The sequence below is a fragment of the Cornus florida genome, unplaced genomic scaffold, assembly GCF_030987335.1.
Source record: "Cornus florida cultivar Cherokee Brave unplaced genomic scaffold, ASM3098733v1 CherokeeBrave_3.0.0_Hap2_Chr04, whole genome shotgun sequence".
Classification (NCBI taxonomy): domain Eukaryota; kingdom Viridiplantae; phylum Streptophyta; class Magnoliopsida; order Cornales; family Cornaceae; genus Cornus; species Cornus florida.
Window position 1 is genome coordinate 36,631,521 of NW_026775574.1, and position 72,089 is coordinate 36,703,609.

The 72,089-nt window shown below is 36.6% G+C and overlaps 1 protein-coding gene across 1 annotated transcript; it reads left to right on the top strand.

Moving 5' to 3' along the window:
- The first annotated feature begins 4,432 nt into the window (after positions 1 to 4,432).
- On the top strand, positions 4,433 to 36,605 carry LOC132303146 (uncharacterized). The gene is made up of 12 exons (XM_059800273.1): positions 4,433 to 4,837; positions 8,159 to 8,305; positions 8,504 to 8,618; positions 8,725 to 8,819; positions 19,046 to 19,149; positions 20,750 to 20,787; positions 22,060 to 22,295; positions 23,540 to 23,633; positions 23,721 to 23,911; positions 33,593 to 33,812; positions 35,282 to 35,449; positions 36,155 to 36,605. The coding sequence occupies exons 1-12, from the start codon at positions 4,637 to 4,639 to the stop codon at positions 36,307 to 36,309; spliced, it is 1,764 nt and encodes a 587-aa protein (XP_059656256.1). The 5' UTR covers positions 4,433 to 4,636; the 3' UTR covers positions 36,310 to 36,605.
- Positions 36,606 to 72,089: the final 35,484 nt, after the last annotated feature.

A 72,089-nucleotide genomic window follows, 5' to 3' on the forward strand; every position in this document is an offset into this window, starting at 1 on the left:
ATGGTCAAGGACTACTTGGAGTATGCGAAGAGGTGTCAAGCCTGTCAATTCTATGTTAACTTCATACACCAACCACCGAAGCCGTTACACCCTACTGTGACGTTATGGCCATTCGATGCATAGGGATTAGATGTAGTTGGTCTTTTAGAAAAGTTTTCAAAAGGCCACTTGTGTATCTTGGCTGTGACTGTTTATTTTTCAAAATGGGCGGAAGTTGCACCCTATAAACATGTGAAAAAGGAAACAGTTGTTGATTTCATCAAGTCCAACCTTATTTATCGATGTAGTGTCCCTCGATACATCATCACTAATAAATGGAACGAATTTCAAAAACAGTTGGGTAACTGATCTTTGTGAGAAGTTTGGTTTCAAATAACGTAAATCCTCTATGTACAATGCCCCTACAAATGGTCTTGCAGAAGCATTCAATAAAACTTTTTGTGAGTTATTGAAGAAAGTAGTCAACCAGACAAAGAGAGATTGGCATGAGCAAATGGAAGAAGCATTGTGGGCATACCGCACTACGCATCGTACACCTACTCAAGCAACTCCGTATTCTCTTGTTTATGGCGTAGAAGCGGTTCTTCCATTAGAACAACAAATCCCTTCGTTAAGGATAACTATAGAAGAAGGTTTTACAAGTGAAGAAAATACCATCTTACGTCTTCAAGAACTGGAAGCATTGGATGGGAAGAGATTAGAAGCTCAACAACAGCTAGAGTGTTGTCAAGCTCGACTTTCTAAAGCATTCAATAAGAAAGTTCGACCTCGGTCATTTCAAGTTCGAGACTTAGTATTAGCTGTTCGTAAACCAATTGTCATGAATTGCAAGGGAAATAAATTTGTATCCAAATGGGATGGACCATATGTTGTTCGCGAAGTTTATACTAACAGTGCATATCTCATTATTGATAAAGACGGAGTAAGAGTGGGGCCCATTAATGGCAAATTCCTGAAGCGCTACTACCCATGAAGGCTATGCTCCTGATCGTATGAGCTTAAACTGCACTATGCTCCTAGCCCGCATGAGCTAAAACTGTGTACGGCCCAAAAAAATATATATATATAAACTACGTAATGACGATCCCTGTTCATGGTACGTAGGCATTTTGGAGGTCTGTTCCAAATTCAGTCAACCCAGCCAAAAAAAAAAAAAAAATGGTAGAGCTCCATCTTCGAGACAGATATGCATAAGCACAGTTGCGTAACTCGGTAACTTCATGTCAAGTTGCTACTGATGTCTGGTGCATAAGTAAACTTGTACATTAAGTTAGATCTTTTGGTGGAGCTTCAGCTTAAAATCATCATCAAAACTGATAATGGCTAACGTACTGGTGGTATAACCTCTTAGAGTCTGTTCTTACTCTCTGAATGGTTGCTGTCTGATCTGTGGCTAATGAAGGCTAATAGACTGCGTCTACATCTGTCGTTGCTCTCTGAATTGATTCGTAGCTGCTGATGACACTGTCTGTGCTAGTCGTATGACATTTCGGAGTCTGTTCTCGCTCTATCAATGGCTGCTGGATGATGCATGGATGATGAAGATGCTCTGGCGGCGGGTGTTGAAAACGTTGTCTGTAGTGGTAAAACCTCTCTCCATTCACATCTGTCGTTGCTCTCTGGGCTGATTCGTGGCTGCTAACGACACTGCTTATGCTGGTGGCATGACCTCAATGGGTCCTTATGGACTAGATGCATTCTAAAGGAACAATGGGTCCTTATGGACTAGTTGCATTCTAAAGGAACAATGGTCCTTACGGACTAGATGCGTTCCAAAGGAATAATGGTTCCTTACTGATTAGTTGCATTCCAAAGGAACAATGGGTCCTTACGGACTAGTTGTGTTCTAAAGGAACAATGGGTCCTTACGGACTAAACGCGTTCCAAAGAAACAATGGGTCCGTATGGACTAGTTGCGTTCCAAATGAACAATGGGTCCTTACGGACTAGATGCGTTCCAAAGGAACAATGTGTCCTTATGGACTAGTTGCATTCCAAATGAACAATAGGTCTTTATGGACTAGTTGCGTTCTAAAGGAACAATGGGTCCTTACGGACTAGTTGCATTCCAAATGAACAATGAGTCCTTACGGACTAGTTGCATTCCAACCGAACAATGGGTCCTAGAGGGAATTAAAAAAAAAAATTGTGATTTCAAAAAAAAAAAAAAAAAAAAAAAGAAGAAGAAGAAGAAGAAGAAGAAAGGAAAAAGAAGAAGAAGAAGAAGAACAAAAACATACCAATTATTTGTGTTCAAGCAGAGCCCACAATCCAATACAGTTTTCAGAAGTTGTAATCTGACAAGTCTTTAGAGATTATTGGAATTGATGTCAAACCCTACAATATTGAGGGTATATAAAAGCAACAAGATACCTCCCAGTTGTATTGGGATTTGGATAATTCAAGTCAAATAGAAAAGTAAAATTCCAATCCAAAGTTGGATAGAAAAGCAAAAGAGGAAATCTTACAATCCAAAGTTGGATAGGAAAGTGAAAAAAAAAAAAAAAAAAAAAATGAAAGTTGAATACTTCAAGTCCCACTTGAAAAAGGAGATAAGTCCTGTTAATCTTGGGACTCGAAGTGGGGGTAATTTGTAGACACTAAAATTTTAGTGGGCTTTTAGTTTTGACAAATGGACCCATGAAATATGGGCTTAATGTTTAATTAAGTTATTTAATTGGCCCAAGCTTGGTCCACTTAAATTATTCAATTAGCCCAATCAAGATGATTAAATAAAATGATAATTATCATAATATAACTGGTCTGGCCAGTTATAATTTTATCCTTATCAGAAGATGACACGTGTCATCATCCTATTAATCCAAGAAGCCTATAAATAGAGGCCTGAAGGAAGAAGGAGGGTACACAAATTTAGAATTCAGAAGTCTAGAAATCTAGAGACTCAAAAATCCAGAGACTCAGAGTCAGAGACACAAATTCAGAATCCAAATCCAAAAGTGAAGAACATCAAGCACATCCAAAGACGTGTCATTTGTTTATCAAATTCCACAGTGATCAACAACAAGCGCATTAAAAAACGTGCCATTCTTCATCCAAATTCCACGGTAATTCAAGATTAAGTTCATGCAGCCCTTGAATCTAACCAACCAAAAAGGAGATCAAATCAGAGGACCTTTCTTTTGTAAAGAATATTACAAATGATTGTACTCCATCATTATCAATTAATAAAATATTATATTTGCCTATATTTTGATTCTATTACAGACTTACAAAATTTGTGTGTACAGTCCCGTTCCTTAAGAATTTTAGATGGGTTTTCTTTGACAACTTGTGTCTATGACCCTATTTCTTTGGAAATTTAAATGTTTTTTTGTATGACTACTTGTATCCGTGAGTTTTGAATTGTCACTTTTTTAATTTTTTCTTTCCCCCGTGTATTTATTTTTTGAAAGTTCATTTTTCTTTAGAAGCTTGAGTCCATGAAAGGAAAAGTACTAACAAAAACTGTTATAATGCTATGCAAAGAAGAGTATTCTTTCTTACAATGCTCAAAAGTTACTTCTTTTGTACTTTTATTTATTTATTTTATCAGTACTCCTTTTGTACTTAATCCATGTGGAATATAGAATGAAAATTTTATATATAATTGATTAGAATCAATATATCTTAATATACATAATTTTATTAGATTTTATCTTGCTTGACTGCGTATCTCTTTACAAAGTAGTTCTTGTTCAACTTCTCTTTACTAGTTCAAATTAAGCATGAATTGTTGAGAGATACTCAGTCAAGTGAAAAAATAAATCTGATAATTATGAGGAAAAAAGAAGAAGAAAAAGATCTCATCTCATTTCTTGATCCTCTAAGATATATAATCGCGACAATATATGAGAATTGCTCTATTAAGACACTGAGAGACTTCTATATATAATGATTATAGATAGAAGTGTGACAAAAACTCTAAAATATTTAATCTAAGTAATAAAAGTTCACATTAAAAATAAACGAAATGAACTCAAAATGAACTCGAAATCATATGCGATATAGATGACATAGTAAGATATATTTTCATATTCCTTCTTTCACACTGAAAAATATCATCCTCTTATCAAATAAATTGCAATTTATCAAAGTCTTCTTAATCACAGATTAAAGGAGGCACTAACTCACTAGCTATTGAGACATCTGCAGTAACTAGTGATATATATAGTAATTAATAACTTATTATAGTTATTATTATTAATTTTGTTTATATGTCTCTAGTGGGCCGAAATGATGGGCCTAATGAATTGTATAGAAGCCCAAATTCAAATCCAAGGCCCACAGCCCTATTCCAGTCAGGCTGTGGGCCTCAGCCCAATGGTTACGGCTTTACCCAATAATTGTTGGTACAATGTAGTGCGTGGGACCGCCGCGAAGCAAAGTGGGTAAGCATCTAATTTGCTCTCTTGCGTGGCCGAACTTTAGATTCCATACAAATACAAACTCTCCTCCTTTCAAAAGCGCTCTCTCTAGGATATTGAGTATTGAGAAATATCTCTGAGCCGGAGTTTCGATTTCACCAATTCTAATTATAATATCCCTATTCGTCTTCTCTCTAAATCGCATTATTTTCTCTCTCTTCTGGGCTGCTGTGGTGGCTGAACGTTAGAGCGAAAGATCTGTGTTTGAGAGTATGCCGCCGCCGGCAGTTGAAGGAGGTGGAGGAGGAGGAGAAGGGCGACAGCAGCAACAACCGCCTGGATTTGGACAGATGATTACTGGAGTTATAAGGATAGCAGTGTTTTGGTACTTTGCCTCCAAGTTCTTCTCTCCAAAGAAGCCTATGGAGCCTTCGCTCCAGATCTCAAATCTCTTCCACAAAGGCGAATCGCTGGTCCGTCTCTCTATAACTCTCTCTCTTTGTATATATGTATAGTGAAGCACTGATTTGGTTTTACTGGTTTGGTTACTCTAATGTTAATTGGGAATTCATAGTTGCAAGATCACTATAACTTATTCTTCGATTAAATTGTTAATTTTTACTATGAGAGCTGAATTTAAAATTTTGGTTTCCTGAAGTCAAATATGTACTTCCATGAGTTCTTAAAGTAATTTTCTTTCTCTTTGTTTGTGTGTCTGTGCGGAGTTGTGTATTATTCAGGGGATTATAACTCCTGGGTGGGGCTTGAGAAATATTTATTCTCGGTGGAATGCTTTTGCCAATGAAATTTAGATTCTATAGGGGTTAATCAGGTAAAGGGGCTATTGCAAGAATCTCTTTTTCATTTTGGTAAGTAGGGGATAAAACTGAAGTAATTTCTATCACATGAATATCATTGAGCACATTGTGGGCAAACAATAATACTAATTATTTTTTTCTCATAATAGAGGTGAAAGAGAGGAGATAAAGAGAAAAATAGCAGAGGGAGGATGCAATGCATATTCAAAGCTTCTCATTCATAAGAGAAGAAAATGGAGAATGAGGGAGAAGAGTAGAGATGATGAGAGAGGGAGGATGCATAAGCACAAACTTCCTAATCTCCATAAAAGGGAAAAGTAAAATTAAAGAGGGATAAGAAGGAGAAGAATGGCATGAGAGTCTCTTTCAAGACACTCATTATATATATATCTTATAAGTTTAGCTTCTTTTCCTTCGAAAAGTCGTAGCAAAAAAAAAATACACAGATTATATTAAAACTCAAATTCTCATTCCTCAAGCCATTAAACTTTCTATAAAATAAAGAATATAATAAAATTCTTAAGAGGAGATTCATAATTAATATTTTTGAACTAAAATAGATCTCTCTCTATCTTATGCCTATTTTTGTTGGAGGAGGATGGTTTCCATTGGATTTTTATTAGGGTCCTATGGGCCGGTGAAAGATGCAGAGATGGGCCTACTCTGGGAGGAGCTAGGGCATGTGTAGAGGAGATGGAATAGCCCATTGGAGGCCCCATCTTCATGGTTTGCAGTTTAATAGTATTTTAGTGAAGAACAGTGAGTGCTGGGGGTGGCTGTCTGAAGATAGGAGGCATTCTTGGCCTTGAAGAGTTGTGACAAGGTCAAGGCGCCCGGTGCAGATGGCTTTACTATGGGTTTCTTCTAGGAGACAGGAAGAGTGGGGTGCCGGATGTGAAGGACTTTAGACCAATTAGCTTGGTGAGGAGCATGTACAAGCTGGTAGCTAAAGTTCTAGCCCTACGGTTAAGAGGAGTTATTGATGATGTGATTTAGGAAATCTCAAAATTCTTTTGTTGGGGGCGGCCAAATTCTCAATTCTATTTTGATTGCTAGTGAGAGTGCGGATTCTAAGCTGGTTAGCGGAGTGACTTTTGTAAATTGGACGCGGAAAAAGGCTTGCACTTATCGATCATCATCGCCAGAGCAGTTGCTGCCGTTACCATCATTCACCATCAGACGAGGGTAGATTTAAGGTTCTGATACCAAAAGACGAAGTGCAACTTGTGAATGTTCTTGAAGGACTACATGAATAACTTAGAATTTGCAAAGAAATTAATTCTGATATATTATAAGTGAATAATTTATGAATAAATCTGCTATTGTAATACATGTATTTATACTAATAAAAAAAAAAAAAAAAAATTCTAAAACAGAATGAATCCTAAAAATACTCTCTAAAATTATGAAAAATAGAGATAAACTCCTAATGATTAAACCAAGATAAATACCAAAATTCAGAAGAATCCGAGTTTGTTTAGACCTCCAACAAAAATCGCAAAATATTCAACAGTCTTCATATGGGATATAGGATGGAAAAATGCAATTTCGAGGCTCTAAATGATGGAATTCGGCCAAAAAGCAAGATGAGGTGGTTTTGATTATTGGGTTGCTTCCGGTTGAGAGTCTTCACAGGTTGAAATGAGTTGGTTGAACTGCACAAAAAATTTTAAAAAAAAGTTCAATAAAACCGTACTACATCATAAGCCTTTGTTTACAAGAGAAAAGTGGGTAGAGAAGAAATGATAAGACTGGTCGAAATGAAAAAAAAGATAAAATCGTACTACATCATAAGCCTTTTGTTTACAAGAGAAAAGAGGGTAGAGAACAAATGATAAGAATGGAGGCAAAAAAGCGATATCCAAACCTCTCAATCTCTATGCAAAGAGAAATAGGATTAGAGAGGACAAAAAAGAAAATCTGGAAAAAAGAGAGAGGGGAGAGGAGAGAGTTTGATTAGGTCTCATAAACCTTATAAATAAATACAACACCATCTTTTATAACCAACCTTGCTCAACATAGTAAAAATATGGTATATCCGTTATGCCTTGGATTCGTGAAGGTCAGGAGGGTGGCTGGGAGACCATTAAATGGTTCTCGATATATTACCACCATTTAATATATGACCACCATTTAGAGCCGCCATTAAAGAATAGGAAAGACCTTCAACACACGGAAGAAAAAGGTTCAGCTGTCTTTCTACTGAAATGTGTTTTAGTGCCTTCTTGATCGCCAGGACAGTGTCATATGGTTAAGAAGTCAGGGCTTCTGTTGGGTTTCCTCTAGCTTTCTATAAAATAGAATATAGACAAAATACTCTTAAGGGAAAAACTCCTAATAGAACTTTAATAGATGAAATCTCTCTCTTGCCATACATCTCATGTGTTTTACATCAAATAAATCTTTAAAGGTATATTGATATGCTTAGTTTGCCTTTATTAGGGTGCTTCTGCCTCTTTAGAGTGCATCAAGTTACTGTTATGAGTACACTTGTGTAGAACTTCAAATGGTATAATAAAGAATATGCATATACAAAAGTCATTCAAGTATTATGATTGTATCAAAGTAGATTACGTAAGGCCTCATGTGCTTACTAATCTTTAACACTGTTTACACGGGCAGTTGCATGTGTGCATCTCACAAATTCTGTAATGCATTTGTAGGAATTAGATATAAAAAATGAGTGGCTAAATAAATCAAGTGCTGAACTAGGAGAAAGATATGGTGCTCAGTGTCAAGAAGAATTGGTCTGAATATTGCTTTAAATATTATGGGTAGTATGGTTGGTTCTCTTTCCAGTTGTCATTTAATTTCCTGTCCTTCAAATGGAAATTTATATTTAACTTGTTTTCTGGCTGAGATTTTGTCCTTATGAGCATGTGTTTGTGTGTGTTTAGTATATGTTAGGTTTTACTTGTGTTAAGGATATATGTGTTTTTCAAGAACTCTGAGTAGCAGTCTCATATTTGTGTGCAGGATATGTGGTTTTATCTTTCTGAACATGAAAAGTTCAATGATTTCGGTAGTGAAGGTGCACTTGTCTGGCATGAGACAAACATTCCTTATGCAGTTTGGGGACCGGAGAGCACCAGGTCTCTCTCTTTGAAGTATTATCCATCTGAGGTATTATTTGTAAAATATGCAGTAAATATCACTTGTTATGTTTTTATGTGAAGTGCATAGCACTTTGGGTTACTTCAACTATGACTAGTTTTAAAATCTCTAAAATAATTATATTGTAGTTGTTTTTGATTCCTTAGTTTTTTAGCACTTTTTGCCTGTTTTATTAAATTTAAGTGCTCATAACAATTCTATTTTAAGGCTTTGAAGCACAATGGGAGTCTTTTTGCTCATGTTTTCTTCACACGTTCTGCTTATCCTCCGGATCCCAATGATCCCGAGTACCAGCCATTGGCTGCCTTTGGGAGGACGCATCGTAAGATTGCTCTCAGCGACTTAGTATAAATCTTACAGTATTAAGAAAATAAAATGATGGGTAATAAATATCATGTACTAAGATATCCTTTTACTTTGATTTACAGCTGTCGTAACATTCATGCCCAAGTCAAAAACAGATAAAAGGAAGAGCCTGTTGGGGAATTCAAAAGGCTCTACTGAGGGTGAAATGGCGAATGAGGTTTGTTTTCCTATATGATATTTTTGTGAAAACTTGAGGTTTGTTTTCCTAGATGATATTTTTGTGAAAACTGCTTTATTGATCTATATGAGCATTGTTTTTGCGTGTTGACTCCTCATAATTGTATTCTTGGATAGACTTTTTTGATGCTTTGGCAAGGCATTTCCTGGTGACTTGTAAAAAAAAATCAGTTTCCTGATTTTTTCCCCTTAATTTGGGAGAAGCGATAGTTGTTACTATTATGCAAGCAGTTGAGGTAATTAATTTTTTTAGCAAATATAAGTAGTTATAATTTTCATTCTTCCAATGATGCAAGTTGAGGCCTTTTCATTTGAATTTTTTTATTTTTTTTCTCTTTCTCTTTCCAATTGATGTAGGGGCTAGTTTCCATTTTCTTTGATAATTAAGATAAAATTTTATTAACCAGAAAGAAAGTATACCACAAGCCCAATACATGCCTGTAGGCAATCAGGAGATACAACCTCTCATTTTTTTTCTTTTCTGATGGACTGATCACTTCCCCAACTTTAGAGGATAGGTCACACCCCCACTAAGGCAACAAAATGATGTTTTCTCAGGACGCGGAAAAAATAAGGTCAGCTTTCATTAGTCATGTAAAAACCCGAAAATCTTATTGTTCTGATCTCTGGTTCTAAAATTGAAGGGCTCCAATATTTATTCCTCTACTGATGTAGATTATTCACATGTCCAGTTGAATTGGTCTTCATATTATTTGGATTCAGTCGTTTTTCAGTTCTATGTAGAAAAAACACACTGTTGATTACCAATAAAGAGGCTTACTATGTCAGAGGGCTTCTTAAGCACTGTATACTGAACATGTCTTATAAACCTAGTATTCAAACTGATGATCATTTGGTTTGTTGCTTGATGCTCTATGGTGAAAGGCCAGGTGATGATGTCACACAATTGTATGTTTGTTATTCCCTAATTATTGCCCACTTTACGGTGGTTTAATGTTACTAGAAAGGCTAAATATGATTGGTTGTAATTTGTTTGAACACATGTCATCTCTTAAATTGATCCTTTCTCATGTATGTTTGTTATTCCCTAATTATTGCCCGCTTTATGGTGGTTTAATGTTACTAGAAAGGCTAAATATGATTGGTTGTAATTTGTTTGAACACATGTCATCTCTTAAATTGATCCTTTCTCATCACCTTATAGAGAATTTGAGAGCCTTTAATAAAGATACAGAATTTGTATTTGTTTTTGTTCATATGAAGAAATATTGTTACTGGTAAAATGAAAAAAAATTCACATATAATATCTGTTGACCAATGAAATTCCTTAACCAATCAGATCCTTTGGGTGAGCTCCCCAATTCTTAGCATATAAGTCAATTATGTAATCAAAGAAGACTTGTAAATAATAAAATATGTGTGGAGAGAAATGAAACAAGAAAAACAAAAAAGATTTTATGTGGTTAAGTCACTACGGCCTACATCCACTGCACAAAGAGCCCAAAGGGCCACGTCACTTTTATAATATTCTCTCTTTTCATACACAATACAATGTTATCCAGAGGAAGTTTTCCTGTAGTGAAGAAAAATTGGATAGCATCCACCAGCTCACTTCCCACAATAGACCAGAACTTTTGATAGAACCTGTTGGGAAATCCATCTGGACCAGGGCCTTGTCTGGTTTTACAGACATAACAACATCCTTAATCTGTGTAACAGTTATGGGAGCCACCAATACTAGATTCTCCTCTGCACTAACAACAGCTTTTGATGCTCCTACTGTTGGAATAGGAGTAGGAACCCGAACTTCTGCATATAACCTGTCAAAATATTCAAAAAACCACTGTCTAATCTGTACTTGATCTCTAGAACAGCATCCATAACTATTTTGAAGGATAGTAGGGGGAATCTTGTACATCTTGGTTTGGAGAAGTTCCAAATATCTTTTCCCGCACAGTTCGATCGATTGGCTTTTCGATCAAGTTACACCAACGCTGCTTTGATGGATTGACTCTTGCTATAATACCAATCATCATGCCAGATCCTAATTTCCTAATGCCTTGTGCTCCTCACCGAAACATGATCTGCTTAAGAGAACTCCTCCCCTCCTGAATGCTTGTATACACCATGAGAGACCCTAACTCTCCCTCATATGCTGAGCCCCCCTTGGCCAGTATCACCGGCATACTTCTCATCTTCTATGCTATTCTTCACCACCTATGAGATTGTTTTGTATAAAACGACTTTCCTAATGAATAATTATATAATCTGAGGTTCCAACCCTTTCCTTCAGTTGAAAAAACACTGAACTTCATCCAATTACTAAGTGACATTTTCAATCTTTTCCTGACAGAGCCTAAATGGGAAAAAAGGACATTATGTTACTCACCAACCTGGATTGAATGCTCTATTAAGTAAAATTGTATAAAAGCGCTCAAAAGGGGAGCGAAGCCCAAGAGAACTACACAAGCCAAAAAGGGCCTCTAAGCCTTCAAAGAGGCCAAAAAATCAACAATCTCCTTTAAAGATCTATAATTTCTCCCTAAAGCCCAACAAAAAAGAGTAGAAATAATAGAGAATTTAAGCATAGAAATAGGCATCTCCTTTCATTTGAAATCTCTCCTATTCCTCTCGAGCCAAATACACCACCAAACACCGCTGAGGCGTAGCCCTCCAAGCATCCCGAATATGTGCCCCCACTGTACAATCTCTCCAAGCCTCAATCAACCCTTTGGAGGATCTAGGCATAACCCACTTAATCCCAAACAAACCAAGCATCAAATCCCAACAGTCCCTGGCCATGGTGCAATGTAAAAGAAGGTGATCCACTGTCTCCTCCTCTGTTCTTAACAACATTTGCATTAAATTAAGTACCTGAAGGCAGTCTTTATAGTCATTTGGGAGCTCCCTAATCCTGTATGACAGCCACAAAACTGTCCACCTCTGTTAATTCTTTCCTTGTCAGATTAACTCTTTTTTTTTTTTTGATAAGTCCTTGTCAGATTAACTCTTAAACTCAACACTGCCTGGAAACAAATATTTACACATCTCGATGCCTTAAGTGCTTCTTTGACTCACAAAATACAATGGTAACATCCACGAAGAAGAGGCGGGAGACTATCAATAGTGTTCCCGAAACCATCTGAGTGTCAAATTCTCCTAGGGAGTCCCTTTCAATTGACCTTGCTATTATGTTGAGCACTTCCACGATTCCATCACCATAATAAACAAGAGAGGGAGAGAGGTTTCCCCCATGTAAAGCTTCTCGAGCTGCTAAATAATCCAATTGTTGTACAATTGATGATACTAGAGAACCACAATGTAGAAACACAAAACCCAATCCATTTCAGTTCGAGCCCCATTTTCTCCATGACTTGGAGAAGGAAACCTCAGTTGACATGACCATAGGCTTTCTGAATATCTAATTTACAAGTGACATTGGATCCCCACTCGCCACTCTTAATTCATGGTTCCACACCTTCGTTGGCCACTAATATTGCATCTAAATTCTAGCATCCCTCTGAGCGCTTATAAGTTCTCTTTGCATTGAAAGGAATAGAAGGTCTTTTGATGGAGTTGAAGCTACCAATATGGATGTAATACCGCTACATTCTGAGCTCTCTTATTTTTGGGTTTCTAGGAGGGTTAGTAAATATGTGGAGGAATATTGCTTGATTTTTTGGATAGTCTATTGAAATTATAGTGGTGTAGAGAGATTGTTTTTTCTATGTGCAGTTGTTTTTCGGTTCACTCCACTTGGAGCACTTCTTAATGACATTTTACTTGCAAAAAAGAAAAAAGAAAAAATATCTAACGTCAAACCATTGAGGCATTTTTCAGTTTTGATACCACACTATCCACTCTCCTCACAACTAGAAGCCCAGAACTTTGGCTATTAGCTTTTATATTACTCCTGTAAGCTAATAGGTCTAAACTCCTGCAAATTTATTTGGGAATAGCCTCAATAAAGGAAGCACTCAAGCTCCCCTTGGACTCCTGCGGCATAGAATTGGTGTATTGTGGTACGGGCATCTCCTCTGACTACCTCCTACCACTGCTGATAAAAAGCCATGCGGTCTTGGAGCTTTATCCCTATTAGAAGGCTTTAGGGTTTCCACGGTCTCCTCTTTGAAAAACTCTCACTACAGTTGATGAAAGAAGTTTGCATTTTTATCCCCCACCTTAGCCAAAGAGTCTTGATTTCTTCTGCCTCCAACTCATTTCTTCAATAAGAGCAACTTTTCCATACTTTGCCTTCCACTTCTCCCTTCTAGCCACTTCATAAGCTACCATCCACCCTTTTTTTGCCATCTAGTTCTTTGATATCTTCCAACACTTTTTATTACTTGACTCGAAGTTTCCAAGCACTTTCTTCATACCTTTCAGCTGATTCTTTTTAGGTGCTGAAATATTCCTTGGTGTACCCAACACAATATAACCCATCCCACCATTGCTTGATCAGGTCAGAGTAGGAATCCCCGGTTATTAGAGCACCCATATCAAGCACCAACAAGGTGCAAGTTCATCAATCTGTTGGTGTCCTCAAAACTCAGGAAGCTCTTTCTGGCTGTAGTCAATCCGCCACCTCCTGATCTCTCTTTAATAAATCTCACTACATTAAACTGGCTCCTTATACACCAAGGATGCTTTCATCTCCCCCAGAGCTAGCCAATTCACCCATCTTTCCTTTTCAAACCCTCCAGCAGCCCATAAACTTCCAAAAACATATAATCATCCTGCACAAAGGAAAAAGTAAAAGATGTCCATAAACTTCCAAAAAAACCCATATATAATCATCCTCCCCCTTCACCACTGTCAAGTTTCACATGATAATGATTTCACCAGCGGTACTTGCTGCTCCCAATTTATCCCAACTAACAAATCTGCATGTCCAAGAATTCCTAACAAATTTCTTTGGAATAGTTTATTTTTCTTCTGTTTCGTGAAAGCTAATGAAATTCATCTCCCACTCGTTCGACAGGGATTTCACCACCATCCTTTATTCAGGTCTGTCATCCTCTGTACAGTTTGCATGTTTCCATTTCTGTTTGGCAAACAAATGCTCCCATCACTGCTTCCTTCTTTTCTAATTGAAAGTGGTCATTATGTTTTTTCAATTCCATAACACCCATAGTTGTTAAAGGCTCAAGGCGCACTAAGGTGCCAAGGCTTGGCGCCTTGGAGCCTGAGGCACAAGGCGAGGCGCGTGCCTGACTGAAGCGAGGTGCAAGTTGAGAAAAAAAATTAAAAATAACATCCAATAAAGATGCAAAATCATGTAAACCAAATACATAAGTTTAATAATCAACATACTAGCATAAAGATGCAAAAGCAAACTAAACCAAATATTTGCGTTCAATAGTCAACGTAGTAACATAGTAATTACTAACATAAAGATGCAAAAGTCAACTAATTAAATAAAAACTAAAACAAACATAGAAATGTTCACTTCATCAGTTCATCCTAACTCCTAAGAAGACCACCAAAGGATCTAAATATCATCCTCATCATCAATAAACATAGCACCATCTTGATCATCACTTAAAAAGTGCAACAGGCATTTTCACAGCAAAGAAAAAAAAACAAAGGCATTCACAGGCGACAGTCCACAGGAAACAATAGCAGGCATGCATTTTCAAAGCTAAAATAGCAACATTAGGAAACAAAAACAGGCGTTACAGGCATGCATTTTCATAGCTAAAAATCCTAAAATAGCAGCATTTCACAGGCCACACTCTAGATGAAAAACTAACAGGCATGTTGATAATTGATAGCTAAAATAAATAAATAATTAAAAAAGAGAAGCAAGAACAGAAGGGAAAAAAGAAAAACAGAGAAGAAGGAACAAAAAAAACAGAGAAGAAAGAAGGGTAAAAAAAAAACAGAGCAGAAAGAAGGGCAAAAAAAAACAGAGAAGAAGAAGAAGAAGAAGAAGAAGAAGCTGGTTGCCGGAGAAGAAGACAGACAGAGAGAAAAGCAAGAACAGAAGGGACAAAAAGAAAAACAGAGAAGAAAGACGGAAAAAAGAAAAAAGAGGAAAAATAGAGAAGAAGAAGAAAAGAAATCAGAGAAGAAAGAAGGAAAAAAAAAAATAGAGAAGAAGAAGAAAAAAAGAAATCAGAGAAGAAAGAAGGAAAAAAAAAAACAGAGAAGATGAAGAAGAAGAAGAGAAAAAATGGTTACCTGGTTGCCGGTGAGAGAGCTTGCCGGAGAGTGAGAGAGCGTGACGAAGAGACCCATAGCTCCCAAATATTTCGTACAACAATTGAGCTCTTTTGGGTTCCTTTACTTTTTTATTTGGCTTGGTCTTTTAACATTTTTGGTGGTAGTGGTAGGGACCACCCACCACTTAAGTTACTTTATCACATCAGAATCATCAGATTATTTATTATATAAGAAGAAGAATGTGAAGTCTGAACACAGCAAATGTTTAAAAGGCAAAAATAATAGGAAGAGACAAAGGCGCGCCTTTTTAACTACTTGAGCCTCTCACTCCAATGTAAAAAGTGCGCGCCTTTGTCAACAGCCTCGCCTCAGCATACTCAAGGCGCTGAAGCTGTGCCTTGATGCACCCGATGCCCGAGGTGCGCGCCCGGTGCGCCTTTAACAACTATGATAACACCCTTACAAGTCTACATGGTTTACATTTTCCTTTTCCATCTCTTTTTTCCTTTTTTTTTTTTTTTTTGATAAATAATAATCGATTAAAAAACGTTTAAAAGGAGAACACGTCCCTTATACAAAAGCGGAACCGGGATCTAAGGACCCAAAGAATCTAAAAAATTAACTAAGTCATCAGAAGAGGAGCAAGAACTCCTCTTCACGTAACTAAAGATAGAGCGAATAATATGAAGTTTCAGCGTAGCCATGGACGACTCCTTCCCTTCAAACATTCTGCTTTTCCTCTCTTTCCAAATGCACCACCAAACGCAATGTGTAACTGTCCTCCAATAGTCGCGTACGTTGCTTCTCACGCGGCATCCCATCCACCTGTTAATCAGACTCTTACAAGATCGAGGCATTACCCAAAGCATAACAAATAAGCCAAATATAAGGACCAACAGTCGTACGCCACGGGGCAATGCAAGAGGATATGATCCACTGACTCACCATCTCGTTTGCAAAGGTAGCACCAATTAACAATACTGTTGCCTCTCTTCCTCAAGTTGTCAATCGTCTAGATCATGCCCCATACGGCACTCTATACAAAGAATGCCACTCTAGGTGGAGCCTTAGAGCGCCAGTCAGCTATGTAGGCATGTCTATCAGTGGCAATACTGTACAAACTGGGAAAGGTACAAGATAACGGCTGGTCACCGCACCATAAATCATCCCAAAATCGAACACATCTATCATCACGAACTTTGAATCTGATATGGGACGAGAAGACATCTTAGCCCTTTCGAATGAATTTCCACACACCAACTCCTCTCACAATAGAGACTGGATGAGTAGACCAACTGCCACTCTCCTCCCCAAAACGACATGAAACAAGCCTTCTCCAAGGGCGATGCCTTTCCCTATCGAATCTTCATAACCATTTGCTCAAGAGAGCTTGATTAAAGGGAACCAACCTTCGGATACCTAGACCACCTGACTTCATGGGCTTGCAAACTTGCTCTCATCTGACGAGATGATACTTAAACTCTTCGCCCCTTCCGCCCCAGAGGAAATTCCTTTGGATCTTTTCAATCCTTTCGGCAACAGAGCATGGAATTTGGAACACAGATAAAAAGTAAGCAGGAAGGCTCGAGAGAGTGCTCTTTGTGAGAGTAACTTTTCCCCCCCTTGGACAGATATTGCTTCTTCCACCCTGCCAATCTCTTCACGTACCTATCAATCATAGGATCCTAGCTCCCCACCCTCCTAGAGGAGACCCCCAGAGGCAAACCCCAATAAGGAATAGGAAAAGAGCTCACCCTACACCCAAGAACTGCGGCTAAGGAGGAGATATCCTGAACATCCCCAACCGAGACAAGCACTTTCTTGGCTACATTGACTTTCAGCCCAGAAACCGCCTGAAAACAGACCAGAATGCACCTTAAATATCTAAGTTGAAACACATCAACATCACAAAAGACCAAGGTATTATCCGCGAACAGTAAATGAGAGATCTCCAACTGATGAGCTAGATCTCTACCCACCCTAAAGCCTTTGATAAGACCGAGATCCTCTGCCCTCCTCATAAGTCTGCTCAAGCCCTCCATTACGACGAGAAAAAGAAAAGACGACAAGGGATCTCCTTGTCTCAAACCTCTTGAACACCCGAAGAAACCAGCAGGAGACCCATTCACGAGAACAGAGAACTTTACGGACAAAAGACATGTCTTTATCCATTTCCTCCATCTACTTCCAAACCCATTCTGTAAAGTATAGTAGGAAATTTCAATTAATGTTGATCATAAGCTTTTTCAATGTCAAGTTTGCATAAAACTCCACCACTTCTCAACCTGGAATCCACACATTCACTTGCAATAAGAACTGAGTCTAGGATTTGCCGTCCTCCGACAAAAGCATTCTGGGAGTCTGAAATAATCCCATCAATGACATCCCTCATCCTAAGAGCAAGAACCTTGTCAATGAGCTTGTAAATGTAGCCCACTAGGCTAATTGGTCTAAAATCTTTAATATCAGAAGCGCCACCCTTCTTAGGGATGAGGGCATGAAAGAGGCATTTAACGACTTTTCGAAGACGCCATTAGAATGAAACTCCTAGAAGGTAACCATCACCTCCTTTCTCACCACCTTCCAGCTTTCCATCAGAAATCGCATAGTAAACTCATCTGGCCCCGGAGCTTTGTCACCATTGCAACTCAATAAAGCCTTTAGCACTTCCTCTTCGGAAAAAGGGATCTCAAGACTATATCTATCCAGCCCAGAAATAGCATCAAAATGAAGGCCATCAAGCCTAGGTCTCGATCCTAATGGCCATCAAGCCTAGGTCTTCATCTCTTTTTTCCCTTCAAGTGCCTTAATGAGCCTCATCAGCTTTACTTCTTAACCTTGATAAGAAAACCTTAAGTACTTGCTGAATTCTTTTGCTCTGCTCAATACCCAAGCTAAAACCTCCTCTCTCTCCCTATCATCCCTTTCTTCCCATTGTTTCGTCCTCAAATCGGTTGATCATGGCAACTGGTGATCAGTCAACAGGATTTAGAAGTTCTAAGTCATCAATCCGCTAGCGCTCCTAACGTATCATCCACTCAATCATGGCAAGCAGAAAACTCTTCTTCTTATCATCAGTATCCTCATGGGGCATGGATGTTGACCCATCAATATCTGGATCTTTTCTCAACAATGAACGGTACTTCGTATTCAGTCCTCTGCTCCAGAACCCCCATCTGCTTCATGGATTTGCACCTTCAATCATAGCAATACCATGTGGGAATGTATATTATTATATAACCTTGATGAACTAATTTATAGCACATCTTGACCATCTGAACGTGACCATCTAGGTGATTATTCATGGACGCATGACAAAGCAAATTATTTAGTTGTTGCATTTTGTGTTCAACTCAGTTGGGTGTTTAATGACGTGCTTTTGTGCTGACTTGTTAAACATGGCATGTGCTTTTAAGAGGCTATTTTGTTTGAGAAATATTTGCAATATTTGAGACATGAATCCTTCGTAGCAAGATCCAAGGTTTATAAGAACTTGCAACAATTAGCTGTCCTTGCTTTTATTATCATCAGTTGGACACCATTCAATGAGAAAATATGTTTGTACACTGATAATTTTTAGCTTCCTCTGCATGAATTCCAGAAAATGAGTCTTTGAATCCCATCAGCAGTTGAAGGGGTGGGGCGGAAGCCTAGGCAATCAGCTAGACTAAGGGTTAAATTTAACCAGCAAGAATGGAAAACAGTTTTCGAGAATGTGTTCCTTGCTATATTGCTTTAAACCTAAGGAGTAATGGGCATCCTAATGTCAAGTAAGGACATTAAATATGACTTAGATTTAACAGCACAAAGATATAATATGACTTAGAAATTAGATAAATGAAAGTTTCCACTTAACCTGACATACTCTTAATCTAATATTTAAGTTCTATGCAAATGCATCATGATGCCAACTCATGCATTATAAATTTATATGTCACATATGCCACGCTATAATTATCTTATCTTTGACGGGTATAAACTCCTTTCATATGCATTTCTTTTCTATTCCATGTGTCTTTACCTCCTGAAGTTCTCATAAAACCCTTTGATCTAAGTGAAGATATAAGTTGCTTATTTCAGGTGATTGAAGACACTAAACTTGATTCCAAAGATGAGGGCCCTGTTGAATGGGTTTCATATTGGAAACCAAATATTACAGTTAATTTAGTTGATGATTTTACAGGGTAAGTTTTCTTCCACTGTGAATTCTTTAATTTTTTTTCATATGAATCAATGATTGAGTTTTAGGGGACATATGATTGCCAATTGCCAATTGCCTGTCATTCCTGTTTGAGGAGTTCTTTTGTATGGAAAATCCATTGTTTCATTCAGGAATTGATCATTCAAGTTTGGAGTTGAGACTTTTTGTAGGGAAACTCCATTGTTTCATTTGGGTTTGTAGGGAAACTCCATTGTTTCATATACGAAATACAATTTCATATCTGTATTAAATTTTCAAATGCCTTGAGTTGCTTCTTCCATATTCCCATCCTGAAAAAGTGAGTAAACTTCATTGCACAATAGTATTAAATTAATGTTCATATTCTTCTAAATGAGAAAAAGAAAAAGAGAAGTACTTAGGTTGAATCTCTCAAGCTCCCACATTTCCTTCTATCTTCTATTTAAACAATATAATGAATATTGTATTCAATTTGAAATGTAAACTATTTTCTACATGTCATTTGAAAATACTTCTTGTCGTTAGGAAATATTGTAATATTATTCATTGTTAAGGAAGAAAATGAGAAGACCTATGAAGCATGGATACATAACACGATATGGTGCAGATATGGCGGCACGACAAATTCTTAAAAAATAGGATACGGATATGCAAGGACACGTCAATATATATATTTTTAGAAAGGTAGATATGCATTGATTTTGCAAACTAGCTAAATTTGAGACAACTCATTTTGATCTTTGTGCAGGGCAATGTTACTTAAAACCATGGCTTGAATTATTCTGGCCGAAAGTGTAGTCCTTTGAGTTTTTATAGGATTTTTCCAAGTAGCCTGACTAAAAAAAGGCCATTACCCAGTGTTTGGTCTGCCTACTTATGGTGTTGGAAGGGGTGGTCTGTTGAACCAACTTTCAGCATTGTTTTAGATAAGGTGGCTGCTTCCGTGCTTAAATACACATGCTCAAGTCTGGTAATTTGAGCTTTTTGCTATTGCACAGGGCATTGCCCCTTTTTAAGTTAATATGTGAATTTTGATAAATTTAGCATTTAATTCATGAAGAAGCTTTCCTATCTTGAATACTCCATAAAGTGATAATTCCAGGATTTTCACTAAAAAGCTAATAATTTTTTTGATTTAAAAAAAAATATTTGTTAGGGTGACCATAGATAAAGCACTGTACCACGAAGTACGGTCTGTGCTGAGATCTGATAGATACAATATTTTAATGATAAGCACTGTACCACAAAATACGGTCTATGTGTTGAGATTTGATAGATACAATATTTTAATGAATTAACATTTATTAGTGAATCAGTGAACCTGTTCATATGGGATTAAGGGAAGGATGATGATGTGAATCAGTGAATCTTTCATAGATGCAATATTTCAACATTGTTTGTATATTTCTACCTCAGATAGTCTTTGTAATACTTAAATTATGCTCATTCAGCTTGTCATGTTGTTTTTGTTTTTATGATGGTGAGTTACTTTGCACATACACTGATGCTTAAACATTGGATATTATTTTTTTTTAGCATATTACTTTTCCTATTTATGAGATGCATTGTTGGTGAACCTGCTAATTCTTTGTAACTTTTTGCAGATATCCCCATAATGCCATTCCACCTAATATTGCTCCTTGTATCCTTGAATTGTTATTGTTTGGTTAGTTTGATTGATTTAAAGTCTGCTAAATAAGTTTGTTGGATGATTAGTTTTTATGAATAACAACCAATCAACAAATAGAGTTCTCTTCTGCCTCTCCCTCCCTCCCTCCCCCCCTCTCCCCCTCTTTAAAATACAAATGGGTACACTTTACACATTTGCTATGTGTGAGGCTTTCTTTCTCACTTTCAGTATTTGCATTAGTTTACCATATGTGTACGTCTGGGCTTAATCATTTTGGCCCAACTTTTCCTTTTCTTTTTATATATTTTTCTTTTTGTATTTTATTTTGAATTTTTAAAGCTAGTACCCTTCGTAAATTTTTTTCCATTTGTCTTTTAATTTAATTCTCAAAGATCATTCTCTGTGATTAGTATCCGGGGACAAAGATCACATTAAACTTCACCTTTTTTTGTCATGACCCATGAATGATCTTTTGATAGCTTTTGTTCAGCCTTTCATAATGAAATTTTCCACGACAAAATTTAGGTTGACTGAATTCTATGATACTGAATAGTGAAGGCATACACATGTGAGTATTCTCTCACTCCTTTTTATTGCATATGGTAATTTTTATTTATTTTTTATTTTAATTCAATGCTATGTATTCTCTCACTCCTTTTTCTTGCATATGGTAATTTTTATTTTTTCTATTTTAATTCAATGCTATGCAATTTATTTGGCACACTCCAAATACTGTATTTGTAGTACCACCAAAGGCTGTAGCTTAGTGGTACTTCCTTGCCTTCTAAAGTAGAAGGGGTACATGTCCCCGTAGGGGCAAGTGGGTGTGTGTGTACTTCTTGCCAGTGAAAAATTCTGTATTTGAAGTCATATCGGTCTTATGTAATTAAATTTTTTTTAGCCAACATAAAAACTCCTTGTGGTAAGTGTCATGCTCAAATAACCCATTATCAGTAATTGCATCTAATCTAAATTGTCAATAACATTGTGGAGAGATCTTATCAGTGAGCCTGGAAGTATGCTTACCTATTTATGCATACAAGTATACAGGGGAATGTTCTCTAGCTTTGTTGATAGTATAAATCTTTAAGCATGCTATTCTTTTGGTAATATTTTATTATATTATGCATGAGTTCATCAAGTTCATGAAGCGACTGTTTTCTTCTGGAGAGCTTATTTTTACCCTCCATATATACTTGTATTCTATAAATAGTTTCCAACTGCATTTCAAAACATGGGGTTATAAAGCCATTTGGCTTTGATTTTCTTAACTTGAGTTCGCAGACTTGAATACTGAGCCGAGTACAGGGAACTACTATCCTACCATTTTCTTCAACGAGTTTTGGTTACTTAGAGATAAGTTGATACCGATCAATGAGACATCGATGGAGTTGCTACTGAATCTAGAGGTGGGTCCCATAAGCATGACCAAGTGGCAACTATTCCTGCAGATCGATCAATCCTTTCAGGTTCACCGGAATTACGGAAGCATGCTTGAAGGCGAGGCTGATGAACTTAAGGTGCTTTTATCTTATCTTAGTCTCAGAATTCCCTTTGGCATAGTCACTTAAAAAGTTGGGTGAATAGTAATATTGAAGTCAGAAGTATTGTAAATTTTCAGTTCAAAGTTGTGTTTTGGATCCCAAGCAAGTATATGATATTGCTGAGTGAACTCTTGATTCCTTTTGAAAAATAAAAAAGAAAAGAATTCATTGTGTGTGTGTGTGTGTGTGTGTAAGAATAAATAGCAAAATGAAAGGACATATTCAAGAATCAAAACTATGAGATATATCAGCCTAGTTGACTGCAGGATAGTTGACGTTTTTAAAGCAATCGTCAAGCTCCAGCAACATTACAATTCTCTTTGAAGGAGGGGGGTTGGTCATTTCAACACATGTTTTTTAACCAAGTACCTTAATTTATGAGAGATTTTTCATTGCAAGGTTTCTGTGTGGACTTGTTTATTCAATGAGGCCATAGAAACTGAATACTTCCCGTTTCAATCGAAATTAATTTTACTTTTCCCTTTTTGCAAGCATGGTCTTGAAATCTACCTACTACTGCTGCTGAAATCATATTTGCTTATGCTGCAAATAATATTGTTTGAATTGGAAGAATAAAAGGTCTTCAGTTTTATTTTTAAAAAAAATTGTCTCTCTTAGGGTTATTTACGTATAATAACTTTTTGGCAATTCATAATTTCCAGATTTGGCTACTTACGCAAGTATACCAACTCTTGGAGTTATGATGTTTTGTGTTATCAAGTAGTATTACACATCAAAATAAACATTCAGTGAACTGTTTTTTTCTTTGCTGCTTGCAATTAAAGAAGAATTGAAGGAAATTACATGGATAAGCGGCTGGATGAAGTAGTGTTGGTGCTGATTGAATATTTAGGTTTAGTAATTACAGGACATATAGTTGAATTTCAGAATTCAGATATGTAATGGTTGATTCTCTCATATATATATATATGTATGTTTGTATGTATATTTCAATTTATGTTTCTGTGGAGCAGCTGAATGTCCCTGAGAGCAGCATTATCTATATTTTTGTAACTAATACTCTCACTGCCATTTAGAATACGTGAAACAATTAAAGATTCTTAAAATGTAATTTTTGTGTACTTATTTTTATTTTTTATTTTTGGCTCTTTTCAATACTGGTCCTGCTTTTTCCCTGCTTCTTTCAGCTACCGTGCGTGTGCAGAACCTGTTTGTTTTCTTGTTTTTTGGAACTCTGATTTATTTGATCATTTATTCAGAGAGTATTCTTGGAGGGAAATCCTGTCCTCCTGGTGATTACCATGGTGGTCTCATTGCTGCATTCTGTTTTTGACTTCTTGGCATTTAAGAATGGTATGACAACTATCTATGTCGGTTGTGTGATGCTATTTATGGAAATTATAGTGTAATAGATATTATTCATCATTGTCACCCGTGCAGATATCCAGTTTTGGAACAAAAACAAGTCTATGGAAGGATTATCAGCAAAGTCAGTTGTTGTGAGCTTTATTTGTCAGCTCATTGTGTTCCTCTACTTACTTGACAATGATACTTCATGGATGATACTTGCGAGTTCTGGAATTGGTTGCTGCATTGAGTTCTGGAAAATAGGGAAAGCCATGCACATTGAGGTAATATTCTAGTTACAAATTGAAGCTATTTGCAGATTTTAAGGTATCAATGGCTTAAAGAGAATTGTTTGCTGGCGTTTCTTTCTTTTTCCTGAATTTTGAATTTTTATTTGTTTTATCTTTTAGTTTGCAATAATGTTTGCAGTTTTATGGACATTGTCAAAAATAAAATAGCCATTACTGCAAGAGATATATCAATGTTAAAGATTGTGGGTTATATAGAAGTAGTAGTTTTTTAAAGGGTAAAGTGCAAAAAAAACCTACTGTGTAGGTGTTACCTTAATCACTGTAAATACTGTGTGGAATCATTGGAGGGGGTGTTTCAGCTTTTCTCCTAATGACGATTTTTTCACTACATATAGAGCACTTAGTTTTTGGGTTTTGCTCTTTTGCATCATTTTTTGGTTTTCCCTTGTGAGATCATTATTCCGAGTCAAGTCGAGTTGACCAAGAAGGGAAATCCCCTCATTTGGTGTTGACACATCAGGGTTGAGAAAGCACCCTGTGTTGATTTGTTCTGGATGAAAAACACCAAGTTCTTAGGCATGTTAGGACCTTTCAGTAAACCTTGAATATCTCGAGACCAATGTGACTGTCAGGGTTGAACAGTAGCTCTGGAATTTGTGCTGAAAATTTGGTAGGGGGGGAGGAGTTTCCTAACTCATTTGTTGAGTTGGGAACCATCCACACACAGCTAAGGTTGGGATACATGGAGTGACAACATTTTCGTAAATGGAAAGCCTTGAAGGAAGCTGGAGAAGGAAAGAATGCTTGATGTGGTGTATATGAGGAGGAAGCTATCCATCACCTGAAAGCCTCCAAGACCTAATTGATTTACACATGTTTTTCAAATACCTTCCCAGTGTCATGGGGATACGCACGCCTCTGATCGAGGACAACTGTCATTTGTTAATATGATGCCCCCGCTGGTGATAAACTAGCTGAAGGGTCATATTTTGACAAAGAGCAAGAAGCCACTATCTTCGTGCAAGAGGCTAATACTATAATAGGGCAATTGGGTTCAAAGTTTGAGAAGAACTTCAGTTGTTCCTTTATCTGACTCTGGCATCAAGCAACTGCATATTTTTATCTTTGAATAGTGTTATTTGGAGACATTCAATCACTTGGTAATGGGTCGATGAGGGGAGCCGAGTCACCTTCGATGGTCCTAAAAGCAACAAATATTGCTTGCTATCTATTTCTTATCTTGGCAACCATTGTGTATCCTTGAAGGGGCACCAGAGGATGGCCCTTACTTAAAGTTGGTTCTTCTTGTGGTTAAAGATTACTCGAGGATTTTCAATAGTGCTTGCCCGGACACGCTTTGGAAGACATAGCTTAATATGTGTGCTTCTCATTGTATTGACTAACAGCCTGATGGCACTCTAGGAAGGGGGTCAACTGGTTAATCATACGTAAAAGCTGTCGGGAGGCTCTACAGGCACAACTTTTTAGTCATAGACCTGACTGTACCATCGATTCATTCGAAGGAGGCGAGCTTCCCTCGATCAATGAATTTTCTTGCCTGCCTTGCTTCCATCCCTTGACTTAATAATGTCAACATGAATTAAATCAAAAGGTGCAGCGCTATCTTTCTCTGATGTGGCCAAATAATGGCTACATATCATCACACGTACTTCTGTTCACTAATTGATTAAAACTTGGTATTTTTGTCCACTTTTTTTTTATTCTTAATTTCCATGGAAGCGAGCTCATGAAGCCTTGAAGACAATTGCTGGGCTTTGTTTTGAGCCCTGATAAGGCGTTGGTTCTGTCGGTCAAGGTCGCTCTTCGCTAAAAAGAACATACGGTACGGTCATTTAGTGTAGATAAGGAGTGTGGTGATCGGCAGTGAGGTGAGGCAAACGATGAAGAGTTAGTGAGTGGGTAAGACAAGGTCTTTGTTGGACCGGTCAGCAGATAGTCGAGACCAAATAGCTCAATGCAGGCAAGCTGTAAGCAACATGGAACTGCCTAAGCTTAGAAACACAATTCAAAGTGAGTCAGGCAGGCTTATACTATTATGACAAATAGTTGGTGAACATTGAACAGTATAAGGGGCCAGTAGCAAAAAGGGGAAATTCGAGCCCAGGCCCCTATAATCGTAAAGGCAACCACTGCTACCTGTGCTGGTTTGTTTGTATGGATATGAAGGATCTCCTACTTCGGCTGGAACTTGCATATGCAACTTTAGGGTATGAAGTCCCCGGTCCTAATCAAATAGTGAATAAAGGATCTGTTGTAAAACATAAAACGGAAGCGAAGAGATAAATAAAACAAGTAGAACACATAGATATTACATGGTTCAACCACTAGGGCTTACATCCACGGCACAAAGAGCCTAAAGGGGTACATCATTTTTATAATACTCTCTCAATTCATATACAATACAATGGTGGAGGCTCCTTTATATAGGAGAAAAAATTATGAGAATGGAAAGAATTAGAAAATAGGAAACAAAGAGAATTTTTCTCCATTGATTCCTCTAGTAACATCAAATCTTCAATAATTGGAAACTACATCAATTATTGAAAGATTTTCCTCCACTGATTCCTTCATTAAATCTTCAATACCTCCCCTCAAGTTGGAGCACGAATACCTAACTTGCCATTAAGATGACGAGTAACAACGAGTGTGAATGATGAAAAGAGAAGAGAGAAGACGAAGAACAATGTTACCGAACACACCGACAGCCCAAACAAGTGAACAAAAAACTGCCGGAGACACGGCAAAGGCGAGGACAATGCTACCGAACACACCGGCAGCCCAAACAAGTCGATAAAAAACTGCCGGAGACACGTCAAAGACACAGACAATGCTACTGAACACACCGCCAACCCAAACAAGTCAACAAAAAACTGCCAAAGACACGGCAAAGGCAAGGACAATGCTACCGAACACACCATCGGCCCAAACAAGTCACAAATAGCACCGAGAAACCCTTAGGATCAGTGGAGGAATCAGCGGAGGAAAATCTTTCAATAGAACAAACAAGTGATGATCTAAGGCAGTTTTTAGGGCTTAAAACTCTTTTTTGATGAGGGTGAAACCATACCACTAAAAAGAGATGGCAGTTTCCCCAACCCCACATTCTCAACATTTATCCATTTCCATACAATTTATGTATGATTTTATTTACTATTTTATTTATAATGTATGATCTGCAGGTTCAACGGGGGGTAATGTATTGCTGACTGAGGAATTGATTGCATATGAACTGATCCATAAAACTCTGGGCAATCTGATTTTTAATATTCAAGAACATGCCCGCAATAGGCCTCCATAGACTTTTGTCCTGAGCCTTTCGGCCAGTGGGACAGTCTTTTCTTCTGTTCGTGAGATTCTTGTTGATAGAATAACGTGGATGCACAAGCCTATGATCCGGGTTTCGGACCAACCGAGTGTTGAGCCAGGACAAAAATGGTAATCTAATAAAGATTACCATGTACCATAGTCTAACGCCCCTAAGGATTTGATCGAACTACGAACTGAGTTATCGGAAATCTGCCCTCCATGGTTCCCAAGCCGATAACACTAACTAAAGAGGAGTTTGGCAATGGAGTACGATCCTAAGGAAGACAAGAGGTGGCTAGTTTACTTCGATGACTTGGAATGGAATTATTAAAGACCGAACCGAAGTGATTAAATTGATTGAGTTCACGAGCTAGATTTGTTGTCAGGGGCTTATTTGTTATTACTTAAATAATGTTGGGGCTTATATGTAATTTCTAAAACTTCTTATTATAAATAGAATGTGGTGGAAGGATGAAAGTATTCTCTCTCTTTCCCCATCTCTCTCTTTTTCTCTTATCCGCTTTCTTCTCTTTTTCTTCTTCTTCTTTATCACTTACTCTTGATTTGATTATATCTTAAAGTCAACATGGTATTAGAGCATGGTTTGTAAAGCTCTAGGTGTGTAGTTGAAACCCTAGGGCAAGTTTATGTAAACCCTAGTGGGTGTGAAGGATTTTGAAGAGATTCCAGGATGGGATTTGTTTGCAAGGAAGTAGTAAATTTTTTTTCTGGACCTGTTTTATATCTATTGTAGTCTCGATTGGTGTGTTTTACGTGTTCCTTGGATTTTGCAACATTGGCTTTTTCTTTGTCGTTCGCTATTATGGTATGGTATACTTTGTTGCTTTCTAGGGTTTGTTTGGTGAATGTGTGGTCACTTTTTTATCCATCTCAGAAGACGGTAATCTTTCTAATTGAAGTTTGTGTGTTAGAGAGGTGGTTCTGTACGTATTTTGTTGCTGTTTTTGTTTGTGAGGATTGTATACTCAGAAATTGTTTGATAAAATGTCTTGCTCAGAGGTGACTTCAAAAGAAGCTGGGTCTTCTCCTAGTCTGACTCCAGTATTGGGAGGTTGTAGTGATCACCATCCAGGCCTTTGTATTACGACTGTTAGGCTAGATGAGACAAACTATATGGAGTGGGCTCAATCTGCTCGTATGCATATAATTGGTCGTAGGATGATCAACCATATTGAAGGGACTGTGACGTATCCCTCCAAGAGTGATCCTGAATTCAAAGAGTGGAGTGCAAATAATGCACTAGTTATGACGTCGTTGTTGCAGTCAATGCAACCACAGATCAACAAAGGAAGGGTTTCTGTTTGTGAAAACAGCTAAAGAGTTATGGATGGCTATGGAAGAGACGTATTCCTCGGTTGGTAATTTTGCAAAATTGTATGAACTCCAACAACAGATTTCAAGATTCAAGTAGGAAGACCAAACTCTTGCTATATATCACCACACTTTACGTGGTAAATGGGAAGAGTTAGATCACTACCAAGACTACATACCTGTGTGTGCAGCTGATGTTAAAGCATTTCATACTATGGTAGAACGGAATCGAATCTATGAGTTCTTAGGTGGTTTGCATTCGAGATACGAGTATGCCAGGGTACAAGTGTTAGGCAGCAGGTATCCATCCCCTACTTCTGTTAGAGATGTGTTTTCGTATATCCAAGCTGAGGAGAGTAGAATGAAGGATATGTCTGCACCTGTATACACTAAGCCTGAGCTAGAAGTACCATTGTCTGAGAGGTCTGCCCTTGCCACACAACAATGGAACAAGCCCAATCCTCCAAAAGGAGGGAAACAGGATGACAAGAGTAAGTTGAGGTGTGATCACTGTGGGCGTATGTGCCACACTAGGGAAACATGCTAGAGTCCACGGTCAACCCACTTCAGCTCCTGCTCATGCAAATGCTAGGCCAAGGCTTGGTCCATTTAGGGGGTTATCTATGGCACATACTACAAAGCGTGAGATTGCTTCTACTGGTCATGTCTCCTTAAGGCCATCGAGTTCTTTGTCCGGGGCTGAACTTGATGCTCTCCGACATCTACTAGCACAACATTCCTCCATTTCCACCTCTTAACTTCGCTCAGACATGTACCTCTCATTCGGCAAATCAGGTTTCCACATTATGTGGTGGGCCACCCTGGATAATTGATTCAAGAGCCGCTGATCACATGACTAGTATGGCATCTGATTTTTCTTCGTACAATTTATGTTCTGGTAAGGATAAGGTTAAAGTGGCTAATGACACCTTCACCTCCATTGCGGGGAAGGGCATAGTTTCTACCTCTCCTAATCTTACCTTATCCTCTGTTCTTTATGTCCCAAAGTTTACCAATAACCTCCTTTCTGTCAGTCACATTACAAAAGGCTTGAATTGTAGTGTAACTTTTTTTCCATCACACTGTGTGTTTCACAGTACTTGGATACGGGGAAGACGATTGGAAGTGGACTTGAGGACAATGGCTTGTATTTGCTTAACGCTTGTCCAACTTCTTATTATGTTGCAAATCAATCTAGTGTTAGGAATTGTAATGTCAATAAAGATCTGTTAATGCGATGGCATAATAGACTAGGTCATTTACCTCTTCCTGTTTTGAAGCATGTGCTTCCCTAGTTTGCTTATATTGAATCTTTTGAGTTAAATTGTGAAACATGCGTTCTTTCCAAACAATGTCGTTTTTCTTACCCTACTAGGATTAATAAAAGTACAACTCCTTTGCAGCTTGTTCATTCTAATGTGTGGGGTCCTGAATCTACTACTTCGTTACTTGGTTTTCGTTACTTTGTCGTGTTTGTCGATGACTTTAGTCAATATACTTGGTTTTATCTTATGAAAACCAAATATGAAGTTCATTCTGTTTTTAAAACCTTTCTTACGATGGTATGTACTCAACTTGGTTGTCCCCTCAAAATCCGTCGATTTGATAATGGAGGAGAGTTTATGTATGGTGGTTTTGCTTCCTTTTTTGCTGATAACGGGATTGTCCATCAAACCTCTTGTATCGATAGGCTTGGAGCTAGACCTATTGATATTCCCATTGAGCAGAACTATAGGCTTAATGATGTAGATGGATACCCATTAGATGATGTGGGTAGATTTCAACGATTGGTTGGGAGACTGATTTACTTATCTCTCACGTGCTTGGATATTGCCTACGTTGTTAGTGTGATTAGCCAGTTTATGCATGCTCTACGTGCACCTCACCTTGAGGCAGCTCATCATGTTCTTCGCTACCTCAAGGGTTCACCTGGTAAGGGGATATTGTTTGGCAGTCATGGCCACTTGTGTGTTGAAGCCTATACTAATGTTGATTGGGCCGGGTCTATGACAGATCGACGAACTACTCAAGGATATTGCACATTTGTTAAGGATATTGCACATTTGTTGGAGGTAATCTTGTTTCATGGCGAAGCAAGAAACAGTCTGCAGTTGCTAGGTCTAAGTGCAAAGGCTAAGTTTAGATCTATGACACATGGAGTTTGTGAGTTGTTATGGCTACGTACGATGTTGGGTGAGTTGGGTTATCCTATTCGCGAGTCAATAAAGTTGTGTTGTGACAAGAAGGCTGCTATTAGCATTGCCCTCAGTCTAGTTCAACATGACAGGACAAAGCACATTGAAGTCGATCGATACTTCATCAAGGTAAAGCTTTGTTTTGGGCTGATTTGTACTCTATACGTCAACACACATGATCAGGTTGCTGATGTTTTGACTAAGGGTGTGGGCAAGACTTGCTTGCAAAATATGTTAGTCAAGCTGGGCATGATAGATATCTTTTCACCAGCTTGAGGGGGACTGTTGTCAGGGGCTTATTTGTTATTACTTATATAATGTTGGGGCTTATGTATAATTTCTGAAACTTCTTATTATAAATAGAATGTGGTGGAAGGATGAAACTATTCTTTCATTCTTTCTCTCTTTCCCCATCTCTCTCTCTTTTTCTCTCATCCGCTTTCTTCTCTTTTTCTTCTTCTTTATCACTTACTCTTGATTTGATTATATCTTAAAGTCAACACGATAAAGCTTATTTACTTTGCCAAAAGTGCAAGCCAAGGGTCAAGATTCTGGTCCGAACAAGGCTCTTTCTCCAAAGTCTTCCTTCATGATTCTCCTTTCCATAATAAGGCCCTGTTGAGGCACTTTCACCCCTGTGAACGATCGTTCTCCTGGCTTTCCAAAAGGTGCAAGAAGTCATTACAAAGCAAAGGTTGGTATAGAGTTACTCCGAGGATCTGCCCTTCGAGCAATTTTGCAAGGAAAATGTTTATTCTAGAAAGCACGCACTTGATTTTTTCATCAACAAAAGATGGCAAGACAAGATCCCCCGCCCGAACTCCTTTCTTCGGCTGGAGCTGCAGAGTCTTTCAGAGATCTCAATTCTTCCTCTTGGGCCTGTTGCAGGAGACTCAGCTGGACGACCACTACTTGAAAAACCTTCTTTCCCGGCCGGATGGTCTTTTATCTTCTCTCGCTGTCTTTCACAACAGCCGAGTGGTTGGTTGCCTTAATAGGAAAAGATCATATCACTCCTATGAGGAGAGCCTGACTTTCTATTAGCGTGCTTTGTACCTTGCATCTTCAACACAACTTCTGCTTAGATGGGATATATGATTGGTCATATAATCGTGGGAGGTTGCCCCTTCTTTGCCCATAGGTGAGGCAACCGGGGCATAGAGAAAGCCTGGAATATGAGTTCTGTCTGCCCGCTGGTCCAACTCCCGCTCAGCCGTGCTTGTATTTTGTGCCTTGTACTTGTCTATGAGCCTGCAACCATACAAGCTCTTTTTCAGCTTGCATACCAAACCCTCCTTTTCTGGCACCATGAATCCCTGTGGTTGCCTTGGTCCGCTCTGCAAAGCTGAGCTTTTCGGGATTCGTTCCCCCTATGTGGTTGGCTTTCTTACCAGTCTACCTCCCTGCTATTGGGATAAGGGAAAGGGTAAGCGGTCACCTACGCCTAATTGGAAGGACCGTTCTGGAAGAACTTCATCACCATCTTGAGCAAGAAGGGCTTTGGCCGGGTAAAGATGTTATATCAGTAGTGGTGTCTTTAGTAAAGGCAGATTAATCCAAAAAAGATTTTTTTATTTTGAACAGTCTCAACGCCCTTGTTGAGAGTCGCTCTGTGAGACGTCCAGTTATTTGGAGACATCCAATCACTTGGTAATGGGTCAATATGGGGAACCAAGTTGCCTTCGATGGTCCTGAAAGCAACAAATATTGTTTCCTATCTATGTCTTATCTTGGCAACCATTGTGTATCCTTGAAGGGGCACCAGAGGATGGCCCTAACTAAAAGTTGGTTCTTTTTGTGGTTAAGATTACTCGAGGATTTTCAGTAGTGCTTGCCCCATTTTCCTTGTCAAGCTATATTATTGCGTCGATATGGTTCATAAAGATATTTAGTGGTCAGTAAGTTGATTATAATGTTGCATATATAAGGACCTTAATCTTACAAATGTTAAAATATTTTTTGTCCACTTTATGGAGCTATGCTTTATGGTGCAGACTTTTTTTAATGAGCAAGAAACATTGTGTCCATTAGATCAAAACATCTTGCATTAGAATATTTAGATGCATCATTTACTAGAGAAGAAGAAAGTAGAATTTGAAATATATTTATTTGTGAAACTTGGTGGTAGTATGAACTAGGTACAAGATGAGAGAGAATTGGCTGTGATGGTGTCAATGTGTAAAGAAAGTATATGATGCATTAGTATCAGTGAAATGGCTCAAATTGAAGGCGCTTCTGGGATAAGTTGGAGGGGTGAAATGGATGTGGATTGTAGTGAGAAACTATCTGTTAACAATAACTTAAGGGATCATATTATTCAACATAGCGGAATCATCATTTTGCTGAAATAAAAATGTTGGTATAAAGTTTTTTTGACTTGAATGGCTTCAGTTGTTTACTTGGATGTATTTTATATTTCTACTGTGAATATTTCTCTTCTGCACGTGTAGCATAGCTTGGTGCGCTAAATTAGCATCCTTAAGTTCTCATCTTCTTTATATATCATGGTTCATAAAAGTGTTCCTGTTTTCTCATTGTATTCTCTCAGATAGGTTTTTTTTCGTACTTGAATGCATCATTACTTGTTTTTTACACCAGTTTATGTGCAATGGTTTTTTAATGGAATGGCTTGGTTTTATATACATTTGCAATGGTTTTTTTGGCAAAAGTTTTACATAAGCATGTTGCATGTGTTGTTCTAAAGTTTGTGGGCTGCAATAGTTCAGTTGAGATTGCCTGAGACACTGAACATGAATTCTCAATTTACATATTTATCATGCTCACAAAAATTTTAATTTATTGTGTGGGTGCTCCAAAGCATATTTCTGACAAAAATTTAATCTCTCCATCTTCTTTCCAGATTGATAGATCTGGACGGATACCAATGTTGAGGTTTCGAGACCGTGAGTCATATGCTGGGAACAAGACAAAGGAGTATGATGATCTTGCAATGAAGTATTTGTCCTATGTGCTCTTCTGTCTTGTTGCCTGCTCCTCTGTATACTCTCTCATGTATGAACGCCACAAGAGCTGGTACTCTTGGATTCTCTCTTCACTAACAAGCTGTGTTTACATGTTTGGTACGCCCTTGAATTTTTCCCATCATCTTGTTTAAGCCTCTTGTTTTTGTTGTTATCTTTCCTTCCTGCTGTTATTGTGTTCTCTTTTTTCTGTTTCTTTACTGTCTGTCTTTTTTCTTATTATTAACTGAGGATATTGCTTCAGAATCTCATGCCACTTCTATAGTCATTTCTGCATTGATTAGCCTTTCATCTTTGTTCCATAATTCTAAAACATGCTACATTTTATATATTGGTCATATGTGTTGTTTCATATTTATGGGACAAGAATATCGAGTTCCTGTTCCATGATGAAACATAGATTTAGCAGATCACAGGAAGCTTCCTAAAGCATGGATATTGAGAACTTCATTTTTTTTTTTTTTTTTCGCATTTGTAATAGGAACAGCTAACTAGCCAGGCTTCACAAGTTGACTTTTTAATCAATTATTTTTCAAGCAATTCTATATGATCTCTTCCTTTTTATGACTATCAGTTATGGTGTATTTGGACAAGTAAGAGGGAAAAAGAAAAGATAGTGGTGAATTTTCAATTTGTGTTTGTAAAAAGATAGAGAACTTGAAATGCTTTTGCTTTGTAAAAGGAAGCAGTTATTTAGCCAGGCTTCAAAAGTTGGCTTTTTAATCAATCATCTTTTTAAGAAATTCTTTCTGATTTCTTTCTTTTTATGATTATCAGTTATGGTGTGTTTGGATAAGTAGGAGGGAAAGGAACATACATGATACCGTTAATTATAAAAGAAACGAAAGGATAGGAGAGAGGAGTGTTAATTTTTCATTGTGTTTGGATAGCTGAGGGAAAAGAAAAAGATAGTGGTTTAACTTTTCAATTGTGTTCGGAGAAAGATAGTGGAGAAGAAATAAAATGACTGTTTATTTTGTGTGGGTACGGACAAATGCATAGATCTCATTTCCTGCCAATTTTTCCCATTTTTGAGATGAAAGGTAAAACTGTATTAAAGGGGTTTGGTTCTCTCCTTCATATTCCTTGTCTTTTCTCTCCTTATTTCCAAAACAAAAATGAGATATGTTCTTCCTCCTTTCCTCTCCTCTCCTGCCCTTTCCTATCCCTCTAATCCCCTCAATATAAACAAGGTGTTAAGAGTAACTGTATGAAGACTCGCTGAAATAATTTAATGAAGAGATAATAATCTATTGAATCTAACAACTTGGAAACTAGATATTTGTATACACTCGGAACTCAAAATTTTTTTTTTTTTTTTTTTCCTAATTGGTACTCACATACACTTGTCTCTTTTGAGACTTGAACCCCTGACCTCCCTTTGGGGGGTAAGATGCTGATACCGCTAGGCCACTGACCCGTTGGTGAAACTCAAATTTTTAAGAATCAGTTTGATCATCAAGGTTCTCGATTCAAGTAGATTGCTACATTTTATGCTAGATACTTAATTTGTTGGTAGAATCTTAATAATATAATTTGTTGGTTCTCTTTTTACTTTGTTGTTGCAGGTTTCATTATGATGTGCCCTCAATTGTTCATCAACTGGAAGCTGAAGTCTGTGGCTCATCTACCCTGGAGGCAGATGACTTACAAGTTTCTTAATACAATCATTGATGATCTCTTTGCATTCGTCATAAAGATGCCAATACTGCATCGTCTTTCTGTCTTCCGTGACGGTGAGTTAAGCTCGAAGTTTGGCATCTCTTTATGGATAATTGTCATATGCCTAAATTTTGACATGACATAATGTGGGGTTGAGTGGGCTACTGCTGTGAACAACTTTGGAGTTTCAACTGTTTTAAAGTAGAATGAGTTACTGATGCAAGGCAAGAGTAATGTGGCAGCCTCTGCATTTTTTCTTCTTATTTATCCCGACTTGAACCCCTAGTCGGCCAACTAATTTCCAACCAAAATTATGCACTGTGCATACTGTACAGAAGCTGTAAAATCCTAAGAATAAATGAAAACAAGTTATTGTATGCCGTGGTTGAATAGACGTAGGCGATGGTAACATTCCTAACTGTGACAAGTCCCTCAGTCCTTGATCTTAGAAACCCTGAATCAAGACTAATGAAATGTCTTTTGGGTCTTACCTCTAAACCTTCTAATGCTTGCAGAGACAAAAAATGAGGGACTAGGAGTTGTCACACCCTTTGAGCCATAGAATTGCAAATTACTGGAGAAAATTTATGTTTATGTTAATGTCAAGAGTAATCCCCTTTTGGTGATGGTTACAGCAAAATTACTACCCTTGTACATCTTTAATCTTTTTATTTTTATTTTTTGTAATTTGGTTACTTCTTCTCCAATTATATGGCCATTCCTTTCGACTTTGTACAGTTCTTTTGTTAATGTGTTTTGTCTCTTGATCTACCTTGCAGATGTTATATTTCTGATATATCTATATCAGAGGTGGGTTTATCCAGTTGACCGAAAGCGGGTGAACGAGTTTGGTTTTGGTGGCGAGGATGACGATGGGGCCTCCACTAGTACAGATGTGACAACATTGAAAGAAGACGAGAAGAAGACCAACTGAGATGGTTTGATATGAACCATTTAAAAATGTATTACAGCACAGCCTGTGAAATTCACTTGGGAGGATTTCTCTCCTAAGGTTTTGATACTCATTATGTTTTTTTTTTTTTTTTTTTGGAATTCTAAACAGTTTTACAGTGGGTTAACACAGACTACAATGGTTCTTGGGTTTCGGATCTTCTGTTGGGAGAGTACCAAGGCCATGTTTTATAAGACAAAAGTAAATAGGAATGTCCATTCATTGGGAATGTTTTTCTAAGGAAAAAGTTTGAATGTATTTGACTGTTGAATGTTCCAGTTTCACGTTCTTTAGGTTTTGTTGAGTCCATTACTATGATCTGCTGGAAGTGTAAGCGTTATGGTTGGTTGTGTTCTAAAGTTTACCCATTTTAGTAAAACAAGCCCAAAGATCAGAATACATATATTCAATTTTAATAAACAAAATTCGTTTATTTGCCTTTTTTTTTTTTTTTTTCCTTCTCAATTTGAGATTTTAATTTAAAATTTTATAGTGTCATTCAAAAATGAAATATTATTGTTCATATACGTTTATATTCTGATTTAATGGTACTCGGTGGGATCTGTAAACAGAAAGAATGTGCTATGAGAAATTCTCTAATGAAGTTTTCATTGCATTGGAAAACCACAGCTGTGACAGGAGTAGATAAGGGCGAACTAGGGTTTCTCGCGAGTGATTTAGGGCTTCTCGAGGAGGATAGAATCCGTGTTCCTAACAAATTTATTAGTTCAAAATATATCTTTTACCAGACAACTTTTTTATTCTGTATCATTTATAATATATTGGGCAAATTGTAAAAAAATTCCCTTTACTATTACCCAGTTGCGAAAAACCTCTCTTATGAATATATTGGGCAAAAAATCCCCCTCAATTATCACAAGGGAGTGTTTTTAACTAATGTCTGTTTAAGTGGTTGTTTGAGGGAATATTTTGGACGAAATTACCTTTTAACAGATTATTCTTTAGACAATTTTATTCTTTTTTTCTCTCCTCTCTCTCTGCGTCAAGCAAGCTTTCTCATTTCTTCAAACACAAAGCTAACAGTAGATTGAGAAACTCAATTGTGGAATCAAAACAATTTTCGAGCAGTAGGTGATGGAATCAAAACAATATATGATGGATGATAAATGTATTTCTCTCAAACTAAATTTACTTAAATATCCTTTATAATTAGATTCCTGTTAATTGAATGGAAGGCAACGGTGTCCTTTCATATTAAAAACTTTCATAAATTTTTAGGTCTTTAACTTGAGTACATCAACTACAACAATTTCGTTTCAAAAAGTTACTTTGAGATATTCGTGTTCTCGAAGTAAATTTTTTTAAAAAAAATTCAGATTTGAAAAAGAAATTATGTTACTTTTTAATTGCTAAATTTTAGTCCAACTTACTTTGCAGTAGCATAATTCGATTAAGGAAAAGAACGAAATTGAACTTAGAAAACATGACAAATTATTAATTATTTCCTTTAAAATAATTAACTGTTATAATGGTCGCTAAAGATCAAGTGCACTGAAGGAGTTCTTGAGCTCTTTAATTTTTCCATTTTCTATTCCAACGCCATGATGGATCTTCTCTCTCCTGTGCCGTTGTACTCAATTTTATTTGATTAATTATACATAGCTTAACTATGATTTTATTGGCTTTCCATTTTTATTTTTTATTTTTGGAATTTTTCTTTGCTGCTTCACATACCTTACTTGACGGAGAGAGAGAGAGAGAAAATAAATAAATAAATAAATTGTCTCAAAAATAATTTGTTAAGGGAGTAATTTCATCCAAAAAATTCCCTTAAATAATCACTTAAACGAGCATCAATTAAAAATACTCCTATGGGATAGTTGAGGGGAGTTTTTTGCTAAAAATATTCATAAGGGGAGTTTTTCGCAACTGGCTAATAGTCAAGGGGGATTTTTTGCAATTCGCCCTAATATATTTAACACATAATATATTATAATAGATAAAAAAAAATGCTAAATAATAATTTTTTTTTTCCAGAAATTAATAATATATCTTATATGTAATAAAATATCTAATATATTATAATATTATAAATTAGTTATAATATAATATTTACATATAATATAATATAGATATGATATATTATAATATAAAATATTTATTGCATAATAATTAATAAGATTATCTATAATATATATATATATATATATATATATATATATATATATATATATATATATATATATAAAATAAATTGTAAATATTTGTCTCAAAAAATATTTTACACTTATATATAATATATTATCTATTAAAATATATTTTTTATTAAATAAAAATAAGTTATATTATTGTATAATATATTGTATATTAAAAATATATATGTATTTTTATTAATATATAATATGTAACATTAGTATATAACATTAATAATATGAATTTTGTTCGAAATGAACAATACCTTTACAATAATAATAGCAAAACATTTTTGATCTAGAAAACATAAGAAACACCTCTTGTTATTAATACTCCTTCCGTCCCATTTTAAATGTCGACTTCTGGAATTGTGACACAAATGTGAGTCAGAATTCCCGAAGTCGACATTTAAAATGGAACAGAGGAAGTATATAATATGTAGAATTAGTATCTGTAACCGCTTGATTTTAATGATGGAATTTTTAGTACACTATCTTCTCCAGAATTGGAGTGAGTGCTTGCATTGCGTAAGCTTCAGATAGAGGCCCCGATTGGGGGTTTGACATCACTTGATGTTATTAGGAAGTTCTCTATTGTTGCACCAAGTAAATGGGAAGCCTAAGTACTGTCTCTCTACTTGTCTTGAAACCTTCCCATTCTTTATTATAAGGGGACAAAAATCCGCGCCAGTGTGCCTCTCACTGGATCCAATGAGGATCCAACGGCTGAGATCAAACCCACCTCAGCTCCCTTGCCATGTCAACGCCTACTCAGCTCCATCTCAGCTCCTAGTCAGCAAGTTAGTGAACAAAGTTACTGATGTACTCTTTCTTCGATCACATGTACGAGTACCCGAAACAACATACACTTATACATTATACAATATATCATATACAATATTATTCTATTCTGTTATAATTTACTTTTACATATTCAGTAAAATTAACCTCTTCTTCTTCGTCTCCTCGATTTCTTTCAATCTGGTATACTTTGTTGTGGTTATTTTTGAAAGGTGATCCGTTCGATATCTTGTTTGCTCTGGTTCTTCTTGTTTCATTGGAACTGGTATCTTGTTTCTTGCTCTGACTACGATAAAATCTATAGCGAAGAAGAAAATGAAAAAACATTCGCTACCTAAGAAGCCAATCTCTAGTAATGACGCAAGAACAAAAAACGATAATGAAAAAGAACAAACCAGTGTTGGTGTTTCAGGTGGTGAACAAGATTTGGTGAACCTGCCTCCCACAGTGTTCTCATGTATAGGTAAACATTGATTATGCTTTATAAATTAATTTAGAATAATTTATATCGGTCCAGTTCAATATCCAAATCTAAATTTATTTGAGGTATTAGGGTTTTGAAAGAATTGACTAATTATATAGAAAACGATAATGGGGAAGAAGTTAAAAATTTGATTTGTCCAACTATTTTATTGTATGCAGTTAGAAAAAAGTAGGTGATGCAATATGCAAATCTTCCTACATATATGTGGAAAGAATTTGTGGTTCTTGTTATTAATTTAGAAATTGTGAAATTGAGTTGTTGAAGTTAATTTTTTTAGCGTGTTAGGAAAATATGTTAATGCAATACGCAATTCGTACATGATACATGTTTAAATAAGTTGTGATAATAATATATTATTAATTCTTATTTATTGTTAGGAAAATATGTTGTTGCAATATGCATTTCATAGTTATTGAATCTTTAAAAAAAGTATTTATTTGTTATGATATCTCGGGGGTGACTTTATAAGAAAGTACCGGAAAGAACACAGAAAACCCGATAGGTTACTGAAGCCAGTAATGCATTTAGTGCACAAACGTGCTCGAGTGATATGTAATGCAATGTCTGCTATTGAGAAGGAGTCATGAATTAAGGAACGAAAAAGACTAAAGGAAGAGTACGCCAACCTTCCTGAAGAAAGAAAGGTTTAAAAAAAAGAGATAGTAATTAAATTTTAATATAAATATTTGATTTGATGACCTAACCTATAATCTATGCATGATGTGTGATAATCATATGGCTTTGTAGCAGAAGAAAAAGGGAAAAAATAAATCCAACCAAAGGTGCTTGGCACAGATGCTCTCTGTCCAAGTTTCTTGAAGCAGTGTCACAACTTGATGAGGAAAAGATAAAGGCTATTGAGGAGCTTGGGTTTGGCAAATTGTTGAACCTTAAATGTTCTTTTTTGTCCCGGGACTTACGTATGTATTTAATTAAAAAATTTGACCCTGAAAATTTTCGCATAAAAGTTAAGGACATTGGGTATATACCCATGCATTTAGCTGATGTCTACTCCATCCTTGTCATACCATTTGGTGTCCGAAAGTGCCCACAAATGTCCACTTTTTTTTATGCTGAGTGGATAGATGAAGCTGGTTACAACAAAGTTAGAGGAATGCACCAAGATGTTTTGTTAGAGCAGGTGTTAAAGCTAAAGGGAGTTGATGAATTCATGCGAGCGTTTGTCCTCTTAGCTTGCTCTACTGTACTAAGTCCCACCAGCCGTAATAATTGTCATTGGGGCTTGTTGAAATCTGTGGATGATGTGAATGTCATTAGTACTTACAACTGGTGTGGATATGTTCGTGATTGTTTGGTCAGAACCACAGAACAAGCTGTAGATGACAAGCTGAAAAAGTCATACGGTGGTTGTATGATGTTTTTGCATGTATCCTTGGTTTTTATTTTTATAGATTTCCCTTTAAAATGTGTGAATTATATATTAATATTATTTAATAGAAGTGATATTTACTTTAATTATTGCTCTTTGAAGTCGGCTGCTTTATTTAATGCGTTGTGATACGCAATACCGAACTTATCTTGAGGGAGATATGAAAACATTGGTTCATGGACATCAGAGGTTGTACGTTCAAACATCAGATGAGAGTTAGGTAATGGAGGTTTTGGACATGGACAGGTAATTGTTTTTGTTATGTATGGACAGGTATATTTATTAATAGTATTTGGTATTGTTGAATATATATATATATATATATATATATATATATATATATATATATATATATATTATAATTTGATGATAGACTAGTTTTTTTTTTTAAATATGGAATGGAAATAGTTGATCCCTATGAAACCGAAGACATGTAGCAACAGTGGTAATGATGTGCCAGTCGAAGATGGTTTAGATCGTTCTTTAAACATAGAATTTGATGATTATCATTTTTATGACTCAGATGTGGAGGTAATCGTGTTATAAAATACATTTTCTTTATGTACATGATATGTTTTGAAAAGTTATTTGAACTAATTTTCCTTATTTTACGCAGGATTGCATTGGGAAAGTCTGAATTGATATCGAATTAGTTGAATTAAATGTAATAAAATTGAAAAAGAGTATCAAATATGTTATTTGCCGTTAAGAAGCAAGATATGCAAAAAAAAAAAAAAAAAAAAAAAAAAAAAAAAAAAAAAATTGCAAGACTCTCAAGGGACAACAAAGACAAGAAAGATGGGTTTGGTGGGCAACCAAGTGATAATGATACAGATTGTAAAGATGACCATGGTGACTGTGTTGAGAAACCAGGTGAGGAGCAACCTGATTCTATAAGTGATGATGATTCAGTTGATGGAGACTTTATTGATGGCGATCAAACAGGCGAGGAGGGAGACTCCGCTAATGGTGATGAAACATGCGAGGATGGAGATTCTGCTGATGGTGATGAAACTGCTGAGGAGGAAAGTGATCCTGACAATTACGAACATGAAAAACACGTGGATGAAGAAAGTGATGGAAGAAGTGAGGAAAAGTCTAATTGTAATGACCCGGTCGTTTTTCTTCTTTTCCTTTTCCTTAGATTTTCACGGATATTTTTTTTCCGTTGATCTTTTCTTTTCTAAGTTCAGTTTCTCGTTGCTTAGTGTTGTCTCAAATGCTCTGGAATGATTTCCGAGACTCTTTCCCTTGGATTGATAACTTCCTTTGAGGACCGTGTCATTTCCACATTTTCATTTTTCGGACACTATTCACTTTTCGTCCTTTTCCCTATTTTGTCTTTTCCCCGTTTGCACTTTTTGGCATAATCTCACTTTTTGTGTTCGGAGTTGGTTTTTGACTTCACGTATCTTCATTCAAAGCGGTTTTCACGAAATACGTATCTTTACTTTTGCAGAAAAGTACTCTGGTTGCTCATAGTGTCAATAGGGGCATGGATGCATAGTTCTTCAAAAACATTTTCCTTTCTTGGGGTGTTTCTCATAAATATCTTTTGAAGATATTTAATTTCAGGGGTTTCTAAGAAAATATTTTTTGGAAGATATTTTCATTCTGGGTCATTACTGTAGTTTTCACTTTTTGGAGGGGCCATTGTGCAATTAATGAAAGTTATTGCTAAATGCCTTGCTTTGAGCCTGAATCCATGTACGGGATTTATTTTCACTTTTCGTTGAGTTGTGTACTCTTAGAATTTCTTTCTGGTCGTTCTTCTCCAGTTTCAGGGTTTCTGGCCATAGTTGTCGCCAAACTTGTTTGGGGCATATCTCTCTGTTCGGGACTCAATTTTTGATGCCGTTTCTTTCGTTATTCATATTTTCTCATTTTGGTTCTTTTTTGTTCACGGAGTTTTTCCGTTTGAGCGTGTCTGTAAGAATTTCACTTTTCCGGACCTGGCAGGGCCTGTTCGAGGCACTTTTTGAGTTTTTCTATAAATAGGGGGTCTTTAAGTGAAAAATCAGATTTCACTCTCTCTCCCCTCTCTTGGCCGGATTCCATGGCAGCCAAGGGCTGCCACATTCTCTCTCCTCTTTTGAGCTTCTTCCCCTTAGTAAAACGCCGTAATGCCTTAGTGTTTTATATTCACCTTGGCAAGGCCTTCGATTCCACCGATTGGAATCTCATTTTGGCCATTTCTTAAGTTTGGGTTTGAAATCAAGTTGTGATTTTCATGGGGCTTCCTTGGGATTCTTGTTCATCGTGTTGTCCCCGACAAAACCCTGAAGTACTGTCGGATTTGGAGCACTTTTCTTTCGGTGGGGATTTGAGATTTTCATCTCAAATTGAGGTTAGGGGATGTTTTAGGATTTTGTATGTGTTGTATTGAGTGTTTTCTATGATTATACAACTTGTATGCATGCTTTTGTTCATAATCTAGAATTTAATTTAATTAATTTCTATGTTTAAGATTTAATTCGCATGATGATATTCAACTTAGAATTAAATTGTGGCATGCTAGTAAATTAGGTTTTCGTATGTTTGTTAACATATATTAAAATTGGAGTATTTGATAAAGTATTGCAACTTTTATTTAATAATTTTCTTTGGTGAAAGTTTAATTCTCATGGCCGTACCTTGTATGGAAATAACTATGCTTTTAAATTAATTCTTGGCATGTTCTTTAACATACTTTAATTTGAGAGTATTTGGATGCGTATGAAAATCTAGAGATTTTAATTAAAAGGATTAATTAAAATCTATTTAATGGTTCTCTTGGCTTAATTAAGTTTTTAACATGATATTTGTGATGAGCATGACTTGTACACTATCATATATTAATTTGGGACCATTTGGTATTGTTTTAGAAGTTAGAGATTTAATTATCATGATTTAATTAAATTCTACCTTATTGTTCCATGGCCTAATTAGGGATGATTTGATTCCTAGAGAAATTAATTGGTTTATTTGATTAATTTCCGTTTCTAATGCATTATTGATTTAATCATGAGTTTTACATTGGTAGTATGTTTAAAGCATGATTTTATACTTGTATTAGATTTTTCAATTTATGTTTTCAATATTGAATTATATTGTTATAGCATGTAATGAATCGCACACTAAAGATTCGACATGTGATGTTATTATAGCGTGTAACAAATCGCGTTATGAAGATTCGACATTTGTCATCCTATAGTAGTTGTGGATTTAGAGCATGAGCTGTGTGGTTACAACCTAATTGTGCATGGAATGTAGTTTCGTGCTTTATATATATTTCGTATATAAGTTGTTAACTTATTTATTTTGGAGTCACTTGGGACATTGTTACAGAGATATAGCTAGAGTTTGGCTCTAATGCGGGAGGTATGAGTTATCCCCATTTATAGTGCACACTTAGGGTGGTATTCTGTAATGACCCGATCATTTCCTTCCTTTTCTTTTTCCTCAGAATTTCACGGATGAATTTTTTTTGTTGAAATTTCTTATCTGAGTTCAGTTTCTCATCACTTAGTGTCATCTTGAGTGCTCGGGGATGGTTTCCGAGACTCTTTTATTTGGATTAACAATTTTCTTTGAGAACCGAGTCATTTTCACATTTTCACTTTTATGACACTATTCACTTTTCGTCTTTTTTTCGGTTGTCACTTTGTTGGCACAACCTCACTTTTCATATTCGGTTTTGCTTCCATTTTTGCATGCATCCACGATATTTAAATTCCATGCTATATGTATTTTTACTTTCGTAGAAAAGCATGTTAAATGTTTACTTTTCTTGTAAAGGGGATGAATGCATGACTTTTGATAATTATTCTAAACTTTTGGGGTTTTAGTGTAATTTCATAAAGTGATTATTTTTCATCTTAGGGACCATTTTGCAATTTAATTTAGAAGATATTTTGGAAAAGGACCTTTTTGCAATTTTCGAAAAAGTGTGACAAGTGTCACACTCTCATTGGTCCACTTGTTGACATTTGTGTGGAAACACTTTGATGCCTTGGATGATGACATGTGGAGGGTGGAGATTCACCCACTTGTTGGCCTAGGATTGGTGCACTTGTTGGCTTGGATGGTTGACAAGTGTAGGCTTGAGATTAAGCCTAAGATGGAGCCTTGGATGAGTGACAAGTGGACGCTCCAAATTAAGTCTTGCAATTATTTTTGGGCCACTTTGGGATTATGGTTTTAAAGAATGGTTTTTGTGCAATTGACTATAGATGTGTGTGTTGACTATGGTGTAAGAACACATAATGAGTGGAGGATTTCTATTTCCTCCACTCACACTTAGCCACATTTTTTTTCTTCATTATCTTCCTTACAAGAAAACCCTAGCCTCCATGGATGGAGCTTGAAGCCTTAGGCCTTGACCTTGATTTTTGAGGGCCTTCCATTGATTTCCAAGCTTAACCTTGGGAATACTTTTTGTTTCCTTCATCCTCCTCTTCATAACACTTGAAGGGTTTACCATTTTGTGTTGATTTGCCTTGGATTCTAGAGAGACACTTCTCTAGTGAGGTAGGGGGTGTTATAATTTATTTTTTTAAGTGGTTCTACTTACTTTTGTATGAGATATAAGTTATATGCATGTCTTATGTTAATTTGAGAAATTAATGATGTATCATAGTTTGCTTATAACTTATTTTAGACTTGGTATGTGGTATAGCCGTGACTTGATCTTTGATATATATTAAATTGGGATGATTCAAATGAGTTTTCAAATCTAGAGATTAAATGGATTTAATTTGATTTAAATTCTAGTAAATTGTGTTTTGCTTGTATTCCATTTTAGACTTGATATATGGTGTGACCATGACTTAGTGCTTGATATATATTAATTTGAGATCATTTGAACAACTTTTGAAATTTAGAGATTAAATTGATTTAAATTAATTAAAATCTACATGATGATGTTTTGCTCATTTTGCTCTTTTGATTTGACATATGTAATGAGCATGCTATGTTGTTTAAGATATATTATTTTGAGGTTATTTGAGATTGATTTGAAATTTAGAGACTTTTCATGTTAGGTTGATAGTCTCTTGAAATGCAATATGTTTAATTACCTTGTGAGCATATTACTAACTTGTTGTAGAATTAGTACTTGTAGTCTCTAAAGATGGTAATTTGACCTAGCATGATATGTGATATCATTGTCTTGAATAGCTTGTTTAAATATATCTTGTGTAGGTATATAGCTTGCTTAAAATATTACAATTGTTCACCTTAAGAACTTGTTACTAAATTGAAGCTTATTTAGTACTTGTGGCTTAGGATGGTAATATGGCTCAATTGTTGTAAAATATTCTTGTTTTATATATAATTACATATTGAAGACTTGACATGTCATATGCTATTTAGACTTGAATTCTAGGACATGGTTTGTGTGGATTCAACCTTACTTGTGTGACGACCCTGGTTTTTAGGCCAGCGTGTCCTGTGATGAACCGTAAGGATAATCCGATAACGAATCCGAATGCGGAAGCGAAAACAGAAAACAAGACTCCAAGAAGTCAAAGTGACCTTCCATGAGATCGTGGAACTCAATAAGAACTGATGCGGAAGCAAAAGATCGAAAATATGACAAATAAGCCCCCAGGGGCAAAATAGTCATTTCTGAAAACTGTAGATTTGGGTGCCACCGAGCACACCGCTGAAAGGACAACGAAAAACTAATCAAGATGGACTCAAGAATCGCTTGATTCGGAGTCCGAACGAAAGAGAAATGGCATGACGAAGAAAAACGAGCACTTAAAGCAAATGGGTAAACTGGTAATTATCTAGGAAGAACCGGGTGCAACCGAGCACACCGTTGGAAAGACAGCGAAAAATTAGTCAAGTTCAAAAAAAAATTCACTTGAATCGGAGTCCGGACGAAGGAGAAAAGCCCAAAAGAAGAATTGACGTCGCTGCGGCTCGACGAGGGACCATGGCGCACACGGCGCCCATGCGCGAGCCCACCGGTGTGCATGCCGGCGCCCAAAGACATGGCTGGTGGCAGCCCTTGGCTGCTGTTACATTTTTTTTGATCTGTCCAGAACTGAGGCTTGAAACGGAGGTCAAGACGAGTTTTTCTGGAAAAACACGAAGAAGAAACCCCCCCTAAAATCGAGTTTTCTACCTGACTTTGTGGACGGAATCGAAAAAAACTCACTGTGAAATCCCCAAAATGCCCCTAGATCAGAACTGAACAAGAGGGTCATAAAGCTGCTAAATGAAAACTGGAAGCTGAAACTTCACGAGGGATTTTCGGTACCAAGACGACATTTTCTGGAAAAACACGAAGAAGAAACCCCCCTAAAATCATGTTTTCTATTCAACCATGTCAAAAGAAGAAAATAAAACTAATGTGAAAGGTCCATAATGCCCCTAGATCAGAATATGCGAAAAAAATGCGAAATGAATTCACAAGAGGCTCAAAGCACAAACGATAAGGTTTTGCCCGGAAATGACCATGCACGCAAACGTAACTTACCTATTTAGACGCGCTACAATGATCCATGGCTTAAAAATATAGCCGATACAAAATCCGACCCCGCAACGGGCAAAAAGGCAAAAATGGACTTGGAATGGAAAACATGGAATCCAAAAATGTAAAATGGAGTCAAATGACCATTTGGCCCTTGGTCACACTTCATACAAGATTAATAAGACCCTATGAAAGAATGAAAATGGAATTCCCACACCCGATGCAACCATGGTGAAGCAATGACTTGCGATTTTTCAAGGTTTTCATAATATTTCATGAAGTTAAAAAGTTATATAGAATACAATACACATGTCATTGGCCTCCGACCTCATCTCATGCATGTCAAATACATTGAAAGGAGTGCACTTGTGTACACATTACATACATGGAATCAAATATACATATTTTGACATATAAGTCTACAAAATGACATTTCATGCTAACATTTGCATGAAATGGAAACTTGAAAGCTACTCGACATCCAAGGAATGTTAGGCTTCACGAACCAAGTCTTCGTACCTGAAATATGCCCCAGTATCGTAGGAGTGAGTAACATAAAGCTACTCGTAGGAGATGAGCATGCATCGACCTAGCATTTTACAAATTTATCACCTTAAGGTGAAACATGTTAAAGGGGCTCATGCCACCTAACGTCTATGTCCAAGTGAGACTCAGGGAGCATCCTAAGCTACCTTAGAGTCTAAGCAACAAGAATCATGATATACATACGTGTATGAAACGAATCATGGTTGGGATAATCTAAAGAACACGACAAGAAGAATGCTTGAGCATATATTAACATGAATTGCATTTTTAATACAATTGAACTAGTTCTAGAGTAATTCATACAACATAACAAAAGCATATTTGAATACAAGTTAACAAAAATCACATTATCCATGCAATTCAACAACAAAAGAGCATGTTATACAATGCAACAAGGTTTAAGTTCTCAAAGCCATCAACTTCGAATCTAAAGCACAAAATAACAGTAGTGGTTCATGCCACCTAACGTCTATGTTATAAATGAATCAATAGGATCAATCCTAAGCTTTATTAGAACGTCAAAACACGATTTTCAATATCGATGCAATTTAACCAACATTGGAACTTCTAATACAACGCATAAAGCACAATTTCGCAAAGTTAACATCCTGTAACTTAAAATGGAATGACAAATAAGAAACAGCAAGTTACAACATCATCTAGTTATCAACTTGAAATTGAAATGCGAAATCAAACAAAGTGGATACTCGGACTTCACGCTAGATCAGACCAACAACATAGTTACTTTAGAGTTACTAGCCCATGGGTAACCTCCCTATGTGCGCACTAGACCATATAGAGGGACTATCCCCCGTACTAGAACCACGTCCTAGCCATAGTCAAACAACGACATCCCCAAGTTTCCAAAATCAACAAGTTGTGCAACAACGCATATATCAACAGGAATATGCAAGATAATCAACCATCTACTAAGCACAACCAAATTTGGAAACCTATACAATACATGCTCTAAATCCACAACTAATATGATATGATGAATGTCGAATCTTCAGTGTGCGATTCGTTACACGCTATGCATGAAAGATGTTAAACACGAAATGTGCAAATCATTACACAAGGCAACAATATATTCAATAAGGAAAACATATTATCACGAATACAAACATAGCAACTATGTTATCCAATGTTCAAAACATAACCAAATGAATGTACAACAAGTCTAAGTCCATGATTTGAATATAGAAACCACTTCTAAAACACAACTAGATCATGGAGCAAATTGAAAGAATTTAAATAGATAAACATAATTAAATTCTCTAGATTCCGATTCAATTCCAAATAACCTCAATTTAATACATGTTAAAGGACATGGTATGGTCATCACCTATATCCATTCTAAAACTTAATTAGGTTGTTGGAACAACAAAGTAGAACTTTAATTAAATCATGCTAATTTAATTACCAAGGTTCTAAAACAACTTCTAATAGTCCCAAATTAATATATACTAGTAAACAAGTCATGGCCAATACAAATATCAAGTTAAAACCTTAATTAAGCTAATGGGGCCACAAAATAGATTTTAATTAATTCTTTTAATTAAAATCCCTAGATTTTTAAACTTAACCAAATGCTCTCAATTTAACATATCTTAGAGAATATGCCAAGGACTAACGTAATATCACATTACAAGTTTATTTCATTCAATTTAAGACCATGTGACTTAACCTTCCACTAAAGTTAAATATAAATTAAAAGTTACAATTCTCATGCAATTAATCTCAATTTAATATATGTGAACAACTACACCTAAGCTTAATTTTCTAGCATGTCACAATAGAATCCCAAGTTGTATATCACTATGAGGATTAAATCTTAAACATGGAATTTAATTAAATAAAAGGTTTTAAAACCTAACCGAATATTCTAAATCAAATATATGTGAAGCTATATGACATGTAAATCAAGAATATCAAGTCGGAATTTAAATAGAGTGAATACTACACTAGGGGCAAATTAATTAATAATTACTAATTTTCAAAACATCTCCAATCACTTTCAAATTCAACTATGTTGGAGAGCATGCTAAGGTCTAATTTAGTATGTTAACACATCCCTAGGAGCATCTGAACCACCCTTGTGCTTCTTCCAAGGCTGCTGTCTTTGGAATTTGCCCTTTGTTATTCAGTCGGTGCCCGTTCCCATTTCCTTTCTCAGCTGACTGATTAGCAGAGTCTTTGTCACCCCGCTTCTCCCCCTTGGACTGTCTGAAATCCACGGTCAACTGATACTGCTGTAGAGCGGCGTCTACCACCTTAGCATAGGTAGTATAGACTGGACTACCTGTAATAGCTCTCTTGATAGACCACATCAGTCCCTTGACGAAACTGTTATGCTTCTTCTCCTCTGTATCTACCTCCTCCAGTGCAAAGAGAGACAAGCGTGTGAACTGCTGCTCATACTCCGCTACTGTCATGTTCCCCTACTACATATTAAGAAACTCAGTCTTCATACCTGCCCTGGCTGCATAAGGGAAGTACTTCTCTTCAAAGCGTGCACTAAACTCATCATAAGTCAATGACATCCTCTCTTCTATGGTGGTAACTAACTCCCACCACTGTAGTGCATCCCCAACTAGCTTGAAAGTAGCAAGCATCTACTTTTGAACCTCCATGCATTGAATTAAGCGAAGATGTCGCTCGATGTCCTGTTTCCACTGGTGAGCTGCTCTCGCATCGGTGGAGCCTGTAAACTCAGGTAGGCTCGCCTTTGTGAAAGAACTCCTAGCCTTCTCCCACGTATCAGTCTGAACAACCGGTGCTGGTAACAGTGTCGGCTATACCTAAGGCTGATTTCGAAGTACAGTGGTTACCCCTGCTTTTATAGCCCGAGCAATAAGGTCATTGAGGTGAGGAGGATACTCTGGATCTCCTCCCTGATCCTGAGTCTGCTGAACTTCCTTCTGTTCCTCATAGTACTGACCCTCATCCTCCTGACGCTGCCTACGGGCCGCTTCCCTTCGTCGCTGATTGTTCTATCTGGTTCTTGCATTAGCCATTCTATCAACACAGAAAGACAAACATCAGCACGATTTAACCGAACCGTAAAGGAATACAATGAATCCTAAACTTAAGCTCTAATCAAGAGAAAATGCTACGCGGAAGTCTTAATACGAAACATCCTAGAGACACTTCAACCTGTAGTGCTCTGATACCAACTGTGATACCCCTCGGATCCAAGACATGGGTTGATCAGGCCTAGGCCCAAACCCGAGGGAAATATCAAACAATTAATATGTAATGTGAACACAGAATACAAAATTTACAAAATAAAATAAATAAATAAAAATAGCTGAATTGAATTCTAATGAAAAATCCCCAGCATATAATTATTAAAATCCAAACTCCAAAACCTCCAATTAATTAATAACTCAGGAATCCATCTAGTGGACCCCTATTAAAAATCCCAACTATAAAGTGAAATAATTGAAATAAGATCCAAAGCTAATAAATAAGCAGTCCTACGCAATCGGTGGAATAGAAATCTGTATCTGCTCTGCACGATTAAACTCTAACCCTGGAACTGGCAAGCACCTGAAAAATAAAGTAGTGGGTCAGGCCCATATGCAAGTCCTGATCTACTACGATCCAAATAGGAATCCGATACGCAGATACATCCTAGATAGACTTAACAATATCTAGAGTAGTCCATATATGTATAAGTACACACTATAGGATGCTCACTAGTCCAATAGGTCTATCTCAGCCTGAGTAGAGATACCATGCAAATCGCACATAATGTGGTCATGTGCACCTAGACCTACCAGGGAACAGCAACTACTATCCAGCTATCCATCCTAGGCGATATACACACCCTAACCATGGTCAGGAGACTCAAGCTCATACCATGGCATCATAACATAAATATATAAAGTCCGTTCCAAGTGTGTCATTCAAAAAGTTTATTGACCTGACACCTAGTTATAAGTGGACTTAACTTTTGTAGTTAATCCGTCTTATTTCAATATAGGTAGGACTTAGTGTTTGAACTAATCCATCCCCAATATAGGTAGGTCTTAGTGTTTTGAACTGAGCCGTCCCTATTATGCCACCGTCCCATACCGGTGCATAGACATCCATATAAGTAGGACTTAACTTTTTATAGTTAATTCAACTTATTCCAAAATAGGTAGGATTTAGTGTTTTACTAATCCATCCCTAGTATGGCACCGTCCCATACTGGTGCATACAGTCCTCCAATCCACATAGTTGATAAAAATAACTTTAATTAATTTATCAACCGTTCTTTGAAATATGCATCAGTATAGTTTAATACATATATAATGACATTAGGTATTCACTCTAGAACCTAAAAATCATGCTCCAATTATTTAAACTGCTAAAATAAACCATAGCGTTCAAACCCTCCAAAACAGCCGATAAATCGATACAATTATAATAATTTGAGTATCAATTAATTCCAAACTAGGTATAGTTAAATATAATTAATTCACCATACTTATAACACTATAAATATATATGATTATATATAATTAGATTATATATAAAAACTGTGCCAAGTTCCAGTAAGTAAAACTAACAAGACAGTGTGCAAGCTACCAGTTTTCTCTTAGGTTTTTCTTGCACTGTTCTTCAATCCAATTATGATTTTATATTTTTCCATCATAGTACCAATCTTATACAGTCCCATACATCACTTAAAATAATTTAAACAAAGTGTAAACACCTTGTGTAGCCCAAACAAGCCCCTAAACCAATTCTATAACGTATAAGGAGAGAGTTGGCTCTTTAAAAATTTAAAGCCTACTCAAAACCACTTAGAGCCTGCTCTAAATCACTTAGAGCAGGCTCCAACTCTTTGGGACCCGGCTCTAAGGGTTTTGGAAGCCTGCTCTCCCTCCCTTAGCAGCCGTTGTCCGTTTTCCCTTTGTCTTCTTCAACTCCGGTGATTAACAGAGCCTCTATATTGTGTTTTAATTATCATTCTAGGTTCAGTCTTAGCCCTAGATAAATTTTAAACCACTAACATCCAATCAGAACATGTATGGAACACAAGTTTTGAAACAAGATTATAGAAACTCCGTTAGAAATTTTAAGCAACTAACTACAGATTAATTCAGTGAATTTTTATATATTGTTCTAAATACTTGTTCTTGAGTTCAAACTTAATCCCATATTAGTTACAAGATATCCAATCACATTACTAATCTCAACTAAAACAAAGCTTAATCGTAAATCACAGAAGAAACAAATAACAGAACATAAAAGGTAATGCAAAGTAGTTATTTCAACAAGTCTAAACAAAAATTTATGCATGCATAAAAGACTTGTTATAATGTTTATTTAAATCCGTTTTATCCTTGATTTAATCCCTGGAGTCTAACTAGGCATGCACAGAATGCGAATTAAAGGGAAAGAGAAGAACAGAGACTTGCCTTGAGTTTCAGTTTTGAAACTCTAATCCACCATCTTTGAGTTTTCCGTCAATGTCCTAGATTGCCGTTCCACTCCTCCGATGCTCTTGGTTCAACCCAAAACTCCCCCTTGAACCCCTCTCTTAATCTCTTAAAGTTCACTCTCCGTTTTCTCAAAATCTCTCTCTGTTGCTCTTTGTAGTTTCTCTCTGTTTCTTAGGTACGTGAGAAGAGTTTTGTGTATATCCTTAAAACCCTAAACCCGCATTATGATATACATATACATATAGAACCAAACCTTAAACCTAATTCCAATTCTTTTACAAACAGGAAATAAAACCCTAAAAATCCATTCACTAACTATGTTGGCGACAGCCGTGTAAAATAAAATCATAATATTACTAACACAGTTAATTCACATAAGCACGTAATTAATTAACATACTTAAAAATGCAATTAAGTTAATAAAATAAAACAAAATACAATTTAAATAACCAATTAAAATAAAATAATTAATTCAACAAAACGAGCAAATAAACACGTAAAAACAAATAAACAGGCAATAAAACAATTAACTTAATAAAAATGCAATTAAATAAAATAATTAAATTCCAGGACTGTCCTTTTAAAATTAGGGGTGTTACAGGGAATAATCCCTATGTCTCACACTATAATCCCAGATGGAGGAATCATCCAAACTTTTCTTGGAAAAGCCAAATGGAAGTCTCAAACCCTCCCCAAGGTGGTTTTCAAGGAAAGTATGTTCCACCTCCAATGCAAAGCCAAGGTTCCCAAGGTAATAGATCTTCGTTTCAATCATCACATGGAAATCAATTTTCTAATTCCTATTTTCCTAATCAATCATCTTATTCCTAAGGAAATTCTAGGAGTCCCGCTTTTGAGGAGAAAGTGTTGACCGCTTTGGGTACTTTAGAGGCAAACACTCAATTGCTTCATTCCCATTCTTAATCAATTGCTAAGCTAGAAACCTAAGTCGTGCAAATAGCTAGTACCTTAAATGCTAGAGAGAAAGGGAAGACGCCTTTAAATGCCCCACTAAAGCAACAATTTGTTGTAGAAACCAATGAAGGTCAGACAATTGAACATGTTAATGCGGTGATGACTTTGAGAAGTGGGAAAATTGTGAACAATCAAATTGGTGTTTCCAATGACGAGAGTGAACCGATGCAACCAAAAGTTGACACCCATCCCATTTCACATTTTATTCTTTTTTTATTGCATGTGCATGATCATCTTGTTGAGAAAGTGGTGAAAATGATTGGAACAAAGTTTTGAACAATGACTTGAAGAATTCTTGTGCTGAAAATGTTATGACAAATGATTTTGAAAAGGTTTTTAAGCCTAAGGGTCAATTTCTCTTGAAAAGCAAAAGACCAAAGTGAATGAAATCATCGAAGTGTTTAGGCAAGTGAAGATTAATCTTCCACTTTTGGATGCAATCAAACAAATTTCGGCTTATGCCAAGTTTTTAAAAGATCTTTGCACCGAAAAGAGGAAAAACAAAAGGCAAGCACCAAAGAAAGTGGTCTTGACTGAGCAAGTGAGCTCTATTTTGCAACACAACACTCTCCCAAAATTTAAGGACCCTGGTTCACTGACTACTTCTTGCATTATTGGTGACCATGTCATTAATCGGGCGCTTTTAGATTTAGGAGCAAGTGTTAACTTTCTTCCATACTTGGTATATGTTAAATTGGGCTTAGGAGACTTGAAACCGACGTCGGTAGTTTTGCAACTTGTCGACCGATCCATCAAAAAGTCCCGGGGTATTATTGAGGATGTTTTAATTAAGATTGATAAGTTCTTCTTCCCCATTGATTTTGTTGTCATTGACAAAGAACCGGTTCTGAATCCCAAGGGCCAAATTCCCGTTATCATTGGTCGTCCTTTCTTGGCAACCGTAAATGCCAACATCAATTGTAGGATAGGGATAATGAAAATATCATTTGGGTATATGAAAGTGAATTTGAACATTTTTAATCCAACCCCAAGTTCAATAGACTAGGATAAAGAAGCGTGTGTTTTGGAAAAATGTATTGACAATGAACTTGAAAAATATGAGTTTATGCATGAAAATGGAATTTCCAAAAGTTCATCTTCCAATTTGATTTCTAAGAAAGTTGCTTCAAAAACATAGTCTAAAAGGGCATGGAAACCCAAGAATTGCATAGACCAAGGACCGTCAATCTCATTTAAGTCAAATCCAACAAGTTCCTTAGGAAACAATTTATTAGGTAGGATTCAAAGTACCATTCACCCTGTTAAGGAAGGGATGCACAACAAGATTTTTGATCCTGGCTAAAAGAGCCCAACATCTTGCCAGAGATGTTAAACACTAGTGCTTCGTAGGGTTTACAACCCTATTCCTCCCCTATTTCTATTTACCTTTCATTTCTTGTGTCGTCTAGATATGTTCAAGTTCATACGCATTGAAAAGGACTTTGATTGAGAATGCTTTCACTTTCAGTTTCAAACTTGACATTTTATGTCTGTTCAATCGATCTGAGAAGAAGTGTAACGACCCGAGTTTTTTTTTTTAACCCGGTGCGTCAGTGATGAACCGAAGATTGACCCATTAACAAATCCAGATGAGGAAGCAAGACATAAGACAATGGTCTCCCAACGTATAACACACCTCTAAGAACTTAATATGACCTTCCATGAGGTCACGGAACCCAAAGGAATAAAGTGTGTAGGCAAGAGATAGGAAAAATAACAATTAAGCCCCTAGGGACAGAATAGTCATTTCTAAAAATATGGATTCAGGTACCACCGATCACACCGCTGGAGAGAGGATGAAAAACTAATCATGATGGACTCAAGAATCGCATGATTAGGGGTCCGAACGAAGAAGAAACGACAAGATGAAGAAAAACGAGCAAAACCAGTTAATCAAGGGCAAAATGGTCAATTTAAAACTAAGAAGAGATATTTGACTCCAAGTAAGTCAAATAAGGTCCATGCAACCTAAACTAATCATTTCACAATATTCCAAGAGGTTCTAAGAACTTTGGACACGAATTCCACAAAATTCCCATTCTCGGTTCAAACAAATCCTAACACTACTTCACTAAAACTTAAATAACTATCATTTTGATTTGAATATGATAATGGTATTGGTACCATTGGAAAGCTGACTCAAAATTCATGAATTTAGGCTCAAGAATCACCCCATTTGGATTAGAAATGAAGGAGATATGACCGTTTGAAGTTGGAACATCAGTGCTGAAACAAAACTGAATAGGCTGGTGAATGAAAGTTATTTTGGTCGACTGAAATGGGCAAAAACATTCCTAAAAACATATTTTTGAAGGGAGGTTACTTCGGTAGACCAAAATAAGCCCAAACAACAAAAATGGCTACTGGAACAAGTGTTTTACTATGCAATGAAGTTTCCAAAAGTCATCGGTTGACCGAACTAGTATTTCAGACAACCGAAATGACTCGAGATGGTGCTGAATGACCTGTTATGCACAAGAAATGTTGAGGCTTCACCCAAGCCTCAAACCCCAACATGAAATTGGTCCAAAAACAAGATTTTAAGCTATATAAGCATGCCAACAAGTATACTTTAAGTGTTGAAGTGTGTTATAATGGCTCATGGCCTCATTACATGTCATTTACTCCAAATCACATATCAAACCTCCAAAGTTGGAAAGTTACATTTCAAGGGAAAAACTTGGAATCTAAATGTATACACTTAAACTTTAAGGTTTGTGGCCCTTGGCATCATGTCATACATATCAAATAGGTCCCAAATAGTGCATCTAAGTACACTTTACATATAATAAGGCAAGAAAAGCATATTGAACCTAACTAAGTGTTACAACATCAAAAGTAAAAATTAAACATGCTAACACTTGCATGTGAACAAGAACACTTTAAAAGAAACTTCAAATCTCCAAACCACCCAAGGCAAGTGTAAATCTTCAAGTTTTGAATCCTGTACCTATACAATAGCCCCAATAACTTCGGGGTGAGTAACATAAAGCTACTCGTAGGAAATGAGTATGCATAGACCTAGCATTTTACAAAACTATCACCTTAAGGTGAAACAAGTCAAAGGGGCTCATGCCACCTAATGTCTATGTCAAGATGAGACTTAGGGAACATCCTAACCTACCTTAGATCATTTGTAGCATAAATCATATCATTCATGCAATTTAAACAACATAGAAACATGTTATACAAAGTAACAAGATATAGGTTCTCAAAAGTATCAACTTGCAACTTAAGATATGAAAACAACTAAAGTGGGTCATGCCACCTAGCGTCTATGTTTCAATGAGTCTAAGGAATCGTCCTAAGTTGCATTTGAACATTAAAAACACAAATTACAATATCGATGCAATTTAACCAACATTGGAACTTCCAATACAACGCATAAAGCATGATTCCTCTAAGTTAACATCTTGAAACTCAAAACAGGAAATCAATTAAAGAACAACAAGTTATGATATCATCTAGTTATCAACTTGAAACGAAATGCAAAATCAAACTAAGTGGATACTTGAACATCACGCCGGATTAGACCAACACCATAGTTACTTTAGGGTTACTAGCTCATGGATAACCTCCCTATGTGCGCTCTAGACTATAGAGGGACAATCTCCCATACTAGAACCATATCCTAACCATAGTCAAACAACAACATCCCCAAATTTCCAAAATCAACAAGTTATGCAACAACATATATATCAACATGTATATACAAGATAATCAACTATCTACCATGTACAACCGAATTTGGAAACACATACAATAGATACTCTAAGTCCACAACTACTAAGGCATGACAAATGTCGAATCTTCAGTGTGCGATTCGTTATACGCTATAACAATATATCTCAACATTAAAATCATAAACTCATGAATCTAATACAAGTCTAAAATCATGGTTTAAACATATAACCAATGTCAAACACATGATTAAATCATTAACGCTATAGAAACGGAAATTAATTAAATAAACTAATTAATTTCTCGATGTTTCAAATCTCAATCAAATGATCCCTAATTAACACATGTTAAACAACATTGCATGGCCATTACATACATCCATTCAAAATCTTACTTAAGCCAATGGAACAACAAAGTAAAATTTAATTAAATCATAATAATTAAATCTCTAACTTCTAAAGCAACTTCAAATGGTCCCAAATTAATATATGCTAGTAAACAAGTCTTAGTCATTTCAAGTATCAAATTTAAAACTCAATTAAGCCAATGGAACTCTTAAATTGATTTTAATTAATTCATTTAATTAAAATCTCTAGATTTTCATACTCATCCAAATGCTCCAAAATTAAAGTATGTTAAAGAACATGCCAAGACTTAATTTAATACCCTATCATAAGTTAATTTCATGCAAGGTACGGCCATGGGGATTAATCTTTCACAAAAGAAAAATATTAAATAAAAGTTGCAATTCTTATTCAAATAACCCAAATTTAATATATGTCAACAACCATACCAAGGCCAAATTTACTAGCATGCTATACTTTAATTCTAAGTTATACACATCCTTGAGAATTAAATCCTATACAAGAAAAATAATTAAATTAAATTCTAGGATTAATACAAAACATGCATACAAGTGGTATAAGCTTATAAAATCATCAATACAACATAAATAAAAGCCTAAGACATCCCCTACCTCAATTTGAGATGAAAATCTCAAAAGCCACCAAAATGAAATGGTTCTGAATCCGACAATACTTCGGGGTTTTTTCGGGGACAATGTCGTGAACATTAAACTCCAAAGAGGACCTACCAAAATCCTAACTTAACCTCAAACTTGAACTCAAAAATTTGCCAAAAATGGGTTCTAATAAGGGGGAAAGATGCGCGTAATCAAGACAAACACAAAACGCAAAGGCACTATGACTTTTTAACAAAGGGAAGAAGGTTTAATTGAGAGAAGAAGGGTGGTAGCCCCCCTTGGGCTGCCATGGCAGCTTCTGGTCGTGCATGAAGAGAGGGGAAGATGACTTTTTAATTTTATAACCCCTTATTTATAGGAAAACCCTAAAAGTGCCCCGAAAGGGCCCCACCGGGTTCGGAAAAGTGAAATTTAAGCATTCGAGCTCAAAAGGTAAAACTCTATGAACAAAAAAGAACCAAAATGAGAAAATATGAACAACGGAAAAAACGGCGTCAAAAATTGAGTCCCGAGCAGAGAGATATGCCCTGAACAAGTTCAGCGGCAACTGAGGCTAAAAACCCTGAAACTGGAGAAAAATGACCAGATTGAAATTCTAAGAGCACACAACTTGATGAAATGTGAAAATGAATCCCGTACAAGGATCCAAGCTTAAAAAGAGGCATTTTTGCAATAACTTTCATTAATTGTACAAGGCCCCGCCAAAAAGTGAAAACTGCACTAATGATCCAAAATGAAAATATCTTCCAAAAATATTTTCTTAAAAACCCCTGAAATAAAATATCTTCAAAAGATATTTATGAAAAACACCCCAAGAAAAGAAAAAGATTCTAAAAAACTATGCATCCATACCCCTATATACACCGGGAGCAACCAGAATACTTTACTGCAAAAGTAAAGATACGTATTTTATGGAAACCACTTAGAATGAATATACGTGAAGTCAAAAACCAACTCTGAGCATGGAAAGTGAGGTTGTGCCAAAAAGTGACAAACAGGGAAAAGACAAAATAGGGAAAAGGACGAAAAATGAATAGTGTCCAAAAAGTGAAAATGTGAAAATGACTCGGTCCTTAAAGGAAGTTGTCAATCCAAGGAAAAGAGTCTCAGAAGCCATTTCTAAGCACTCGAGATGACACTAAGCATTGAGAAACAGAACTCAGAAAAGAAAATTAAACGAAAAAAATTTATCCATAAAATTTGAAAAAAAGGAAAGGGATGAAAATGACCGGGTCATTACAGCGAAAGCCTCCAGTAGAGTCACCACATCACTCTTTGGCAGGGTCACCATTACACTCTCAGGAGCCGAGTTAGGATGTACCTCAGTTTCATGATCCAGTCATCCCTGACTCTCCAGTTCCAACACCTAGCCTAGGAGAACGTATCCAAACCTTGGAGGATGCGGTTGTCTCTCTCCGAGCAGATGTTACTACTCTCCACTTTGACATATTGACTGCGCTGCAGGGTATTTTCAGAGATATCTGAGGATCACGCCCCGCTCGCCTGACCTCCTCTGCTTAATCTATATCTCTATCTCTCTACCCTCATTTATATATCTGTGATACTTTACTGTTATTTTGATACTATTATTTTCGCAGCCAGTCTGTTGGCCCGATACTGTGATATACTCTACACTGTTTTTATTTTCTTTCTCCTATGCATGATATTTTTGGATGTCCAGTTGCTATATTATTCTATTTATCTGTGATTGCCTCCATTATCAGGTGCATGTCAGTGACTTCAATGAGAGAGTGGTGCCCAAAATTTTTCAGGACCATCCTTATTCCTCTCTCCTTAGTTCATTTATTATCCCATTTACACTTGCATGTCCACTGCGCACTATTATTATCCCCTTTGTTATCTGATCAGCTTTTCTCCCAGTGCTATCTTTTTAGGACCACAGTCAATCCCAAGTCTGGGGGTTATATGTGATACCCCTCAATTCTAGAGCCACGGGTGATCAAGTCCAAGCACAGATCCGAGAGGTACCAAACAATTAATACGTAAATAAGCACAGAATACAAGATGAATAATAAGAAATAAATAAAGGCTGAAAGAATTCTAATTGTAAAAATCCTCAAAATATCATTGTTGAAATTCCATAATCCAAAACCTCCATTAATTTAACAACTCGGGAATCCATCAAGTGGACCCCTAATAAAATCCCAAACTAGAAAGGAAACAACTATAATAAAAATCTAACACCAAATATAGAAAGCAGTCCTACGTAGTCGGAGGAATGAGTCACTGTATCTGCTCTACACGACCAAGCTCTAACCCTGGAACTGACGAACACCTGAAAAATAAAAGAGTGGGTCAGGCCCACATACAAGTCCCATCCTATTACGATCCATACAGAAACCCGATACACAGATACATCCTAGATAGCTTAACAATAACTAGAGTAGTCCATATATGTATAAGTACACACTATAGGACGCTCACTAGTCCAATAAGTCTGTCTCAGCCTGAGTAGAGATACCATGCAAATCGCACATAACATGGTCATGTGTACCTAGACCTACCAGGGAACAGCATCTACTATCCAGTTATCCATCCTAGGCGATATACGCACCCTAACAATGGTCCTGAGACACAAGCTCATACTACCCGGTCATTTTCTTCCTTTTCCTTTTTCCTCAAATTTTGCGGATAAATTTTTTCCGTTGTCTTTTCTTTTCTGTGGATGGTTTTTTGTCACTTAGTGTCGTCTTGAGTGCTCAAAAATGATTTCTAAGACTCTTTTCCATGGATTTACAACTTCCTCTGAGGACCGAGTCATTTCTACAATTTTCGTTTTTTGACACTATTCACTTTTTTGTCCTTATTCCTATTTCGTCCTTTTCCTTATTTCGTCTTTTCCCCGTTTGTCACTTTGTTGGCAAAACCTCACTTCTTGTGCTTGGAGTTGATTTTTGACTTCACGTATCTTTATCGTGAGTGGTTTCCACAAAATACGTATCTTTACTTTTGCAAGAAAGTACTCTGGTTGCTCCCGGTGTCCATAAGGGCATGGATGCATAATTCTTTGAAATTAATTTCTTTTCTTGGGGTATTTTTCTTACATATATTTTGAAGATATTTTATTTTAGGGGTATCTAAGAAAATATCTTTTGAAAGATATTTTCATTCTAGGGCAGTTTTGCAGTTAACCCTTTTTGTGGGGGCCATTGTGCAATTAATGAAAGTTGTTGCAAATTATCTTGTTTTGAGCCTGGATCCTCCTACAGGATTCATTTTCACTTTTCGTCGAGTCGTAAACTCTTAGAAGTCCCTTCTGGTCAATCTTTTCCAGTTTCAGGGTTTCTAGCCCCAGTTTGTGCCAAATTTGTTTAGGGCATAACTTTCTGCTCGGGACTCATTTTTTTATGTTGTTTCTTCCGTTATTCTTATTCTCTCATTTTGAATCTTTTTTGTTCACAGAGTTTCATCATTTAAGTGTGTCTGCTCAAATTTCACTTTTACGGACCCGGCGGGGCCCGTTCGGGGCACTTTTTGAGATTTCCATAAAAGGGGGATGAGATATTTTATTTTTTCTTCTTCCCCACTCTCTTGCACGACCTGAAGCTTCCATGGCAACCCAAGGGAGGCTGCCACCTTCTCTCTCCTCATTTGAACTTCATTTCTTTGTCAGAACATAGTAGGGCCTTTGCGTTTTGTGTTCGTGTTGACTACGCGCTTCTTTCACCCTTATTAGAACCCATTACTGGCCAAATTTTGAGTTTGGTTTTGAAGTCAAGTTGTGATTTTCATGGGTCCTCTTTGGAGTTTATCATTCATGGCGTCGTCCCCGACAAAACCCTGAAATATTGTCAGATTCGGAGCCGTTTCGTTTTGATGGCTTTTGAGATATTCATCTCAAATTGAGGTAGGGGATGTTTTAGGGTTATATTAATGTTGTATTGATTGTTATATGAGCATATACAACTTGCGATCATGCCTTGTTCAAGTTATAGAATTTAATTTAATTATTTTCTTTGCTTAAGATTTAATTCTCATGATGCTAGGCAACTTAGAATTAAAATGTGGCGTGCTAGAAATTTAAGCCTTGGTATGGTGGTTGATATATATTAAATTGGGGTTATTTGAATAAGAATTGCAAATTTTATTTAATATTTATCTTTTGTGAAAGTTTAATTCACCTAGTTGTATCAAACATGGAATCAACTTGTAATGTGATATTAAAGTAGGCCTTGGTGAGTTCTTTAACATATATTAAATTGAGGACATTTAGATATGTTTGAAAATCTAGAGAAAATTAATTAATTTATTTTTAAGTGTTGTAGTCACTTAAATTGATTTTAAGTATAATATATGTGAAGACTATGCTATGTCCCTTAACATATATTAATTTGAGTTTATTTGGGATTAATATGAAATCTAGAGACTTTTCATGTTAGGTTGAAAATCCCTTTTAATGTAGTGAAATTAATTACCTTGTGAGCATATTACTAATTGGATGTAGAATTAATACTTGGGGCCTCTTAAAATGGTAGTTGGACTTAGCATGATATAGAATATCATTGACTTGTAAAGCTTGTTTAAATATATCTTGTGTAGGTATATAGCTATATCTTGTGTAGGTATACAACTTGTTAGAATACTACAATTGTTTACCTTGAAAGCTTGTTACTAAATTGAAGCTTATTTAGTACTTGTGGCTTAGGATAGTAATGTGACTCAATTGTTGTAAAATATTCTTGCTTTGTATGTAAATTGCATATTGAGAACATGACATGTCATATGTTATTTAGACTTGAACTCTAGGACATGGTTTGTGTGAATTCAACCTTACTTGTGCATGAAAATTAATTCCTAAACATTATTTGAGATGTATAAGTTTGGTTTAACTTATTGATTTTACATAAGTTTTGAACTTATTGTTTTTGGAGGCTTGTAAGGATTATACTCATGTGATGGCTAGGGTTTGGCCCTAGTACCGATTCGTGAGTCTCTTAAGTCATATGCAGTGCGCAATAGGTAGTACTTTGTGGGTCGTAATTACCCGGAATAACTTATACATGTGCGCACTAGGTAGTACCTTGCGGGCTAGTAACCCGGAATAACTAGATTGGTCTGCAGCCAAGGATCCTAGTCTTTCCATTATTTGATTTCGCATTTAATTTCAAGTTGTTAATCATGGAATACTTGTAGCTTGAGAGTTAATGCTTGCTTTGGATATTTGAATCCTATTTAGTATACTTGAAACTATATACTTGTTTTGTGTATTTAGATCTCATATAGTGTACTTGAACTTGTATGCTTGCTCTGTGAGTTTAGATTTCATTTAGTATGCTTGTGCCGTGTATACTTGTCTTAGGCGTATCTCTCTTAGCTTAGTATACTTGTGTCGGTATACTTGATTTACAAGATTTTCATATAAAATGCATACTTGTGTAAATATGCTTACACATTGCATCACTTGTCTTAATGTGGGTTAGTATACTTGGAAATGTATGCTTGTATGTTGTATAACGTGTTTAACATTATTTAGTATACTTGAGAATGTATACTTGTATACTGTTGTTCACTTTAAATTGTATGAGTATCTTAGGATGCTCCCTGAGTCTCATTTTGATATAGACGTTAGGTGGCATGAGCCCCTTTGGCATGTTTCACCTTAAGGTGATATAATTGTAAAATGCTAGGTCGATGCATGCTCATCTCCTACGAGTAGCTTTATGTTACTCACCCACGTAGTGGGGACATTTTTCAGGTACCGGGATCAACATTTGGGATTCACATCATGCTTGGATGATTTGTAGACTTGAAGTTCTCATTTTGTGTAAATGTTGGCTTGAAATGTCATTTATAGCTTTATATGTTAAAATGTGTAAATTTAATTCTATTTTTGTAATGCATAAATAAGTACACTCTTTTCATCGTATTTAACATGTATAAGATGAGGCCGGAAGCCAATGACATGTATCTTGCTTTCTATGCACTTTCGTTTTCAAGGCTTAATATGAAAATGTTGAAAAATGCTTAGATATTGTGTCATAACTTTTGCATCGGGTGTGGGAATTTCATTTTTATTCGTTTGTAGGGTCTCATTAATCATGTATGAAGTGTGGGCAAGGGCCAAATGGTAATTTCAAATCATTTGTTAATTTTGGTTTTCAAATTTCCCAATTCTTGTGCATTTTCGCCTTTTTGGCCGTTGGGGGGTCGGATTTTGCATCGGGTCTTCTCAGGAGCCGCGGACCATTCCCGCGCGCTTAAAAACACTAAATACACTTGCGTGCACATTCATTTCAACCTAGAAAAGCATTTAGGGCCAAATGCATACATGGTGCAAAGTTGCATTTTTTTGAGTTTTTGACCCCTTACTGAGCTAGGGGCATTTTGGGCATTTTACAGTGAATTTTTTTTTAATTCTTTTTCGTGTCATGTACAAAATTCAATTTTGAGGGGGGTTTTTTCTTTATGTTTTTTCAGAAAAATTCATCTACTAGCCCATTTTAACCCTCTGTTCTGGTTATTTCTGGAAAAAAATGTCTGTAGCTGCTTTTTGGGTCCCTCTTGACATACTCTGTTCTAGGGGCATTTTAGGGATTTTACAGCGTGTTCTTTTTCGTTTCTTCTACGACGTCGGGTAGGAAACGTGATTTTAAGGGAATTTTCTTCTTCGTATTTTTGCAGAAAAATTCGTTTAAGGGTCCGTTTCTAGCCTCAGTTCTGGAAAAAAAATTGAAAAGTTGCTTTCTGTCAAACACTATTCCTGCACAGATTTTCGTACCCGGAAAAGTTGGTTTTTTTTTAAACTTTGAGGCTTCATATCTCCTTCGTCCCGACTCCAAATCAAGTGATTTTTGAGTCTAAGTTTATTAACTTTTGCTTGTCTATCCAATGGTATGAATGGTTCCATCCAATTCTATCTGAAAAGACCATTTTACCCCTTGCAAAGTACCCTTGCCACATTGATTTGAACCCAGAAGTCTATTTTTTTGAAACTTTGAGGCTTCATATCTTCTATGCCCGGACTCCGAATCAAGTGATGCTTGTGTCTAGACTTATTAAATTTTCCTTGTATATCTAATGGTATGCTCAGTTGCATCTAGTTTTATCTTAAAAGACCATTTTACCCCTTGTAAAGTACCCTTGCCGCATTGATTTTAACTCAAAAGTTTGATTTTATGAAACTTTGGAGTTTCATATCTTCTTCATCCGGACCCCGAATCAAGTGATTCTTGGGTCTAACTTAGTTGATTTTTCACTGTCTTCCCAGTGGTGTGCTCGGTAGCACCCGATTCAATATTTTCAGAAATAACTATTTTGCCCCTGGGGCTTAATCGTTATTTTTCTGATCTCTTGCTTCCGCACTTTATTTCATTGAGTTCCACGACCTCATGAAAGGTCATCAAAGTGTCTTAGAGGTGTGTTGTGCCTTGGGAGATCGTTGTCTTGTTTCTTGCTTCCGCATTTCGGATCCGTTACCGGATCATCCTTTCGGTTCATCCCTGACGCACTCTCCTAAAAACTAGGGTTGTCACAGGTGGTATCAGAGCTCCCAGGTTAGAATACCTTGGGACGATGGGTTATGGGTGTATATCAAATTTTTGTTGCTTTGTTTTATGTGTTAATATGCTGCATGATAACATGTTTATGTGCTTACGTGTTATATGTGTTATGCTATCTGTTTAGCTTGTTTTGATTCTAATGTAAATAGCATGACATATGATGTATGCTAGATTAGATTTGTATATGCATGATTGTGTTGGATATTTGGCATGACACGGGATTGGTCATTGAGGCACGAGTTGAGGTTGATGGTGATTGTAGTCACAATTTCATTGTAGTTGAGGTTGTTTTTGACCTAGAGTTAACTTTGGATAGGTGGAGAAACACCTTTTGATTAGGCTCTCGTGGGGTGAGACATTAGGCACAACCGTAGTACTGGATTTGTTGATTTTGGGCCATGATTAGGTTTTGGACCTTTTGGGCACCTTGGTTGTTTTGGCAAGTTCCTATGAGATTACAATTTTCGTGGGCGGGTACGTTGTGGGCGGGTGCATGGCACTGTCATGCTACCGTGCTGGCTAGCTACGAGCGCAGTTCGGCTGGAATCCGCTTTGGCTTTTGTTTTAATAAGCGTTGTCCTTTTGATCAATGATGATAATGTTGTGTTGGGGATTAATCGTAGTGATTGATTTGGTTGTTATTGGCATGTCAATAGTTGCCGCTTTCTTTGAGTTCTCCTTGCGTGATGATGCTTTTGGGATCAAGTCGATTGATTAACGTTTGGGATTGGTGAGAGCATTGCACCGTTAGTGTCACTTGTAGTGTCACCTTTAGATTTGGAGATGGATTGTTAGAGTTTTACCAGTGTGGTAAGGGCTCACGTTGTTTTGAGACAGGTTGTTGTCACATTATTTTTTTTTTTGTTTTTTTTTGTTTTTGGAGTCAGATTATAGCTAAGATTTGTTTTCCTTTTACCTAGTCACTCTAGGACATGATGTCCATAGGGTTCATGTTTGCATCATTTTATCGTCTTTAGTTTCGTTTACTACCATGTTAGTAGTATGATTTATGTTATTATGATGCATGAGTAGGTGGAGGTGTATCTACATTTGTTTTCTTGTTATGTGGCATTAGCATGCCCTGCACATATGCTTAGTGATGCCCTGTTGTTACTGTACTTTAATGATATTCTTTTGTGTCACGTGAAGACGTGCTGCATGTATTCTTGACCTTATGTTTGTGAGTAGATTTATTTATTTGGTAGTTGCATTCCTTGTCAGATGCATGACTTCCATGTTTGGTTTCCCTTTTGCTTCCCTCAGTCGCACGTAGTGTGTATAGTTGCGTTGTGAGATTCCATGTAGAGGAGTGGTCACATTTGTTTTGTCTTGAGCTGTCCATTTCTTTAAGGTGGGAAGAATGTTTTCTTTTCGTGTTAGTCATGTTGACACTTATGGGGGGGATAGGGTTCTCACCTTTTCTTGGTTTGTGTTTGGGACTTCACAAGGAGTGAGTCTCTTCTCTTCGTTGCCTTGTGCACGGTTTGGGGTTGGTTGGTCCGTGAGGATCATTGTTGTCGTTTTGAGTCCTTGGTGAGGATTTGGTGGATTTTGGTCGACTTACTTCCATGTAGGGGGTGAAGTCTTTGACCTTATTGTCTTTCTTTCAGAGATGGGGTTGTGGTGCTCAAAGTGAGTTGATTTGTGTGAGATCATTTTCCGGGACTTGTGTCTATTTGATTGAGGATTTGGTTGATTCATGAGGTGAGCTCGATGCTCTTTTGAGAATGTCTTTTGGAGACTTGCTTTGGTTTTTGGAGACCTGGATGTGGTTGACTCTTAGGAGAGGTTTTGAAAGATCGCTGTTGGATTTGGCTTGTTTATGGAGTTTTCTCATCCTAGTTATGGCTAGGCATATTTTTGAGGAATTGTAGTTCCAGTGATTGATTGTGGATTAAAATTAAAGGATTTTGATTTAGCTTGGTGATGCCAAGCACGGTTTTGAGAGATTCATTTTATGACTTTGGTTGTCAGGACTTGATTTGTGTACCGCTTGGTGGACTTGTATTTAAGGGATTTAGTCATCCGTGATAGGGATTTTGATCTGATGTTTGATTTCGGTGTGGTTTTGTAGTTAATCTGTTTCAAGATGATATCTGGAATTTCAAGACATTGGAGTTGTTGGTTCTGTGGTATTGAGGATTTAAGGCCTTAAGTGTAGCGGTGCCTGTGACATTGTTGTCAGAGATTTGGGATTTGCTACCCCAACTCTCACAAGTTGTCTGGTTTCTGTAGTACTTTTGGTAATGATGATTCACGACATTGATGTCATTGGTATCGAAAGGTTTCATGGGTAGACCGAGTGGGGGGCAGGTTATGAACAAGTGCCTTATACTATCATGCTACCGTATAAAGTTGTGTGTTGTGGGCGAGTGCTAGTTGCCGTCGATGCTACCTTACTGACAAGTAAGTGTGGGCGGGAACTAGGTACTATCGTTGCTACCACACATTGGAGTACGTCGTGGGCGGGTTCTGGTCGTTATTCGTACTGCCATGTTGTCTTTGTTCTATACCTTGATTTGATATGTGATTATCTTGGAGTTCTTTTTGGGGTTGTTTTTGGATCGGTATGATGGTTCATTAGGAGAAATGCTTACAGTTGTTGTCTTCCGTTCCTTTCTCTGGCGTTGGGTTCTGTGAGTGACCTTTGACTTGTCGTGTGGCCGTGCAGTCATTTTTCTTTTGAGAGGTTGTCCTGTCGTAAGCACGTGGGTGCGAATGGCATTGGTTTGCATGTTGTCTTCTAGTTTTGGAATTGCTCTCGTAGCATATCGTGGGGTACTCGGAGATGTACTCCGTAGTTATCCTAGTTTCACCTTTTGTTTTATTGGGGCTGGATTTCGGGGACGAAATCCCTTTAAGGTTAGAAGGTTGTAATAACCCGGTCATTTTCTTCCTTTTCCTTTTTCCTCAAATTTTGCGGATAAATTTTTTCTGTTGTCTTTTTCTGTGGATGGTTTGTCGTCACTTAGTGTCGTCTTGAGTGCTCAGAAATGGTTTCTGAGACTCTTTTCGGTGGATTAACAACTTCCTTTGAGGACCGAGTCATTTCCACAATTTTCGTTTTTTGACCCTATTCACTCTTTTGTCCTTATTCCTATTTCGCCCTTTTCCCTATTTCGTCTTTTCCCAGTTTGTCACTTTGTTGGAAAAACCTCACTTCTTGTGCTCGGAGTTGGTTTTTGACTTCACGTATCTTTATCGTGAGTGGTTTCCACAAAATACGTATCTTTACTTTTACAGGAAAGTATACTGGTTGCTCCCGGTGTCTATAGGGGCATCGATGCATAATTATTTGCAATTAATTTCTTTTCTTGGGTTATTTTTCGTAAATATCTTTTAAAGATATTTTATTTCAGGAGTATCTAAGAAAATATCTTTTGGAAGATATTTTCATTCTGGGGAAGTTTTGCAGTTAACCCTTTTTGTGGGGGCCATTATGCAATTAATGAAAGTTATTACAAATTATCTTGTTTTGAGCTGGGATCCTCGTACAGGATTCATTTTCAATTTTCATCGAGTCGTAAACTCTTAGAAGTCCCTTCTGGTTGATGTTTTCAAGTTTCAGGGTTTCTGATCCCAGTTTGCGCCAAACTTGTTTGGGGCATAACTTTCTGCTCGAGACTCAGTTTTTGACGTCGTTTCTTCCATTCTTCTTATTTCTCATTTTGAATCTTTTTTGTTCACAGAGTTTCACCATTTGAGTGCGTCTGCTAATATTTCACTTTTACGGACCCGGCAGGGCCCGTTCGGGGCACTTTTTTAGATTTCTATAAAAAGGGGACGAAATATTTTATTTCTTCATCTTCCCCACTCTCTTGCACAACCTGAAGCTTCCATGACGGCCCAAGGGAAGCTGCCACCTTCTCTCTCCTCATTTGAACTTCATTTCTTTGTCAGAACATAGTAGGGCCTTTGCGTTTTGTGTTCGTGTTGACTACGCGCTTCTTTCACCCCTATTAGAACCCATTACTGGCCAAATTTTGAGTTTGGTTTTGAAGTCAAGTTGTGATTTTCATGGGTCCTCTTTGGAGTTTATCGTTCATGGCGTTGTCCCCGACAAAACCCCAAAGTATTGTCGGATTCGGAGCCGTTTCGTTTTGATGGCTTTTGAGATTTTCATCTCAAATTGAGGTAAGGGATGTTTTAGGGTTATATTAATGTTGTATTGATTGTTATATGAGCATATACAACTTGTGAGCATGCCTTGTTCAAGTTATAGAATTTAATTTAATTATTTTCTTTGTTTAAGATTTAATTCTCATCATGCTAGGCAACTTAGAATTACATTATGGCATGCTAGAAATTTAAGCCTTGGTATGGTGGTTGATATATATTAAATTGGGGTTATTTGAATAAGAATTGCAAATTTTATTTAATATTTATCTTTTGTGAAAGTTTAATTCACCTAGTTGTATCAAACATGGAATCAACTTGTAATGTGATATTAAAGTAGGCCTTGGTGAGTTCTTTAACATATATTAAATTGAGGACATTTAGATATGTTTGAAAATCTAGAGAAAATTAATTAATTTTATTTTTTAGTGTTGTAGTCACTTAAATTGATTTTGAGTATAATATATGTGAAGACTATGCTATGTCCCTTAACATATATTAATTTGAGTTTATTTGGGATTAATATGAAATCTAGAGACTTTTCATGTTAGGTTGAAAATCCCTTTTAATGCAGTGAAATTAATTACCTTGTGAGTATATTACTAATTGGATGTAGAATTAATACTTGGGGCCTCTTAAAATGGTAGTTGGACTTAGCATGATATAGAATATCATTGACTTGTAAAGCTTGTTTAAATATATCTTGTGTAGGTATATAGCTATATCTTGTGTAGGTATACAGCTTGTTAAAATACTACAATTGTTTACCTTGAAAGCTTGTTACCAAATTGAAGCTTATTTAGTACTTGTGGCTTAGGATAGTAATGTGACTCAATTGTTGTAAAATATTCTTACTTTGTATGTAAATTGCATATTGAGAACATGACATGTCATATGCTATTTAGACTTGAACTCTAGGACATGGTTTGTGTGAATTCAACCTTACTTGTGCATGTAAATTGATTCCTAGACATTATTTGAGATGTATAAGTTTGGTTTAACTTATTAATTTTGCATAAGTTTTGAACTTATAGTTTTTGGAGGCTTGTAAGGATAATACTCATGTGATGGCTAGGGTTTGGCCCTAGTACCGATTCGTGAGTTTCCTAAGTCATATGAAGTGCGCAATAGGTAGTACCTTGTGGGTCGTAATTACCCGGAATAACTTATACACGTGCGCACTAGGTAGTACCTTGCGGGCTAATAACCCGGAATA

Bases quoted from the DNA above. Each gene is read 5' to 3' on its own strand.
- LOC132303146 (XM_059800273.1), top strand. From the start codon at position 4,637: ATGCCGCCGCCGGCAGTTGAAGGAGGTGGAGGAGGAGGAGAAGGGCGA. The intron at 4,838-8,158 runs GTCCGTCTCTCT...ATTTGTGTGCAG, and splicing joins TCCACAAAGGCGAATCGCTG to GATATGTGGTTTTATCTTTC. The intron at 33,813-35,281 runs GTACGCCCTTGA...TTGTTGTTGCAG, and splicing joins AAGCTGTGTTTACATGTTTG to GTTTCATTATGATGTGCCCT.